We start from the raw sequence: 72,089 nt of genomic DNA, 5'->3' as shown, positions 1-72,089 counted from the left end.
TAAAATGCTAAAGATTAAAAACAAAGAGAGGATCTTAAAAGTAGCAAGAAAAAAGCAGTTCGTTACCTACAGGGGAGTTCCCATAAGACTTTCAGCTGATTTCTCCAAGGAAACTTTTCAAAGTAGATGGGATTGGCAAGAAATATTTGAAGTCGTGAAAAGTAGGGACCTACAGCCAAGATTGCTCTACCCAGCAAAGCTATTGTTTAGAATCGAAGGGCAGATAAAGAATTTCCCAGACAAGAAAAATATACTAAAGGAGCTCTCATCACCAAACTATTATTATAAGAAATGTTAAAGGGATTTATTTAATACAAAGAAGATCAAAACTATGAACAATAAAATGGCAACAAATACATACCTATTAACAATTGAATCTAAAAAACAAACTAAGCAAAGAACAGATAGAGGATCATGGATATGGAGAGCATTTTGATGATTGCCAGATGGGAGGGGGTATGTGGGAATGAATGAAGAGGTCAGGGGATTCAGAAGTACAAATAGGTAGTTACAGAATAGCCATGGGGATGTAAAGTATAGTATAGGAAAGGAAGTAGCCAAAGAACCTACATATCACCCTTGGACACAAGCAATGGTGTGGATATTGCCTAAGGGAGTAGCAGGTGTTGGGTGGAGGAAGGTAAAGAAGGAAAAATTGGGACAATTGTAATAGCATAATCAATAAAATATAATTAAAAATAGAGCTGATGCTCCTTATCACTGGACTGCCCACTCACTCATAAGGCCTTCACATTAGTTCACATGATTCCTAGCTGTAAACCCTCCAGAAAGGAACTGTCCTAAGCAAAACAGCACCTTGGGCTAAATTAAGTCAAGAATGTTGATGCCTTTCTAAATCCATTCACAGTCATGTTGGGCACTAGGTAGAAGGACCACCTTCTGGAATCCAGAGAGTTCTCACTATCAACAATCTGAGGCCTTGGAAGAAGTTGCCTCTTTCTGCCCAGTCCTTGACTGAGCTGCAAACCAGCCCAGCTCCAGGAAGACAGCAGCAGGGCATATTCATGGGTTGTAAAAGCCCCACCTGTGGGGAGGGTATTGAGAGAAGTCCACTATCACTCTACATGAGTGACTGGGGCCACATATGTTGAAAGCCTAGCAGGAATGATCAGTCCCACATGAGTGGTATGAAACTTCTAAAACAACATTGCCTCAGGGTCTGCCTTCTCCTACTTCATCATGTGTGCCCCACTCCAGTCTGCTTATTCTTCTTTCCATTCTGTTCCCTACCTAAGACATAGCTATGTGCACCTGCCTATGAACCCCACTCCTGTCCAGCCATGAGCCTCCGGCCATTTATGATTTCCCAATTCCAATACCTTTGATCATGCCCCATATCTAGCCCTGCTACCTCTACTCCTGTTCCTTTGGACAGAAAATATGCCATTTCATTGCCCCCTGTCTTAGTCCTTTCAGGCTGCTGCAACAAAAATACCACAGACTGCATGGCTTAAACAACAAATATTTATTTCTCACAGTTCTGGAGGCTGAAATGCCCAAGATCAAGATGCTGCAGATTCAGTGTTTGATGAAGGCCTGCTTCCTGGTTCATAGAGAGCCATCTTCTTGTGTCCTCACATGAATGAAAAAAAGTGAGAGCTTTCTGGGTCTCTTTAATAAGGGCACAAATCCCATTTGTGAGAGCTCTACTTTCATGACCTAGTCACCTCCCAAAGGCTCCATCTCCTGATACCATCACACTGGAGTTAGGATTTCAACATGTGATTTTGGAGGTGGTAGGAAAAACATTCAGTCGATAACATCCCCAAAGGATATATAGCTGTCAGACCCCAGTTTCTCCTGCGAATAAATCCTAAGGCTAAGCTTAGTGAGTCACACTTAGGCTGAACCTAATTCAAAAGGAACCCCACCCTCTGCAAAGCAACAGAAGACAGTAGCCAGGCTTTCCTATTTTTTCATAGTGTTAGTTAAAAGCAAAAGGGGATTGCAAAGTTGGATTAACACTCAAAAATCAGGCATTATAATACACCATATTAATGAAATGAATTATAAAAAAAAACACATGATCACCTCAATAGACAGAAAAAGCATTTGAAAAAAATCCAAGATCTTTTCATAATAAGATATCTCAAAATTTATTACAAAGTAATCAAGACAGTGTGGGACTAGCTTAAGGATAAGTATATAGATCAATGGAGTAGAACTAAGAGTCCAAAAATAAACTATATTTATGGTCAAATGATTTTAGACAAACATGCCAAGACAATGCAGTGAAGAAAGAAGAGTCTTCCAAGAAATAGTGCTAGAGAAACTGGATATCCAAGCTCTACTTCACACCATCCCTAAAAGTTACTTCAAAGTTTATCATAAACCTAAATGTATGATCTAAAATTGTAAACTTTCAGAATAGAATGCAGTGGTACATCTTCATGACCTTGGGTTATACAGTGGTTTCTTAGATATGACACCAAAAATAAAAGCAACAAAATAAAATACAGATAAATTGAACTTCATCAAAATTGAAAACTTTTGTGCATCAAATGACACTATCATGAAAGTGAAAAGACAACCTGGAGAATGGGAGAAAATATTTGCAAGTGACATATCTGACAACATATTTGTATTCAGACCCTTACAACTCACCAATAAATAGACAAATAACCCAATTTTTAAATAGGCAAAGAATTTGAATAAAAAGTTGTCCAAAGAAGACATATAAATAGCCAACAAGCACATAAAAAAATACTAAACATCATTGATCATTGCTGAAATGCAAATCAAAATCACAATGAGAAGCCACTTCCCATCCCTAGGATGACTATAATCAAAAACAGAGACAAGTATTTGGTAAGGATGTGAAAAAATTGGAACTCTCAGACACTATTGATGGTAGTGTAAAATGGTGCAAACATGTAAAGATTAAGTATAGAATTTTATATAACTGAGAATTATATTCCTAAACATACATATACCCAAGAGAAATAAAAACTTCTACACAAATGTTCATAGCAGCATTATTCATAATAATAAAAAAGTGGACTACTCAAATGTCCACTGAATGATAAATGGATAAACAAAAGGTGGTATACCCATACAACATAATACAATTTGACAACGAAAAAGAATAAAGTGCTGATACTTGCTATGACATGCAGGAAACTTGAAAACATTAAATTGAAAGAAAGAAGCCAGATGCAACAAAACCATGTAATGTGTGATATCATTTATATGCAATCAATATCCAAAATGAGCAAACCCATAGAAACAGAAAGTAGATTAGTGCCTGGGGATGTCAGCACAGTGGGAGGAGGGAGTGAGAATGAAGAATGACTATTATTGCATTTGGTGTTTCTTCTGGGAGTTGTTGAAAATGTTCTAAAATTAGAAAGAATGCAAAAGTAAGGATGGAAACCCAAGAAAAGTTGTTGGTGGTATGGTACTTTCCCTCCAGGTTGAAGGCTAGAAACCATGACAGCATGCACAAAACGAAGTCCACCATTTTACTTTGAAGCCCTGCATAATCTATATGGATCTACCCTGCACAGTCATGTTTTCTCAACTTGGCAGGAGAGCAAACAAACTTGAGTCCATAGTAGTCTGGTGGGCCATTTGTTCACATCAAACGTATGTATCATTTCCTCATTAATAACTCATTCCTGTCCTCTGGATCTGCACAAATGTCAAATAAGTTGATATGGGGAAAAAAGTGAAAACCATTCATGTGTCCTGAATACCCTAACACCTATCTGAATGTGCCCTAACACCTATCTGACTGGTGAAAGAGCCACCAGAGCGGCTTGCCCTGAGAGCGATGGTGCGCCGGAGCTGGCCCAGTCCACCTCTCCAGAGCCAATCATGCTCCTCTCTTCCCTGCCCTGTGTTCACATTGGTAGTCTGAGGTCAGCCGCACTAGAGGTTCTGGAATGACATCCCTTTTCTTAGCTTGACTTAGTCCAAGACGTCCCTTGACATGGGCCATTTCCTTTCAAAGACCTTACAGCTAGGAATCATGGGAACTAACGCGAGTGCTTTAGAAGTGAGTGAAGCAGCCCAGTGATTAAATGCACCCACTTTTAGGGGCTCTAGTCCCAGCTCTGCCATTTGATACTTCACCTCTTTTCAGGAGAGCTTGTTTACCAGCACAGCACTGGCAGCTTCTGGGAAAGCCTCTCAATTCTAATGGCATCAATGAAGATAGAACGGTGTCCTCCAGCAAACTGAGTCCCAGAGAAAAAGGGGCTATAGAGCAGGTGAAACCTGAAACAGTTACTTCATAAAGATCAATGAGCAACATGGAGCAAGAGTCCAGGACAGCACTGGGTTCCTTCACTGGTATGCAGCTAGCAGGAACTGGGAGGACTTGTAGAACGCTCTGCAGAATCAAGTGGACCCCACCCAAGCTACATTTGCATCCGCCCACATTCAGAATAAATGGAAATAAAATGAGATGGCCACTTGCAGACATTGGAATTGGTTTGCACAAACACATTACTTATTAGCATGAATAGCCTGCTGCAAGGGTCTGTTGCTTCATTCTTATTCTCTGGAACCCCTGCAGCCTCTCTTCCAAAGCCCAGGAGACCCTTAAACCCTTAGGTCAGATAACTGCTTCTTTTATTTTTTAACAACAGCTTTATTGAGACATAATTAACATACCATACAATTTGCCCTTTTAAAGTGTATAATTTAATGGGTTTTAGTGTATCTACAGAGTTATATAATCATCACCACTATTTAATTTTAGAACATCTTCATCACCCCCAAAAGAAACCCCATACACATTGGTAATCATTCCCCATTCCTAGGCACAGTGATAGGCACTGGAGACATCAAGAAATGAATCGGAAAAGATCCCTGGCCTTGAGGACTTCATATTCCAGATCTGGGAGCGGAAGGGGGAAGCAGGATTAAAGAGGGTAAATAGATGTGTTAGACAATAAAGAAGCAATGTAGTTACACAGAAATGGCCTATTTGTCCAGTCCTACAAGGTGATTCACCCAGCCTTTGCAGAACCTTTTTCTCATTCCAGATGAAGTTTTTGATAAAATATTTTTGGTCCAGGGTTTTCATAACTAAAATTTTGAGAACTCTTTTGTGTACATAGATCACTAAAAGAGGGTAAGCAAGCCCATGTGCCCCAAGCAGTGACTGCGGCTGCAGGGTGGGAAGCGCTCTCAGACCGCCCTGGACAGCCCATCTGCATGCTGTCAGGATTATCAAAATTGCCATGACAATGACCCAAGGGCTCTTCCTTGAATAAATCCTGTAAACACTCAGCTGATTTCAGCCAGATCCAACTGCATGCCCTTGAGCTTTGCATATTGTTAAAAAGAGAGAGGAAAAAAGAAAGAAAGAAAGAAAAAAGGTTGGGGGTGGGTAGGAAGGACAGAGAGCCTGAAGCAAAGCAGAAGAGGCCAGTGAGGCTGCTCGGCCCTGGAATAATGCTCAGGTGAAGTATGAAAATAGCTCACTTGACATTCTGACTTCATCTTCCTTTGAAAATGTACAGGTAGAGCTGCTCGCAGCTCCAGGTCAACGTGCAAGTATCTCAAGGTCTCAGAACTTTTCCTCACTACTGACCACAGAGGGTGGCCCTGTGAAGAGGGAGAGAATGTATAGAGTTCAATTCCCCAAGGGTTCTTATTTAGACCCTATATCTAGAGCTTAGCCTCTGCTAGGTTGTGATGTATCACCTTTAGACTTCAGAGTCCTGACTTCTACATTCTTAAACCTCCCACTCCCATCCGGGGCCCTGATTCGAATTAAAGATCAATTCCCCTCATCATACAGATGGGCATACGGAGGCCCAGAAAATTTATCAGTCAAGGATGTTGAAACACCTTTGTCAAAAGAAGCAAGGTAGTGGATTAGATGATCCCTAATTCTAACACAAAGGCTCTATAATTCAAAGACCTGTCCAAAGGAACCCAGCTATTTGGACCTTGGACCAGAACTCAGATCTGTCCACTGCCAGTCCAGAAGCCACTGGAAGATGAACCTTACTTCATCTTTGCTGAGAAGTCCACCATCAATTTGGATTTTTTCAGCTTATAACATAAACATCTGCTAAGTACTGCTTTCTTGGGTGGAGGGGTACAGAAGGAACAGAGCAAAGAAACATGCAAAACTCCCTTTATGCTGAAAAATACAGTCACATTTTGCAAAACAAATTCTACTTTTAAATGAAAGGCAATTTCCCTGTAAAAGGATTTTACTGTGAATGCTTATAAAGGGGGCCATCCATTTTGCAAAGTGAATGATCACTTCTTACTGTGTTAATGTAGGATATACAGATATTCGTATTTGGTTTTCATTAAAGCTTTATCTATAGTCTTATGGTCATTTTATAGACAGTAAAACCAAGCTCCAAAGGGGAGTTATGTGTCCTCTAAGAGCACCATTGGACAAACAGCCCTATCGTGACTCTCTAATCCCTTCCCTACCCACCCAACCTCACAGCCTGGGTCTCTCAGGAGCTTCATCTGATCTCTTCACCTTCCCTACATCGGAGCCCAAAGCTCCAAGGTGGCCATAATTTGACAATTTTTTAAGGGAGACTCTCAGACAACCTTGAGCTGGATACGGGCATGGAAGAAGAGGACCCTGTCTCCGACACACAAAGCCACTCTGAATTTCCATTATCCCCTGCCTGCCGGGCCCTATTGCTACAAGGATACAAAAGCTCCTCCGACACTGGCCTGGACGTGCTGTGTATTTGGGAAGTCAGAGAAAAAGGATAAGCAGAAAACATCTTCAAGCGCATTATCAGCCTACTTGATTTCTGCTGGCTGTTCCAGACAGCCTGACTCCCATCTTTGGAGGAGGGACCCTTGAGACCACAGGCTGGCAAAACATGAGCTCCCTGAGAAGAAGTGAGCTGCAGGAACAAACTGTTCCTTTTCTAAGAACAAGCAGCCCTGCAATCTTACCCTTACTGGGACAAAAGGTATTAAATTGTTTTTCTTCCTTCCATTTTCCTTTAGTGTTACAGTCATTGAACTCTTACCGCTTATTCAACCAGCCACTCATTTGTCAATTAAGCACAAGTATAGCCCTTAAACTGTTGTCAGATGCTGATGATTAGCCCTCATAAGGGTATTCGAGTCATTTCTCTCCAACTAGGCTGTATGCTCTTAGAAGGTGGAAGCAGAACCCCATGTTTTTGCTTCATCCTCAGTCTTGTTAATGTTTTGAACAGGACTGACACTCAATGCACTAATTAATCTATAGATGAGAATTCTTAAGGGCTTATAACCATTATGAATCTAAATCAACAAATTGAGACAGGCAAAAAAATTACTTCTTTATTTTCATTAAATCAAATTAATTTCCATTTTGAGTTCTCATCTTCCTGGACTTGTAAGAATTTCAATCTCAGGCCTTACTGAGATATCTTTCCTCCTCAGGGTGTCCCTAGAATTCAGGTGGCTTCCACTGCGCTCAGAAAACCAGAGTAAAGGCCTCTGTCCTCCTCCTGTCATGCCCACTGCTGACATCCTTATTGTCCCAAACAATGGTGAGCCCATAAGAAAAGGAGCTTCTGCTTTTGGGAGCAAAGAGGGGCCTAATGTCAGGGTCTCTTGGTTTATTTCTCACCCTTCCCTGAAATCTTGCCACCGCTTTGGGTAAGGGACTCTCACATTGCTGAGCCCAAGTCCTTGCCAGGCTTTCTCACTACCTCCTCCCCTGTCTTGCTAAGAGTTGGAGGGAAATCCCTCTCCTGCTCCTCTTGCTGCTCTCCATGGCATTCACCAGAGTCCTTTAAATGACACCACTGAGTCAGGGCAGGCTCTTACTCAGAACACAATCAGGAAGTCCATCTGCTTGCTAAAACAAGTAAGAAGCAGTCTATCAGCTTGTGATCAATAGAGCAAAAAGACCAGGAAAAAAAACACACATGAAAAGAAGAGAGACTTTGTATGTGACTGGGTTCTTTGGTTGTAAGCAATTGAAACTGACTCTAAAAAATATGGACAAAATAATAATAATTTATTACGATGACAGAACATTGAGTAATATTCTAGAACTGAAGGAAGATATGAACAAGCAGTCATCAAGAAGGACGGGGGGAAATAATCAATTCCAAGAATTTTGGTCAGAACTCACAGATGAAAGAAGGTTGTGTCAACTCTAGCCACCTCTGTCAACAAGTCATTTGGTAAAGTCTAAACTCCCAGGAGAGAGTCTCATGGGCCTAACCCATTAGGTCATGTGGTCTGCACCTCTGGGACAAGACAGTTGGAGACCAAGTAGTGCTTAGGTCAACAGGTTCACAAAACGCACTGAAGAGGGGGCAGAGAATTCCCCTAAAAGAAAAGCAGGGTGCTGCTGCCAAAGGAAGAGCCTGATGGGTAGGCAAATGATTAGTGCCCATCACACAGAAGAGAGCTTTTCCAGGTAACGAGTTGCCAGGGGCAGAGCACTATGTGTGGAGGAAAGCAAAACATCCTCATCAATATTAATGACACAAGTAACAATTCTTAAAATGAACTTGCAACACTTGCAGATGCAAACACCAAGAGCTGGCTGAAGAAAAATAATACAAGCCTTAATATATGAAAATGATCACCCCAGAGCAGACTGTGTGGGAATAGAAAAGAATAGGCCACCTGAAAACTAATAATAGACCCAAAGCAAGACTGTTTTCTTAGGGATAAAGATTTTATCAGTTTTCATGGAAGGAAACTTGAGATTTGTTCAAGAATCTCACTCCAAAAAACATACCTCATTGCTGTATAAAGGGATATCTAAGCTATGGGTTGGCCAAAAAGTCCGTATGGTTTTTTCCATAAAATAAAAGGCACATTTTTCATTTTCACCAATAATTTATTGATTTGGATATTTTGAGTATGTGGGCTATCTCCCACATGGTATAATGTTGTTCTCAATTAATGTCTCAATTTGATCACTATCAACTTCAACTGGTCTACCTGACTGGGAAGTGTCCATTGTCCAGTGAGAAATCTCCAGCATGAAACTTCACAAACCACTTTTGACATGTTCTATCAGTCACAGCACCTTCTCCATACACTGCACAAAACTTTTTTGCATTTCAGTTGAGTTTTTACCTTTCTTGAATAATAAAGCATAATATGCCAAAAATATTGCACATTTTCTTTCATCTTCAGTATTAAAATGGCTGCACAAAAACTCACCAATTTTGATAAGTATTTTTTAAATGCACGCTGATATGGCAGCTGTCATGATACAATCTAACAAAATTGTTTTGCATGAAGTTAAAGTTAAGTGCTACTAGAGCCATCTTATGGAAAAAAACAAACACTTTTTTGGCAACCCAATAGCTATACACTAATATACACATAATTCTCATAATTATATGTGAATTCAATTGCTGTCAACTAATTATTTTATATTTATCAAAAAGTCCCTATTTAAAGAATCCATCCCGTTTTTATTAAATATTGATACCTTCTGTGGACATCATTCTGGGGGAGAATCGCAGACCTGTGCAGAAGGCAGAGAAAGGTTTGGGGGAGAGAACTTCACGAACCACAGAGGCAACACTGCATGGTGCACCCCTCCTCCCGCCCAAAGAAACCTAAGTCAGTCCTCATTGCAGGCTGACCATTGCAAGCAGATTCACAGAGAGACTTTAATCGTGCCAACATTCCAATTGGAACATAGTTAGCATCAGAATTTAGTGAAAGTTAATACACAGAGATTGGGCTGCCAGATCTGCTCCCAACTCTGCCCACCCTCCACCAGCTAAATCGTGCCCCAAATCCTGACCCACAGAAACTGTGCAATATGTGTTATTATAGGCTGCCTACTTTGTGTCAATTTGTTACATAGCAATAAGTAATTAAAACAGGTAGCGATAAAAGTATGTTATTTAGAAATGAAGGGAATGCCATGGCTGTAGATGGGGCAGAAATATGAAAAGCCATGTTTTTCAATATTCAATATTTAAAACCATTTTTTTTATCATTTTAGCAGGAACATTATTTTGATGCAAAAAAATTTTAAGTAAAACCTTATACACTTTGTGTGATTCTTATGTTGGGTGTTACTATTGACACTGTCTAAAACCGGGAGAGTCCGTCACAGCAGAGTCTGAGGGGAAGGTGCAAGTCAGGACCGAGGAAGACCAGATGCGAATATAAAGCGCAGAGGGCCAGAAGCGGCATCCTAAGCTCGATAAAGGAGAGGGAAGAGTTGGAAAACAAACCATTGATGTAACTGGTGAGTACTGGGGTTACAATGTTCACATCTGAGAACCGTGTAACTGCTCAGAAAACCAACCGGCATCTGTGGCTTGCTTTATAAGTTACCAGGCACATGGTCTATGAGGAGTTCAGCTGACTTAGACGCGCCAGAATGGGGACAGAAAATAAATTTCGGTTTTCTTTTCCTCAAAGGAACATGTTTATATTATTGGACTTACGATGTAAATATTACTTTGTATTCTAACTTTTTATTTAACATATCCAACTTTTCTATGTCTTTTAATTAGTCCAGTTATTTTAAATTACTACAATACCTTATTGAGTCAGTTCCCTTAAATCACTGCAATACTGCTGAACATTCAGGTTATCTCGGCTTTGTCAGATAGACGCCACTGTCGTGAGATCTTCTTTCTCGTGCCCATGTGCCTAGATCTGGAGAGGCATTACCATACTGCTTCCCAAAAAGCTGAACTCATTTTAAATGCACAGATATATTTGTTTTACAATTATTTCTCTATCATTTGGTGTTTGCTTTAAGTAACTTTTCTTTTGGCTAATTTAGTAAAAGTACAGTTATACATCAGGTTTTCTTTAATTCTCATATCCCAATTTCAAGGGAGAATAAAGTTTTCCTTTGTGTTTGCCTAGCATTTGTCTTATTCCTTGGGTGAACAGCCTATTCCCCCAATTTCACCCCATTCCTGACTTCTCTGAGGGCTCCTCCCTCCCATTCCTCGTCCTCCCTAACACAGGTAAGCCCCCATGCCATCCTAGGCCCACTTCCCTTCAGACATTCTCTTTCTGGGTTCCATCCACCATTCCGGAACAGTGTTTCTCAGAGTGGACTGGGGTTCCTTTTCCTAAAAAAATCACCTGAGACACTTTTAAAATGCACATTCCCTGTCCTGAGCCAAATGTACAGAAGCAGAATCTCCCAAGGAGCCCCTTGAATCCACCTCTTAAGTAACTTCCCAAAAGTGATTCTAAGAGATGACAGCCATTAGGCTAGGATCCCCAGAATTGTCTTCCCCATTTCAGTGTTTCCCTTGCTCTGCGCCAGTGCAGTTCAGCTGCCTCCTGGGTCTCTCCAGCCAGCTGTCACTTCAAGCCACCTCTCCAAGTGCCTTTGGCACTGCTGCAAATCAGCTCCGGCTGCCTCCCCTCTGCCAAAAACAGGAGCACCATTCCCTCAGCCTGTCAGCCCTGTGCTGCACAATCCAGCACTGATGCCTATTTGCAAACTATTCTTTGAAGGAGATTCCCCTTTTGATAAACGCCTTGCAGGCCCTAGGGTAATGACTGGCCTTTCTGTTTGTCTACGTGTGACATGATGTCCAGAAAGCATAATTCAATGTGACAGGTGTTATCAGCACCATCAGACAGTGTGGCTTTCTGTGCATCTCTAATAGACAGGAGAGCAAGGGGGTCTATCAGTGGGACCCACACCTGACCGCAGGGACAGGATGAGAGCAGGAGGGTGAGAGAAGAGAGCCACCACCTCCCCACAAAGCAGCCGGGAGGAAAACAGAGGTTTTCTTCACTCTCCAGACCCCAATCTCTGTGTTCTGAATGCATTGGAGGGCAAGTCATATGGTTCGTTCCCGGCATAGTTCTGAGGGGAGGAAGCTTCCTGTGTACTCCTCCCTCCCCTCCATTGAGGCGCATCCACCTCCTGTACTATGTTCCCTGGGTCCCACACCACCCAGGGGCCCTTAAAATTATTCTTAAAATAAACAATTCAAATGACAATGTAATCAAATCAGTATGTCCCCACCCTGTGCTGTATTTTCATTTTGAAAAAGGAGACTGCAGAGGGCAATGCTACCCTGAAAGGAGATATTGACAACGCTGGGATCTCCAGACCCTGACTGCCCACGTCAAAGGCTACGGGGACAAGAACAGGGATCCAGGCAATCTTTCCCATCACCACCAAGTCCAATATTAGTAAGCTATCACCACGCCAAGGTCGGCTCTGGCTTTCAGTTTTGTGAAGGGATTCTTCACCACAAATTTCTGGTTTCTCAACCTGTATTCCCAAATCAGTATTCTCAAAGCATGTCCCAAAGAAACACCAGTCCCATGCATGTGCTATGGCCCTCTTAGAGATTCAGAATGCACATTAAAAGTTCTAAGAAATTGTCTTGTAAAGAACATTGTTTAACTTCAACCCAATTTTTCCCAAATCTCTTGAGTCTTCACACCATTTCCCTAAATACTGCCAATTAACATGGCAGACAACCAGTATCCTGTGGTGCACATTTTGGTTAGTTGTACACCAGTCTTTTTAAAATCAAATCCTCTTTCCTTTTTTATTTATTTTATCACGTCAGAAAGTCTCTCTTCCTGTGTAGGCTTTGGTTAATATTTTAGCTTGAAATTTAATTTCTAAACCAAGGTTGCAGTTAACTAGGAGTCCTTCCCTGAAGTAGAAAGCATGCTTGGTGAATTATTTAGCAAAATGCAGCTTCTCTAAAAAGAACGCTGTATTTCTACACCATTGCCTCTTTTTTCACTCATTCACATTCATTCATTTGTTCATTCATGCACCAGACCAGTTTACTCCCAGCAGCACAGTGATAAATGCTACCAATCAAAGGGGAACAGTGAGTCCTACGGCAGAGATAAGAATAGAAGAGTCCTACTTCTTTCCTAGCTGGGGAGGGAAGGGGGTAGTATGCAGGTCAAATAAAAGTCACAGCAAGGCTGATAGTAGAGATTAGGAAGTTTGGTTGCAAGTCAGAGAGACTCAACTCCAATTAGTTCAAGGATAAGAGAGGATAGATTGGCTCATTACTTGGGAAGTTCCAGGGAGGTGCTGGCCTCAGACTCTCCCCACATCTGTCTCTCACGTCTGTTTTTCTCCCTGCAGTTTTAATCACTGCCAGACCAGGTAGGCTTTTTTCACAAGACAAGGAAGACAGCAGTCCCCAACTCATTCATATCCTTCCAGCAATAGGACCTAAACGGCAAGCCCCTTCTCTAGCTCTCTCCAGCAATCTTGGAGGATTTTCATGCCCCAGACCATCCTTAAGCCTCCACTCACAGGTCCATCCCTAGTGCTCGGTGCCCATCAGCCTACTGCTCTAGTTAGTTCCTCCTAAAGATTACAGGAACCCCAGGGCAGAGCCGGAGATGGACAGAGCTGGTCACATCTCTGACTTCACATCATGTAGGTAGTGAAATGGGAGATGAAATTTCCAAGTACGTCACAGGGAGATTGCATGAAATTTCACAGTGTTAACTTTTAGAGGTCATCTTTTTTGTTTTCTTCGTTTTTGTTTGTTTATTTTTGTTCCAGGTGGCAAAGTAGGTAGCTCACAGGCCAACTGTACTTTTCTTCCCTTACACTTTCTTGTTCTTCTTCTGCCCTACTTTCCTTCTGAGGAAAAGGTAAACACACTGCTTTTAGGAAGGAAGAAATATCCAGTTATGGTACTAATAGGGTATATGTCAAAGAATCAGAAAATCTCAACCTAACCTACTTGAGGTTTTCTCATTACTTTGCTATCTTAATGTAACATGAAATGATATTGAGTTTTGATCTAGTGAGTCATAAAGAAAAATAGGATCTCTAATCTTGTGAAATTGCTCATTCCCCACCCCCCCAAAATTAAAATAAGTTAACTGAGTGCTCCTTAAAATTTTTTAAAAATCTACTCCAATCAATTGAGTGGTTTTATACACATACACACATATTATTTGTATGCACGTGCTAACACACACCGGAGTTCACTGTAAGGATTCGTGAGCTTTATCTTCTCAAGGAAAAATTAATTCTAGAATTTCCATTATAGTGTTTCACAAATTGTGCTCTGGGAAGCCCACGCATACATGTTGCTTGAGCACTTGTTAAAACACAGACTCCTGGGCCCCATCCAATATCAACTGAATTAGACTATTTTTGGAGAGGGGGTTTCCCAGGAATCTTTGTTTTTAAAGCTTCCCAAAGAACACTTTTGCACCTTAAAATATGAGAAGCCCTGCTCTAGAATTTTGAAAAGTTTTACTAGGATTTCTGAGTTGAATGTGAGATATTTTTATATCTCTAAGGTAGAATAAACTTCTTGTGAATTCCATGAACTTTAGTTTGTCAGCAAAATATAATTAGCAATCCTTATGGGTCACGCTTTTTTGAAGGTCTGTGACAAAAATAACTATAAGTATAGTTACATGACATAGAAGTTCTTCATATTTAAAAACACTCACTCTAAATAGGTTATATATTAATGAGTAGAATAGGTAAATTCCACTGTAACAAACTTTTGTGATTATAACAATCAATGCTGATTTTGTTATAATAGGTACATTGCAAGAACTGATGTGATAATTAAGATACAATTGAAATTAATCAGAGATGTAAAAATTTTATGAAAACTCATTACAGTTATAAGTTTTCTTTCAGATGAACAACTTTAACTTTTCATAAACTGGGTTTTATTTCCGATCCAACACAGTAAGAAGTTAATATACACAATCCAGCTCCTTCCACCAGTATCCAAAAAGGCCTTGCATTTTAGAGCTAGAAGAGCCTAAGGATTGAGAACTCCAACCCCTCTTCCTACAGATGAGGAAATCAGCAACCAAGTCACATGGTCAGTGACAGAACAGGAAAATCCAGGTGTCCTGACTGCCCTTTCCTTTTCTTACAGGCGTTTAAGGAGCCCCCAGGGATACACAAGCACAAAATCCAATGGTTCTTCAGGGGTGGGGGGAGCAACCGTTCTTTTTCTATTACAGATGGCCTTCGAGGTAAAAAGAAAAGGCCACATAAAACACAAGATTTGAAATAGGTGCCACTCAACCACCTTGAAGCATTCACTCCTTTTTTCCAGCAAGTTAGGATATATGGTGGAAATGTTTAAAAATCTCAGTGTTACCCTAACTTCCCTACCAAATTCTGACAAAGCTAAAACAGGGGAAATGTGACCCCAAAGTAGTCAGGGATAATTGCTTGATACCAATCCAGATAGATCCAGTGTGGATGGAAATAAATCAAGCAAGGTTGTTAATCTCTTCTCAGATGATTCATTGAGCACATGCTATAGGTCTATGCATGGGCTTTCATTTATGCATTCTTTTACTCAACAATATATGCTGAGCACCTACTAGGAGCTAGGGGCTATGACGTGCCCTAGCAATACTAAGATGAATGGACAGGAGGAGGCAAAATTAAAGCCGTAATTACAGTGTGTTATATCAGTGGCTATAGACTCAGGTGCTATGGCCATAACTACTCAACTAGGCTGAATCAGAGAAGGCTTTAGAGTGGAAATGATGTTGGGATGAGTCATGAAGGACAACTAGGAGTTTATGTAATGGAATACAGAAAAGGAGGGAAAAAATCATTCCAGGTCAGGGGAACAGCAAATGCAGGGGTGTGAAAGGGTGAAGAGTAGCCAGGTAAACAGTTGGAGACAGGGAGCCAGAAAATGAGGACAATCCTATAGCCATAAGCTTTGTTTTTCCTGTCATCTAGCACAATGCTGTCATCTAGCAAAGCCCAATGATTTTCTAAAATAACCTTTTAAAACTCTGCCTTCCTTGGGCAAAAGACTACAAGAGACTAGAGACTGGCCGCTGAGTCAGTCTGCCTGTGAGAGCCGGCTTCAACACAGAGGAAAGGAAACTGTTTTTACTAACTGTCTGTACAGTCTTAGACACCTTCCCAGCTCTCAAAATCCAGCTCTTCCAGAAAGACTTGCAGGATTTCCAGAGTCCAAATAGAGTCCTTGGAAGGAAGGCAGGAAAAGTATTTTAATGATGAAATTAAATAGGGAAAATTCTGCCTCCTTTCGAAGTCCTTGGTATGTAGATCATACAGTAATATTTTGCACTGGTGGGAGAAAACTGGTGATAGACATAAGTTCAAGCAGGCTTCTGCTACTTATGAGCTGTGTGATTCTGGGGAAGTCATGTCACCTCTTGGGACATCATTTTTCTGGCTTAACACCTGCTAGTTTGCTGTGAAGTTTAGCCTCCCATTAAAGTAACTGCTGTATATTACTAGAGCAGTTTCATTTATTCAACAAATATTTGCCATGTAAAGCCAGAGAAATACAAAAATTAATCTGAACTGCATTTTGCTTGCTAGTACCTCACCATCTACAGTGGAGAGTAGAACAGACTCAAATATCTATAAGGAAGAAAGCTGCTACTACCAGCAGAATATTGAGGAATATTCCCCAGAGGACTGGGGAAGCTGGGGGGACAGAGGTACTTGAGTGTGTAGGGAAACTGTGGGGAAGAAGGAGAAAGGAATTAGGGCTGAGATTGAAGGAGAGGAGCTTCGCAGCTGCACACTTTCGCCCTTCAGATGTGGGCAAGGCAGTATCCAAGTGTCTGAGTATCGGTCTGCCCCTCACAGATGAAATCAGAGAGGTTAAGGTGAGTGACACAACTCACTCAACTTCACACTCACAGTCACAGGGGAGCAAGGGCCAGAATTCAGAACTCCCCACCCCTCATCCAAAGCATGCACCATTACCACCTCTGCCTCCTACAGCTGGGGCTGTTTGCAGATGTGGCAGACAGGATAGTCCAGGGAAAGCTGCAGTGAGGAAGCGATGGGGTCACAGAACAGAAACTCAGCTGCAGGGAGCAGCATGGGGGAGAAGGGACGGGCAGGAGGGAGGAGGTGGGAGGACAGACCTAGGGGCGGGGAGATGGGCGCAGGCTGCACTCCAGGGCTGTCAAGGGCACCGGCCCAGCTGCAAGAGCCCATCCTCAGGCTCTTCCGCCATGGGGTGGCCGTTCCCAGCGCTTTGGCTGCTTCTGGCTCTGCTGTTGCTGCCGCTTCCTGCGCTGCCACAGGCGCTGAGCCGGGTGCACTGCCCCGCGCCCTGCAGCTGCCCGACAGACGGCGCGCTGCGCTGTCCTGGACCGCTGGCTGGCCTCACCCAACTGTGAGTATAAGCCACCGCCCTGGGACCCTCGCTGGCTCCTGGTCACCTTGCCTCCATGCTCTTTGGCCCCCTTTACCTGGAATCTTGAAGAAAGCCCATTCGTCCTATCAAACCCACCACCTTTTAGGGTGATGAGAAGCCAAAGCTTGGGGTCTGTCTTTACCGTCCTGTGCTGCACCTTGGACCTGGACCCCACCTGCTGGTGCAGCCTCCAGCCCCTGGCAGCCCCAGGTCCCCTCTTTCTCTGTGGTTGGGGCCGCCGCAGGGCGTGTGGAACTGCCCAGAAGCCACAGGGAACAGTGTGGCTGATGCTCCTCAGTCAACCGCTCTCTCTTCCAGGGGAATCTTGCATGGTCTTTGAGCCTTGGGCCTGCCAGGCTGGTGAAAGAAAGTTACTGTGACCCCTGTCATCCTGTGGTCCTCTAGGAATGAAGTGTTCAGGCCCTATGGCCAGGGGTGACCTGGTCACTCAACCCAGACTGCTGGGAAGCTGCCTCCCCCAACCAGGGCCCACCTACACTTTAGTGAGCTCCACCCCTGTCCCATGCTTACTTGTATTTCAGTCAAGGCCTAATCGACCAAAGCCCTCATGTCCCACCTGGGGCACACCGCCACCACCTCCACACTCACAGTGGCAGGCAGGTGGAGGAAGTCGTTTGCTGATGTGATAGGGTGAAGAGGAGAAGGGGGGCCTTTAGTACTAGTGTATCAGAGTGTTGCCCGGTCTCCTTTCTTCAATTTAGAAGAAGGTACCACACATAATGTGATTGTGTTTCTATGGAATGTCCAGACACACAGAAAGTAGACTGGTAGCTGCCAGATTGCAATACAGGCATGGTGACTGCTAATGGGTGCAGCTTTGGGGAGTGACGGAAATGATCTAAAATTAAATGGTGGTGATGGGAGCACAACTCCATGAATATACTAAAAACCACTGCATTGTACACTATAAATGGGTACATTTCATCATATATGAATTATATTTCAATACAGTTGTTAGAAGATAAAACAAAAGAATAGTAGTGCTCTCAAAGTATTCGAAAGGCACCAAGTTGGTAGAAGTCTAATTGTTATGTTCTAACAATTAGAGGTGGTACAATTCCATGCTGGGGGAGGAAAGAGACATTCGCTGCCCCTCGTAAATCCCTTGGGTCCCAGCAGTCTGTCAGAGGCCCACTTCACTGAGGGGAGTCCCCTCCCTCCTGAGAATCTGGACTTCTCCCCTGGAAGAGTTAGTGGCCTTCAGGGAATATTTGTGTTTGACAGATACAGTTTAAAGGTTGAAGGGTTTATATTAATTAGTTTCCATTAATTATCTTGTCAGCTCAATTCCCTGAAGGTGAAGACCATGATGATAAAATGTTTCAATCAATCAACAAATCCATGGACTCTGCCTTCAAAGTCCCAGCCCTTGTCCTTCTCTGACAAGTCTCTCATCTTGCTCTTATGAATGATTGTGCCACTAACAGCCTTTCTCACTTGCCTGGTACTCATCATACAAATTACAGCACACTGAGATCGGAAGAGATGCAATAACCTACCCAAGGTCCCACAGCTAATGAGTAGCATGAGTAGCAAAGACACTTCATCTATTAATGATCTTTCTGAGTTTGCTTTCTTAGTAAGAAAACTACCCTGTTATATATATAAATTTTTTCCCAGCTTCTCCAAAGTTGGCACTGAGTAGAGACCCCTGCAGTGGGAGGCAAGAATGAGTACACCAAGTCCCAGCTCCTTTCAGATTCAGCTTTTTCCTGAGATCACTCAACAATTCTTGCTGCCACAGCCATGGTGGCCTCAGGAGTGTATCCCATCCCTGGAGAAGACTGAAGTGAAAAGAACAAAACAAAACAAAAATCTTCTTGTTGCCCATGGTTTAAAGAAGCCAAGAGCCCCTCAAAAAATGTTAAGGGCTGATTACATTTGAGGGTGGAGTGTGAGACAAGGTAAGTACTGTCAGCATGCTGGAGCTGGTTAGTCTCACTCTCAAAAAGGAGCTATTTGTCCAGGCTCTGAAGCCGTTTGCCATCCCTGTGGGGTTCTGCAGAATCCTTAACTTCCTCCCTTCACATGCAGTATGTTGGCATCCACACCAGGAGCGTCTTCTCCTAGACATGTAGACCCCTTAGGTCAACAAGTGTGCTGCCCCTCACAAGGTCAGACTTCCTGAGAATCAGACAGTTGAGTGCTGACCTCATCCTTCAGGTGAGAACCCTATGGGGGTGGAGCCGGTAAAGGCCCAAACGGGATAACTTTTTTATCAGGATGTAGTGACCTCAACATCAATATGACAAAAGATATTCACAAGAATAGAAGGGTAGCCCTGGCTGGTGTGGCTCAGTGGATTCAGCGCCAGCCCACAAAGCAAAGGGTCATTGGTTGGATTCCCAGTCAGGGCACAAGCCTGAGTTGCAGGCCAAGTCCCCAGTAGGGGGCACACAAGAGGCAACCACACATTGATGTTTCTCTCCCTCTCTTTCTCCCTTCCTTTCCTTCTCTCTAAAATAAATAAAATAAAATCTTTTTAAAAAAAGAACAGAAGAGTAAATATTTCAAGGCAATGTAGCTCAAAGTGCGGTCCCAGACCAACAGCATGAGCATCACCTGGGAAATGTTAGAAATGCACACTCTTGAGCCCCAGCCCCATCCACTGAATCAGAAATCTGAGGGTATGGTCCCTCAGTCTGTTTCAGTAAACTCCTGAGGTGATTCTAATGCATGCCAAAGTGTGAGAACCAAGCTATTGCTCTCCACAGAGCATATAATCTTCAGAAAAGCAAGAAGTACGTTTTAAACTTCCTTGTGCCATACACTTCCTTTCTCCATCCCCACTGCCCCACCCCCCACACACGTCCACAATATCTATTTACTGTAAAGGCAGTTGTGATCAAATTAAAACCCCAAACTCCAAGACATGTGGAAAAAAAACAGGACTGAGAAAAAGGGTTTTTTTAATCTTTAAAGAAGAAGAGGGGAAGGAATCCATGGAGGATAGGCACTGACGATACAAGGGGTGGGGAGGAGTAATGCTCGATGGAGTGGTGTCTCAGTGTGGGTGGGAGGAGAGCATTAGTCTCAGATGATAGGGGAAGTGTTGATCTTGGAAAGAATAGGGAGACCTCTGAGTCCTGGGGCAAGAAAATGGTTGGGGAAAGGTATAATTCAACACTCAGGTGCCCTGGCTGGTGTGGCTCAGTAGACTAAGTGCCAGCCTGCGAGTCGCTGGTTCAATTCCCAGTCACGGCATGTGCCTGAGTTGTGGGCCAGGTCCCCAGTTGAGCATTGATGTTTCTCTCCCTCTCTTTCTCCCTCTCTTTCCAGCTCTAAAAATAAATAAATAAATACTTTAAAAAGTATTCTAAAAAACACTGAGGTAAAGGACAGGAAATGTGTACAGGTTCATGCTAAAGTCCTCATTTTCTTAATGATGAATGAACGAAATGGTAAATGGTAATTACAAGATAGACAAATGCTATGAATAACAAGTTATCAGGAGTTTGAAAAAGAAGAGAACTGGAATTATGAGATAAGACTCCCGGCAAAAGAGAGAGGTTGTCTTGCACTGAGTCATCCACAGGATTTACGCAGCAGAGAGGAGAGAAGAGGAGCATTGTCCATTCTGGGGGTCGGAGAAGGAGAGTGCCACAGAGCACCTCAGAATTCACCAGCAGTCCCTCAAAAGGTACTAGTGTATATTTTAATTATTGCAGGCCTTGTTAGTCCTCTCTTTTAAGACCTCCAACCAACCTTCACTACTTGGTTTAAAAGGTTGGAGGGGAACTGTGGATTTTAAATGCTTATCATTGACGAGCCCACTACTTGCAAATTTTGAAGACGGCATTGCTCAGTTCTTCATACCTCTCCATCCCTTCCATATTTTATTAAAACTTAGGTATTCAAAATCTAAACTGTGATGCAAAAAAGCCTCCCACTTTTCACTCATTTTAATTGGGGAATAAAAAATAGAAAAAAAGATTTAAATTTTTTTTCTTTCCTTTTCTTATTAGTTCCAGACAACTGGAAGGGAAAGAAAAAAATCTCACCTTGCCTATGGTTATATAAAGATCTTTGTCTCTATGACAACAGAAAGGTTGATCTGCTTGATATAGAAACAGCTTCTGAAAAATCTGTTAGTAAGAAAATGCTAATAATAATTATGGAAATTTATTTTTTGCATGTTGTTCCTACTGAACAGAGATTAAACTTTTAGACTTTATTATAAGACACGATCCAAAGACTTTGGAAAGATAAAATGCGCCATATCCATGAGTCCAGCTTCACAAGAGGATGTCAGTATCCTGACATCTTTCCTAAATGTCTTTCTCCTTCTTCCCCTTGCAGTGGAAATCAGGGTCCAGAATAGTGTTTAATGTTGTAGAGGTATGTTTAGGAGGAGGGTGTGGTCCCTGACCTTGAGGAGCCCACAATCTACCCGGAAAGATACCCAAGAGACTGATGTACACAGGGAAAGAGACAACAAGGCTCTAAGGCAATTTAAGAATAGACCAATCACTATGGACTGAAATCTCCAAAGGAAGGCTTCACAAGCCAGGGCACATGAGGCTGAACCTTGAAGGAGAAAAGGAAAGAAGAGTCCAGATAGAAGAACCACAGATTATAGTAGACTAGAGAAGCACAGAATAAGGTTGAATGGGTTTTTCCCTTATTATACTCTCAGGCTCTTTGGAGGAATTTTTTTAAGGGAAGATAATAACATCACCAAAAACAGTTGAGTAGATTAACAGATAGTTGTGCAAAAAGAAAAAATTCCAGTATGTAGTTCTTGACTAATAAACTTTCAAAATCATTCTTGGACAGTTAACTGCAAAGACATTAGGTAAAAATCATGATTTGGAGTCATTTCCCCATGAAGCTTCCCTCAGTGTACCCCCCCCACCCCTCCACCACCAACAACATACTTGCTTTGATTCCCTGGACTTATATACATTTTTGCACATATCCCACCACAACGTAACCACTTATTCAATGGGTGCCTCTTCTGCTAGAGCAGGGTTTCTCAACCTCAGCACAACTGGCATTTGGAGACAGACAAGCATTTGTTGGGGAGGGCTATTTTGCACACTGTGGGATGCTTAGCAGCATCCAGCACCGCTGGCCTTTACCTGCTAGATGCCGGCAGTGCTGCCCTCCCAAACTGTGGCAATCAAACATGTCTCTAGACGTTTGCCGAGTGGCCCCTGGGGGTAAAATTTGCCTCCCTTGGTTTTGAATCATTGTGTTAACGTAAGAACCAATTGAAGAGGTCTTTTCAACTCAAGATTCCCAGAATTTCTCAGGCAGTGTGGTTCAAGTGTTTACTGAGCTACACATAGGGAGCTCAGATGGAGGAGATAGCGAGATAATAACAATGAACCAATGCAAAAAGGAAACCCACGTGCTTTAGCATGCACCCTATCTGCATGCCATTTTAAAATTCCCCATCCTAGAGAACAGGGAAGCAAAGGGTGCTGTAGGCATGGGAAGGAGTTCACTGTGTTATGTCAACATCTAGGTCCCAGATTTTGCAGACCCCTGGTCTGTCCTTTGAAAGCTTCGGGGAAGTAAGACTGGAAGCTTACCTATATTAATATACTGCAGCCAGATTATTTTAATTTTTATTGTCTATTTAACTTACTAATTGGGAAAAAATCAGTCCCCAGACCAAAATTCATTAAAACAAAACAAAACCACCACCAAGGCAGCCTGAATTGAGACCAATGGATTTCTAGTCTAGACACCAGGTAGGAGCCCACACGACAGAGGAGAAGCCTACCAAATTTTTGCCAATAGGACAGTCTGTCCTATCCTCAGCTTCCCTAAACCTGACCAGACCAAAAAAATCTCAGAATTCAGAAGCTCACATCCCACTTCCCTACCCCACAAAAAAACAAAGGCCAGATAGTAGTTGATCTTGAACCTTAGTTCTGACTCAGCTCCCCCAGCTATAGCTTCAAGGCAATTCTTAAACATGACTGTGCCTATAAACAGGCTCCTTGGGGGAAGCTTTGCAAGAACCAGATTTTATTAGTTTAAAAATCATCCTTTTGGGGAAAGTGAATGATGGCCCCTAGAGAGACACTAAAAAGCAAGCAACGGAGTTCCCAAAGTCTCAGTGGAAGTGTAGAGCCAAACGGTTTGCATACAGACCCCTTTGGCATTGGACCCAGCTCCTGCCTTGGAGAGCAATAATTCCTTGACTTTTTTCCTGCCTTTTTAAAAAAAAATTTCAAAAGTAGTCTCAGATTAATTCAAGGCTCAAGTTCTGCTCCCTTACCCATCTCTATCTCCTTTCCAAGCCCCTCAGTTTGGTTTCTTTTCATGTCTTAAATTGAGGCCCAAAAGCTTTATTTCCAAAATATAATCTCCCAGAGTGGCTGCACCAGACAGTGTCTCAGCTGTGTGTAACTCTGATCTCACACAGGGACCCTTAAGGCCAGTTGAGCCACAGTGGTGGGGAGAGGCCCTGTCGCTCACTTCCAGAGCCCAGAGGGCTGGCTCCACGGGAGCATATGTGTTCTGTTCTGGTAGCTCCCCTTGGTGTGTGAAAAATCACATTTAATGCAGATTTTAGCAAGTCTCCCACCAACTATTTTTTAAGGAAGGGAATTAAAATAATCCCGCCCACCAAACAGGTGGGCTCTCTGACTTGGTGGGCAGCTTCTAGCAACTTCTCTGCATGGTCCTCATTTACTCCCAGCTTCTGCCTCACTGGGAGCTGAAACCCCCTCCTGGCCAGCAAACCCTTCACAGCTGCTCTGGGTGGCCCTGAATGAGTGGCTCTGCAATGCCACCTGAGCCAAATTCAGAATCATCCTTGACTCTGATGAAATGAGGTGACTCCTGGGTCCCTACTTCTATCTCATGAGCAAGAGCAGACAGCATTTCTGAGCCCACAAGGATGGGGCCGCTCTGGTATGACAGGGCAGGTTCCAACACAGCCCCCAGATTATCTGAATTGATCAAAGACCAGGACAAAGACCAGGCAGACCTGAGTTCTAGCACCAGGTCCTTCTCTCTAATTTACATTTTGGATTCAAGCTACTGAGAAAGCCTCAGTGCTGTCTGTAAAATGTATGTGATGATTACTGCCCAGTGGGTCTGACTGTGGTAAAGACAAACAAGACAGCAGAGCCAAAAGTGCCAGGAAATAAAGGCTTCACGTAGCTACAAAGTCTTATTATAACAATCTGATGATGCAGAGAACACTGCATTTACTGTTCGACCTCATAGCCCATATATGAGGTTAAACAGTCCATACCTATCATCCAGGGGCAAGCATGATGGGCTAGTCTAGTTCCTGGTAGATGTTAATTACAGAGAAGGGGAATCTTCTCAACCTCAAAGGGGAATAAGAATCCCAAAATAGCAGAGCTCATTATTGCCTAGAGTCTGATGTGCTGGTCTTTCCAGCCCAGACTGAGCTGCCTCTCAGACACACCAGCTAACACCTGATTATAAGCTATTTTCCATCATTCAATTGGTTCACTCCTATCTGCCGAGACAGAGCACCCAAACCCATTCTGCATGCTTTCTTTTCCCCATTCCCCATTCAGGTTGGAAACAAAAAACCTTCCGTTCAGATCTGTTGACCACTCAGGAACTAAATACTGAAAAGAACAGGTGAACATACAGGACCCAGTGACAGTCTTCAAACTAGGAGAGAGAGGACTACAGTTCTCAGATGGCTACAGGGAACAATAGAAAGTGATAAAAGCCAGATAAAGGTTATAAACAAAATCTGACAGGAGTTCAGAGGAGGGAGCCATCCTTTCTAGCCAGAGTAATAAAGAAACTTTGGTGGAGATATCTTTTGAGCTGTAGTATTTTAAGCATCACTCTCTATAGGGGCAGCTGTGTTAATGCAGTTATCCTGTAAGGTCAGTCCTGGCCTTTGACACCAACCTAGAAAAGCCACTGGAAAATCACTACTCTAGGTCTTCTGCTCTCACTGACCACAGCACATGCCCTGGCCGTGGGACAGTGGGCTACTTCCACTAGAAACCTTGGGTTGGGCTCTGGTGGAAGTTTCTCTCATTTGCAAGCACTGGAAATCAACTTTGAAGAATCATAACAGATAAATCTACTAGAGGAATAAGGAGGTAGAAGAATGCAGGCAAAATCCAGAGAGAATCTGGCATTTTAGCAGTAAAAGGTCAGGGAACTCCTTTCTAGATTCTACTTTTACAATGAATCAGCTCTGTAGACTCCTGTGTGTCCAGTACAGTTTTAAATTCCCAAGGACAGAATCTGATTGGCTCCCTGCTATCCCCCATCCCCAAGACAGAAGCATATGAGCACAGTCAGTGAGATAGATGCTTCTACCCTGATGCCATCAGCAATGAGATGCTTAGAAAGAAGGGGCATTTTTGAGCCAGGCAACCCCACAAATGTATCTACCAGAAAACACTCAAGCTGGTAATTTCAGGCACTTCAAGTGCATCCTCAGATTAATTAAAACATGTGGTATATCAGTTGCAACCACCTTTCACGGGCTTACTAAAAATTAAAATAAAATAAAGTAAAAGAGTTTTTAAGTTTCTGGAAACAGAATCTTATCATGAAAGAGCTTCCTGAAGCGTATCTGTGATGTCGCTGCCCTGACAGCATAATATTCTCTGCTTCTAAAAAGTATTTTTGAGAAATCATTACAGATGACACCAACATTCCCCCAGGAAGACTTCAACATGCAGTTTTATTTACCAGAATTACTCTTGTCATGTTATATTATTGCTAGAAGAATTCTAGTTTTGGGGATAAAGACTGGATCATTTTGCTTTGCGTTTTTAGGAAACTTTAAGTGGATTTTGAGTGAGCGCTTAGATGTTTTACCATTTTCCTTTGAGGCTTTATATTTTTAATTTAGTTGTAGCACAAGTGACTTGGAAAATCCATTATCCAGGAATCTTCTTGAACATCTTGCTTCACGTTATAATTCATAAATACCTAGCAGCATCTTGGGTGCTCTGGAATGGCTGTCTTAGAGGACAGTCACTCAAACTGTACTTCCCAAGGGGCGAGTTCCAACTGAGTAGTCTTTTTTAAATCAATGAGCAAATGTAAATTCTGAAGAGTGGCTCCCTAGGGTTGAAATATTTAATGGAAAGTTGTTTTTGGTCATTTCTTAAAAGCTATCTGTTAAGGCCTATAATAGATACCCGAACCCAAAAGAAAGGTGCCAACTTGGGACCGTTTACCCTTCCTCTCAGTTGTCTATGTATTATCAGAAGATAGTCAAATGTCAGGGACAAGTCACAGCTTTATAAGCTTAAGGATTTGTGACAAATTGAAGAGTACACTCCAAAGTATTGAAGCCACCCTAGCCCACCCCCGAGAAGGAAGTAGAGTTATCTATCATTAGGCACAAGTGGAGTAGCTTGAATTTTTCACAGCAAGCAGCTGTGAATTAGAAGTACTTATTGAGCTCTTATCTTGTGCTTGATGCTGTAGCAGTTTTATATAAACATTTTCTAATTTAATGTCAAAACTCTCTGAGTTAGCATCATCATCATTTCCAGATATGGAATGAGGCCTGGCTGCAGGGACTAGCTTCACTGCCCCACTATGCTGCTTCCAGAGAGCAAGCATGCAGCTGATGGTGAAGACACCTTCCTTAAAGAATGAAGCACCTGAGATAACCCTTTAACCACGTAGAATGTGACCAGCAGAGAAGTGCAGGTTTGCTAGGTGGTGGAGACAGAGTGACTGAAGGCAGGAAAGTGTGAGAAAAGTTCAGGAAGCACAGCGGTCTGGAATGTCTAGGAAGGCACTGTCCAGTAGAAATATAATGTGAGTCACATAGGTAATTTTTATTTTTTAATAACCACATTTAAAACACTTTGAAAAGGTGAAGTCAGTTTTAAGAAAATGTTTTGTTTAATCTGATATGTACAAACTGCTATTATTTCAACATGTAATCAATATAAAAATTATTGATGAGATACTTACCATTCTTTTTTGTGCCAGTCTTCAACATTTAGTGTGTATTTTGCACTCCCTGTGCATCTCAGTTTGGACTGGCCATATTTCAAGTGCTCAGCACAAGTTCAGCGTACCAGTTATATGAGGGGAATGGAGGGTGATAGGACTGACAAGTGAAGCTTGGGCCTTTACCTGGAGGCCCTGGAGTGCACGGCCGAGACATTTGCAGATATCTGAGTAGAAGAGGGACATGGTAGGAGGGGTCAGGAAGATTAATCTAGACTGAGCAGGGAAACCCAGGGCAGGGTGGGAGGAAACCAATTTGGGGAGCATAGAATAGTCAAGGTGGAGAGAAGAAAGGCCAAGAAGAGTGGCAATGGGAAAGGAATAAAGGGGCTAGAAGCAAGAGATGTCTGAGGCAGAATCTACCAGAGACTGGGTGCCTAATGGTAGAACAGAAGAAATCTTCATACAAGGCATCTGCTCAATTTCAGACAACAATGCATTAAAAACAATACCTGTGTAGCTATTAAGTGCTGAGGAGAACTGAGGAGAGAAAGAAAAACCATTCTGGTAGGCTTTGATGTTTCATGGAGGAAGAGGAATTTGAGCTGCATCTTTGATGTTGAAGATTGTGAGCACGTGCCATCGAGAAGGTGATGGCTCCGTCACAAGGCTAGGTTGTCACAGAAGAACCAGGGGATCATGTAGCAAGGTGCATGAACAAACCCCCAAAGGAAGAGTACTGACGTGATTTGATTAGTGAAGGACAGAGCACTGGACCAGGAATGAAGTAACCTGTGTTCTAATCTAGATCTGCCACTGAATGGCCACATGTTTTCAAGTCAAGAAGTCATTTCATTTTTCCTTACGTAAGGTTCTTCATCTGTAAAGTGAAGAGTGGCCCTTTCACTCTGGTTCCTTGAGCCTAATACAGTAAGTGCTTAAAGGTAGTCAAACAATAATCAAAACTACCTAGATGTATTTTTAAGGCATGTTCCAAGATTTTCTGATGTAAAACTTACCATATTGGATGTCCATCTATACTGACTTCATATTTCAGTTAACATTGAAGTCTCAGCTCCCTCAAGGTAAATGCTAAAGACAAGAGGTCAACCAATGAAGACATACCCAGTAATAAACTTACCAGATAGATCAATGCATTTGAAATCATGAAAATTTAAAAGTATTTGGAAAGAGGAAAGCAATTTTGTTTTATTCCAAGATGAAGACAAGTTTACTTAATAACTGAACAGTGCTGAAAAGAATACAAAAATTCTTAAGTCTCTGTTAAATGTATACAAAATACATGCTCCGTTTATAATAAATACACAAACATTAACATTCTTTTGATTTTAAATAAGGCAATGCTCCTCCCTCCCATTTCAATTAGTTCATTAGGCAAAAAACCTTTGACCATCTGATTTCTCTCCTTCCTCCCTCCCTTTGATTTTGTAGTGTTTTAAAATTCAGAATGTATAGCTCCAACAATAAACTAATCATCTGTAACAGATGAATGGATGTTTGTGTAGCTTTCCTAAATCAATAATATAGATGGCTTTTCTAAACAATTAGAGGGAAGTGAATAAAAATATTTCACTGCTGCCATGCTGGGCAGAAGTGAGGCAGGATAGAACAAAGCTGGGAAAACTCACTGGCAACTAGAATGGGGAACTTGAGACACACAGCTGATTCAGACTGGTCTCATCCAGCACTCTGACTCACCTGCCTCCTTCTCTCTTGCACAACCACTCCCTCCCTCAAGCATTAAGCCCTTAGAACAATTAGGTTCTGATCAGCATCAAATAATCTTAGCAACAAAGCCTCGGGTCTGTTGACCACAAAGAGAGAATTCTGGTCAAACCAGAGATAACATCCAGGCCTCAGTTTTATTTCAGCTCTAGGCCCAGAAAAGCAGCAAAACCAGACAAAGAGATGCCATGGCTGCCATCAGGACCAGATGCAGTGACCAGTCAGTGACCAATCAGTAGGGGCATGTCCCTAACCCTATAGGCTCATTTTGATGAATAAGGATATTAAAGGACACATCTGGAAAGCTGATAAATATTCTACAACATTGAGATCCTCCCCTGAAAACTCCCCTAAAATTCCCACCTTTAGGAAGCAGGTAAACACACTTAAGCCAAAGGACTCAGTGCACACACACTTTCTAGAGCACACCCATGCCTTCTTTCTTCAGTTATACATCTTTGTTTTCTCTGTCCTGAGCTCTATGTGTCCCCATGAGACCTGCAACCAGGGGAGCAGCAGGCAGCAATAGCTCACCCCAGACTAACCCCCTGAACCTGTCTCCTAGACCCCTCCTTTTGCCTCTGTAACTTGTTTCCTGAGTCCATGCAGCCCAGCTGGCTTACTTCTTCTACCTCTGTGACTTACTTTCTAAAAAGCCAAGGCAGCTCTCCGAGCAGCTGGCTCAATTCTTTTTTGAGTGTACTTTTGCTTTGCTTACTAATTAAACTTCTTGCGCTAGAGGCCTTGGCTCCGAATTCTTTCTTTGTTGAACTCAAGAACCAAGACCTAATGCCACTAGTAACAGAAGGAAAGGTGAGAGCTCCAGCAAAATGACCAAAGACCTTACCCAGGCTTTGAAGACTCCAGATTGGTGTTGCATTTCTTCCCCGGCTCTCATCTCCCTCTGACCCTGCTCAGCCTGTGGGCCTCAGAAGTGGTCCTGCCCTGGGAACCATCTGTGTATTCTAAGCTCTTAAAAGCCAAGGGGAAGTGGGGAACCTATATTTGTTATTGGTTTTATGTTCTGCCCATCTTTAAAAGGAGAGAGTGTACCCACTGAACCATATTTTCCATTTACCTAGAGAGTTTGCTATTTAAGGGAACTTTGCATGGAATCCTTTCATAGAAAAAAGAACCATTTGATAATGCAAATGTCTCCCAGTTGATAGGTTTTGTAAGCAAGGACTTCCAAATCTTGGGTTTCCTTGAAGGGGAACACAGAGCCCTCTGAACTCTGAAGCTCTCCAACTAACTTTGTTTTTAGGGTTAATAGTCCAGTAAACTGGGCAGATTAGCTCCTCTGAAGGCCATCTGTGTTATTAAACTCAGAAGAGAAAAAGAAGAGGGGCTCAAGGCCCACCCTTGAGTACTCAAGAGACATTAGGAACAATTAGGGAAGACCTGATAATGTGGAATCACCCTCTTCAAGGTGATGGGGTTTATCTGAAAGCTATTTTCTTCTCTGTAAGCAAAGCCTCTGGTGCTGGGTGCTTGGCAATTAGGGGTAGCTGGGAAGGGACCTGAGTTAGGCACCCAAGTGCAAAAGTTGATGGGAAGAAGCTCTGAAGGTAGGATAGCCCTTCTAAGTAGTCCGACCTTGAGACTGCATTGACAAGTCACTGGATGTGGTCTGCCCAGGAAAGAAGATGTGACCTTGTTTGAGGTGGTGTTTTGGTCTCTGGGTAATTCCAGGAAAGCAACTCAGCTGGAAGTTTTAGCTGTCCACTCTCCCATGTGCTGGGGTAATTTTGGCAGCTCACCACAGAATACACTACAGGAAACCCAGCTACACTGGGTACGCCCTACACAAGGTCCCCATCTGTGTTAGGGGGCCCAGTTTAAAAGTCAGAACCCAGCAGTGAAAGAAACTATGTTGATCCTAACCAAATAGCAACCAGGAACTGTTTGGGTCATCAGTCTGTCTTGGCTCCTCTAAGGGGCCAAGATACAGGAATACAGGGGTTTTGTTTTGTTTTGTTTTGTTTTGTTTTGTTTTGTTTTTGAGAAGAAGGCAGGGCAGGGGCTCCATTCCTAGATGGAGTCTGGGAAGACAAGACAAGCTACAGGTTAAGGAATCAAGGCAAAAACAAGCACCAACATGGTGTGGGGGGAAGCAGGTATAATCCAAGGCACTGCAGGCACATTCCTACACTCCAAATATTGTTGGGCTTAATGTAGACAATGCAGAGAGACACAGACCATCACCAGAGTCATAACCAATTACACGATCCCAAAAATAGAGTGAGTGCTTTATTCTAATCCTAAGGGATAGAGACTACTTCTACCTCAGCTTCATAACTGGAAGGGTTGAGGAACTTGCAGGCAGGATTCTTGAACAGATGGAGGTTCCAGAAATGATGAAACTAAGTCAACCTTTATCATCCGATCTAAGTATTTGTTTCAACATCTGCGCCAAAGGCACTTGGGCAAGACAGGATTTGGCCATAATCCAGGTGTCACCTGTGTTACATCATTCATTCATGTAGACATCAAAGTTTAAAACTGTACATAGGACTGTGAAAATGTAATAAATGTAAGCAGCTACATGGTTTCCCAGTCATATTCTTCCACAGCCATCTCACTGTTCAAGAAGCAGAGAGACCTCCCCACCCTGCAAGTTCAAACTCCCATCTGCCCGCTAAGCCTGGCTCTCTACCACCCATCTGAGATGATGCCCAGTTTGGGAGTGCCGCTCTCTTTGAGACAGAACAGGCTCTGTCTCTCTTTTATTTTTTTGTTTGCTTTATGCATAGTTTTCATGCCTTTTTTGACCCTGGACAGCAGAGTCACCGAACTATCCTTGCCTTGGCCCTTTTTCCCCAGTTCTCCTTGGCTTCTACTCTATACCTAATGATACCGACTAGACCTCTTCACAGAGTTCCTGAAGTTCACAAAATTTTTGGATACATGTAGGTCTACCTTCAAAAAAAAATTAAGGAAGGAAAAAAAGAAAGAAGGAAGGAGAGAGGAAAGTGAAGGAAGGACTCAATACATCAAAATAAAACATTTTTTCTTTTCCATTTGTCTCATAGGTACAGAGGGTTAAGTTGATCATATTTCTTTATTCAAGTGACATTATCATTGGTCCATTCAAAGTCTCTTTCTGTTTTTAGTAACTTATTTTATCCTCTTCCACTTCCTTCTCACTCACCTAGGGCACCCATCCTAATTTATGTTTATATGTTCTTTTTTAAAATGTCTATGTTTGATGGGCAAGTATTTTAGTTCTGCAAGTAGTATTTTATATATATATCATTAATTTCTTACTTTTTTCTCTCAGTACCATGATTCTAAGATCAATGCATGCTGCTCTGTGTGTCTTTAAACTCTCACTGCCAACTGCTGACCGATTAGTTAGGTGTCTACTGTCCACATTTTACCATTGTCTCCTTCAGCAGTGGACACCCAGTATGCCTCCAGCCCACCCAGTGCCACATGCTGTGAAGAAAATCCCTGTGCAGTTGCCCTTAAGTTTCAGTGTGAGAATTTCTCTGGGACATATGCAGAAGTAGAACAGCAGGGTAATTAGGACAATCACATTGCTAAAAGTTTCTGGCTTCATGGAAAGAATCACAGAAGCATCCATCAAAGAACAGAGTGCCTTAAAGGAAGTACATTCAAATGATTATGAACAAATCATGAGTCATGTGAACAAACAAGTTTAAATACAGGAAACAGGCACTTGAATGCTTAGGAACTGCTGCCAATTGAAGATGCATCAGAAATAAAGACATGACATCTCTAAAATAAAAACATAAGTCAGTGAAAAAAATGGTTTTGGATTCATAAAACCATATTTTCCACATGGCTTCAAGAGAATACATCTGTTGTGAAAAGCTCAGTGCTCCTGCCTCACCCAACCTCTCTCCCCATTCTCTGGCCCCCAGGCTTTTATCTTCCCCCATCCACATCCACATAGCTCCCTGCTGTCCGCTCAGTGACTCTTTTACAGTTGGAACTCAATCACTCTGCCTGCCTTTCCTGCTCTGCAGCATCAACATCAACTGCAAAATTTCATCTTGCACCAGGGCTGCTCCGTAGTCACTGGGGACAGCCAGTGCCTGATCTACTGCTTCTCTCACTTCTGTCTGACCTTTGCTCCTCATCCCTCATCCCTACATCAATCAAAAGCTCAAACAACTTCCCTGGTCAAATCTGAGCCAAACTGCTCTGCTGGGAGCCACGCTGTGCCCCCTATTGGAGGAGGAGACTGCCTGCGGAGAGGCTCCGGCTTCTGGGCTCCATTTGCATATAAATGGCTCTGAAGGGTTCAGTTGAAGCTTTTATGTAAACACTCTCCAAAATATGCTCTGCACTGCATTATCCCCAGCAATAAAGATTCTGGAATCAGAATTTGGCTGTCAGTTTTATTGATGTTGCATGGGGTACAGTAGAATACAGCTTTCTCTTCTGGAAATTTATTGACTTGGCAGTGCAGAGAGCAATAAAACTGTGTTTTTAATCAGTAAACCAAGCAGACATGATTCCAGAAGAAATATAGGAAACAAACATGCCATCGTAAGAATATTTCTCCCCCACTGTCCCTGTTCTTCTTGGATGCCCTGTTAAGTAAGTTTGGGTATTGAACAATGTGCTTGAGGGGGCTGTCTTCATAAATAGATTCAGAGGACCAAGTTTGGATTACTTCCTCAAGACTGTACCATCTCTAAGAGACTGTTGAGTGAATGAATTTTTCTGAAATAAAATTTCTTTGCATTAGCCCCAAGAGAGGAACTGTTGGTGAGGTGCTTTGCAGGAGGAATATCGAGACAGGCCTCCTCTCAAGATAAGCAAGGTTACAGACCTGCCCCTCCACCATGCTCACTGAAAGAAAGTGGGTTACCTGGGTATATATCCAAAGGAAATCAAATCACTATCTTTAGTGATATCTGCACTCTCACATTCACTGCAGCATTATTCATGATAGACAAGATAAGGAAACAATCTAAATGTCCTTTGTTAATATGACAAGAACAGTTTGCGTGACATCAATGTTACCTGGCAGCCAAGGAGAGTGGACTGGAATGCACATGTATGAACAATGACAACTTCACTGTACTAGTCAGTGAGGGCAGTAGACACCATTGAGTGAGCATGTGTGCTAAGTGGCCATCACATTCAAAATGACTGAGTAAGAACAGCAATCAGCGACTGACAGTGTGAGAACCAGAAGCTGATCTGGGGATTCCAAAAACTACTGGCTTTTCCAAAAACTAAAATCACCTTTGAAAGGGAAGAGACTTCAGAACGTTGATGAGATTCAGGAAAGTATGACAGGGCAGCTAATGGCAATTCCAAAAAAGGATTTTGCAGAGTGTTTTGAATAGTGGAAGAGACCTTGGGAGAACTGTGTGAGGTCCCAAGGTGCCTACTTTGAAGGGGACTAAGGCATCATTGTCCTATGTACAATGTTTCTTGTATCTTCAATAAATGTCTATTTTTCATATTACATGGCTGGATACCTTCTGGACAGACCCCATAGGTGTATATACACGCACAATGGAATGATTTTCAGCCATAAAAAGAAAAGAAGAAAAGTGGCATCTGTAACAACATGGAATGAACCTGAAGGACATTGTGCTTAGTGAAATGAGCCAAACAGAGTAAGACAAATACTGTACAATATCACTTTTATGTGCACTCTAAAAAATGTTTTTAAAGTGGATTTCATTGAAACAGAGAATAGAATGGTTGCCTGGGCCTGGGAGGGGAGAAAAATGGAGAGACCTAGGTCAAAGTTATATCAGTTATAAGAGTAAGTTCTCAGGATCCACTGCACAGCATGGTGACTATAGGTAACAACACAGTGTTGTACACTTTAAAGTTGCTGTGAGTTGATCTTAAGTGTTCCCACCATGTTACAGAACAAGACCAAGTGGGGGGACTCAATTATTGGCCCACCCAGGGACGCCAAAAACTGTTACAGAACAGGCCCACACACAGGTCCAAGGGGGGTACGGTATACTATTACTGAAAGGAACCCCCCCAGATTCATCACGTCTGCCACCTTAGGAAAGACGTCTCTCAATGCCAGAGATTTGTGAAAAGGAAAGGAAATGTTTATTTAAAGCTATACAGACTTAAAGTAGTGACCTAATGTCTTCATTAAAATATCAAAGTCCTTTAGGATACCCACAGGTGCCCACAGGGCTTCCTTCTCCCCCTGCCCTAATTTGGGGTACCATAACTCCAGAAAAGAAGCAAATGTCCCCGTTTCAGGCTGCTGGCACCACCAGCTGTGTCTCTGTCCAGGGAGGATCTCTAATTAATCCAAAGCCATGTGGCACCTTCTCTTGGCCTATTGGCAAGAATTCCTTCACCCTTCTTCCAGGCAAAGTCTCCCCTGCTTCCCGGGCCATGCAGCCTAAGGGAGCACCCCAAAGCCACGTGGTCCTCTTCTACCAAAGCTGCAGGGGTCCCCACTCTGGACAAAGCTGCATGGTTCTTCTCGGAAAAGCTGCAGGGACCCCCACTCTGGCAAAGCTGCATGGTCCTCTCTACCCAAGCTGTGGGGGTCCCCACTCTTGACAGAAGCACGTGGCTCTGTCCTACATGGCCATAGCCGCATGGTCCTCTCTCTAACGGCTGCCATGTCTGGGTTTAAATCCCCGAGCCAATCTTCCCCTGCAGCCCCATTTCCAACTCCTCCCACAATTAGCTGCATTTGCCAGTACTCTCATATCCTTCCAGCTTTACTGGGCTGCTATAGTGGGTCTGGGCAGATGCGGCCATGGCGTGGAGTCAATCATATCTAAGCTCTCATGCAGGCACTGTAACTAGGAGGAGTTGCCTCCCAGTTACATCTTGGGTAGAAGTCACTTCCATCCCCCTGGCTCAAAGCATGGCCACAGCTATTTAACCTATCCATGTAGCCAGTTAAAGGTTATAGATGTTTTTTATCTTCTTTTTTTTTAGATAATTCCCTTTAACATTTCATAAAATAAGGGCTTGGTGATGATGAACTCCTTTAACTTGACCTTATCTGAGAAGCACTTTATCTGCCCTTCCATTCTAAATGAAAGGTTTGCTGGATAGAGCAATCTGGGATGTAGGTCCTTGACTTTCATGACTTGGAATACTTCTTTCCATGTATAGTAAAATGACAGCAAACTCACAATTATTAACAACCACACCTAAAACAAAAACAAAAAGAAACTTAGCAAACAATAAAACAGGAACAGAATCACAGAAATGGAGATCACATGGAGGGTTAGCAACAGGGGAGTGGGAGGAGGAGAGAGGAGGAAAAGGTACGGAGAATAAGTAGCATAGATGGTAGGTAGAAAATAGATAGGGGGAGGGCAAGAATAGTATGGGAAATGTAGAAGCTAAAGAACTTATGACACATGGACATGAACTAAAGGGGGGGAATGTGGGTGGGAGAGGATGTGCAGGGTGGAGAGGAATGAAGGGGGGGTAATGGGACAACTGTAATAGCATAATCAATAAAATATATTTTTTAAAAGAAAAAAAAATGACACATGGACAAAACCAAGGGGGAGGGTGGAAGCAAGGGAGGGAGGTGGGTTTGGCTGGGGTAGGGGGGCAGGCAGAAAATGCAGACAACTGTAATTGAACAACAATAAAGTAATTTTAATAAATAAATAAATAAATAAAAGGTTATAGATGTGACCTTAAATGACCTTAAATGAACTTAAATGATCTTAAATAGCCATGCCATGGATTAGCTGCAAAGCTGTTGCTGTACAAAACAGCTCTACATGTTCCTGCTCCATGTGTCCCTTCCCCCAACTCACACCTGAGCAGGGAAGGGGGAGGACATCTTATATGTCTTTCTAATATTTCCTAGATATCTTGAGTTCTGGACCCCATTCCAAATCCCTATTTGGGGCCCCTCTCTGGGCTGCACCCTGTATCAGCCACACATACAAAAAAGAGTTAACTATGTGAGGTGAGGGAAATGTTAATTATTTTCATCTTGGTAATCACTGCACAATGAATGTGTATATCAAATCATCACATTGTACATCTTAAATATATACAATTATATTTGTCAATAATCCCTCAATAAAGTTGAGGGAAACAAAAAACAAAGAGAAAGTCGGTTAGAAATCACATGCTTTGGCCCAATATTGAACAGTGGAAAGGACACTTGGCTTCATTCTGCTTAGTCATGTTACCTTGTTCAAATGAGTTACTCTTTTTGTGATCCAGTTCCTTCTGCTATCAAAGGGGAATTTCCCACCTCACTCCATTGTTGAGTGTATATAACAAGGCTAGAGGTGGCTGTGCATCACTGCATAGCACCTTATACCAGCAGCAAGTCTCTTCTGGAGATATAAGGCATCTCACTGACTCAAATCTGCACATCATGGTGGTATTCTTTTCTAGCAGCCAAGGCAGTCTCTGCTGCACAGACACATGAAGATCAAGGCGGAACTCCCACCTCTGTTCTCATACTCATGATATTCATGTCCCACCTGAAATGTCTTGCTCCAGTCCCCTTTTCTCCCCCAGCCCTTGAGCTAAAACTGTGAACCATTGTAGATGCTTAATAAATGGTGGCTGAACATTCATTCCTGGCAGATGCTTTCTCCTGATTTATCTTAACCCCACATTGCTTTATCACTCGTACATCATCCTGTTCAGGTTCTTGCTGTTGCCAAGTAATCACTCTATTCTCAACTCTTACGTAATACATGATTTTTGTCTCAATTCAAAAACACTTAGATTGTTCCTTTGGATATAAGTAAGGGTCTGAAAGAAATGCTCTTTAGATGTTCCCCCAAAATGGCATGAGATGCCTATGTGATTTAACCATATTAGCAAGTGCTCTTGGGATAATATGGAAATAGGCCACCTGGAGGGGATAGACCATGTTCTCAAAGAATCTTCCCTTCTCCTGTCTGCCTGATTTTCAATTGTATTTTCACCATTCATTTCTCCACTCTACCCAAGAAAGCTTCTTTTCTATCCTCCCAGCCAAACCTATAGGGCTGCTACAGAACAACGTATTAACTATTTACTTAGTACCAAGCCCTGTTCTTTAAATGCATTACCTTGATTAATCGTCATAACAACCCTCTGAAATTGGAATTATTATTTCCATTTTGCAGATGAAGAAACTGAAAGAGAGTGCTTAAATAACATGCTCAGGGTCACATAGCCAGGTAGAGAGAGAGTGGGGATTTGAACCTGGGTGTGTCTGATCCCAAAGTTCAAGATATTAATCCAAAAATCACACACTGATAGAGAGCAAGAATAAGTCATAGCACATATTTTTATGGATGTAAGTTGGAATTCTCAAGCTAAATTCAGTTGTTGAGAACTCCGTAGTCTCACATGCACATACACACCCCACATTTTATTCATGAAAATAAAAGGCACCCAATCTTAAATCTTAAACTCTTGGCTTTTCTTCTTTCTTTTCTAGATCACTTGGCTATCTCCCTATCAACGTAATTCCACCTCAAGCTTTCAGAGGACTTAATGAGCTCATAAAAATGTAAGTAAGCTACTGCATATCAAAAGACATTCATAATTGGAATAATACATTTTTTCTAAGAGAAATCATATTTGAAAGGAGATAATTTTTCTAGGAGAGCAACTGTATTTGGGAAACCCTAATACTTTATCTTTTTTAATACAAATAATATCTAGGGCCCTTTAAAGAAAGGTATGGTTTTCAAGAGTCATTAAAATCTAGATAATTAACCTTGCTTCAATGAACTGAATGCATTTTGATTAAGTGATGATAAACTTCTCAAGTAGAAAAGATGAGAGATTCCACTCATAAAAATTCTCCTGCTAGTGCAGCTATTCCCTCGTGTCATATTTTTAGATAACACCCACATAGAAGAAAATGTGTCGGAAGTTTATTGTGCATGAGAAGATAATCTTTGTATCTAAAATATAATAAGTGTAAGACAAAAAATACAATATTTATAGCCTTACTGATAAAAGGCATTTATCAAAGTGTAGAGCAGCCTAATAAGGCAGTGTGATCTCACTTTCATGTCAGATGTAACTTCAATCCTTTGCCCTGGGGCTCAGGTTCTGTGACCCAAGACTCCATACACGGAGAGAGAACTCTCTCAGTACTCCAGGATTCCTGCATCCTCCTTAATGTCAGTCTGAGTCAAAGGAACGTAAGGGGCCTTTTAGTTTCCAAAGAACATCTCTGATCTTAACAATCCACTGGGCTTTCAAAGCAGTTGTAGCTCCTACAGGAACCTCTGACTGCTCTTCAGGATATTAGCAAGCAATGAGCATAGGAAAAAAATAATTCCCTAAGAATTAGTGTATATTATAAGAAATTCACTGCAGGTTACAGAAATATCAGTCTGCTTAAACCTAATTCTTACTCTTCTTTTCTCAAGTTTAAATGTTGAGTTTTGGGAATTTTAAGATCTCCTGGTGAGAAGCAGCCACAGTTAAATGAACAAACCATTAGTGGGAATAAGATGAATCAGCCCAGGAACCAATCCATTACTGTGTTGTCACAAAAGACATCAATTGCCTCAGGCTCGGCCTTTCTGTGAGCTAAAGCTCTCATCAAGTCTGAAGCCTTCCGTGAATGTTAACCTTAAAAATGTGCAAATGTACAATTGGTGAATTTGAGACTTTTTTCTCAGCTGGCAGTAAATGGTAGCTTATGTTAGGGGTTTAGAATAACACTGACATTACCTACATGCTTGGGGGTGGTATATGGCAAAACTGTTACCTTTACTTTGTGTCTTTTTTAAAAAATCAATTCATTCATTAGTCCATTCATTTGTTTATTCCCATTGTGCCAGGCATTATGATGCCACCAGGGTTCAGAAGTGAATGGGACATACTCCTTGTCCTCAGTTTGCTAAGAGAGTGGGAAAAAAAAAAAAAAAACAGTCAAAGAAATAGAATCCAAGGAGGACACTATGTGCAGGAGTTGACCACACAGCAATTGCCTCAGAACAGGATTTGGGGGAAGGGGATATTATGAAACAATGAATTCAACCCAAATTAAAACCTCCCTAGAATAATGGAGTTGGGAACCCAGATAGCCTGATCCTGGTCCCAAAACTGCCCTAAAAACACTAGATGCTAGAGGAGCAGCCACTATGGAAAACAGTAGGAGGGTTTTCAAAAAATTAAAAATGGAACTGCCTTATGACCCACCATTCCCATTTCTGGGTATACATCTGAATGCACCCCTATGTTACTGCAGCAATGCTAAGATATGGAAGCAACCCAAGTGCCTCTCAATAGACGAGTGGATTAAAAAGCTGTATAATGCATTTACTCAATAGAATACTACTTGGCCATAAAAAAGAAAGAAAACTTACCATTTGTGACAGTGTGGATGGACCTGGAGGGTATTACGCTGAGTGAAATAAATCAGCCAGAGAGAGAGAAATACCATATGATTTTACTTATACATGGAGTCTAAAGAACAAAATAAATGGACAAACAAAATTGAAACAGACTCATAGAGACAAAGAATGGACTGATAGTTGAAAGAGGACAGGAAGTTGGGGGACTGGGTGAAAAAAAGTGAAGTGATTAACAAATACAAATTGGTAGTTATAAAATAGTCATGGGATGTAAAGTACAGCATAAGAAATATAGTTGATAATATTCCAATAACAATGTATGGTGCTGGGTGGGGGCAAACACTTGTAAAGTATATGATTGTCTAACCACTGTGCTATACACCTGAAACTAACACAAAAAATATTGAACATAAACTGCATTGAAAAAATGTTAAAGGAAATGATATGGGTATAAATAAAATGTAGATGGAAGAGAAACACTAGGTGACTCTCTTCTTAGACATTCAAGTGTCAGAGCTGCAAAACAAGGGAATCTGAATACATTTTCTCAAAGGGACTGTCCACTTCTAATAATCTATGACGCTGTGTCATAATGAACAAGGGAGAAAAAAAACAGGGGTTACTGAAACTTGCATTTCAACAGCACCTGGGGTGTAGGTGCCCATCAGTGCTCCTAAAGGGAGATGGTAGCACTGTACGGCGTGAGGAGAGCTGAAGGCACCCGTGTTCTTTTTCTAAAGGAACACACTGGAGCGCCCAGTTGTTGGGCCACGTGCACAACTGCTTATGATGCAGACACAGTCATTTATTTCATGTTTCTTCTTTTTTTTCCCTCTCTCTCTGCCCTAGTGAAATTTCTCAGAGTGATTCCCTGGAAAAGATAGAAGCCAATGCCTTTGACAACCTCCTCAATTTGTCTGAAATGTAAGCATCAACTAACAGATCATTCACTGCTATACGCTATTACTCTCACTGGCTGAAGCCCACTCAGTTTTTGTATTCAAGCATCCAGTGCTAGGAATCCAAGAGGAAAAGACTACAGCAATTACCAGGTCTGGGCAGGCACTAATTTCTCTCACTGCAGTGGCCTTGAGGTTGCCATGGTGACAACTGCTTCTCCCTGAGAGTTGTATAAACTCTGAAACATCACAACACCAAGATGGAAATTAAAATTGACATTGTGGAGCCCTGCCAAGTAGCTCTTACCTTAAGGAAGGGAGGGTATGAAATACTTGGGCCAGTGGAAAAATTTGGAAAGGAGCTTAGAAATTATGAATTAGTTCATTGGGAACTGTTTGGACATATTCATTCATTCAGTAAATGGTTCTTGAACACCTATCACGTGAAAGCCCTGTATTGCACATGCATTTGTAGGGTTCGTTGTTGTTATTGTGATATTTTAAAATTGATTCTTAAAAAGTATCCTTTCCAAATCATCCTCTTCCTCCAATTTACAAAAAGGATGGGAGAAGACTGGCTTAATTCACTTTTTAGTTGACAAACTTGTATCCCAAAGAAGTTAGCTGACTTGCCTGATGTCACACAGTAAGCAAGCCAGCTGGGACTGTAAATCAGGTCATGTAACTCCTAAACTGGACCTCTTACTGCTGCCTGGTTGGGCCCAAACCTGAGCTCTTAAAACAAACTTCCCCTACATAGGAGTTTGGAAAGTTAAGGGAAGAGGAAAATATGTTACCAACAAATAGTTTTTAAGTGCTTGTGCTTGGTACTTATTTTCTCTAGAAGGCTCGGAGAGGTAACGTGACCAATGCAGCACCTTAGGCAACGGCCGGGCTGGGATGCAAGCCCAGCCTGTCTTTCTTCAATGCTTGTGCATTTTCCACTATACCAGAAGACCTCACTGTGAATGGTCTAATTAGCAATTATCTGAAGAGAATTAATTGATCAGTATGATGATAGTGTAGCCAGGGAAGTGAGAATAACTCACCAAACAATTATGGGAAATCCAAAATAATAGGTATTTAAGTACTAAAGGTATAGTCTAAACTTGTCTGTGAGGTAGAACTTCGTGAGGTCCACATTACAACTGTAGAAGACAGTCCTATCCCAGACCTAGAAATCTGCAATTTAAACACACTTCCCAAGTGATGCTGATTCAACACAGCTTACGTTGAGAACTACAAGAACAACTTGAGGTAAACAAAGCTTCTCATGAGGCAAAGCAACATTTATCAACAGGAAGAAAAATGAAGTGCTCTAAGGGAAACTGCATAGACTTTTCCCAAGGAAGGCCCTGAGATTAGGGTGTTAGCTCTACACAGGTCCTCTTCACTTTGCTCACAGCTGGGTCCCCAGCATCCAAACAGTGCTCGGCACATGCGGGAGCTCAATAAATGTTTGTTGAATGAATGTATGGTTAGATAAGTGGTTTAAGGTCAAACCCCAAAAGATCCTTAAAAGATAAAAGTCCCTTCTATCACACCCACATATGGCCCACAATTGCTGGATTCCATTGTAAAAATAAGTACAACAAAATATCACTCACCTTTAAACAATCAAAAGGACATACAAGATTAGGTACCAATGGTGGGTAAATATGGTAAAAAGGAATGCGCACTAGACCTGGACTCAGAAGAAAAGGGTTCGCCTCCAAATTCTGCTATTTCTCAGACAAATCATTCAATTTCCTGATTTCATTAACTATGATAATAATTGTGAACATTGGTTGAAGCTTTATAGTGAACCACACACATTGATTCCTTTAAAATTCAGGGGTGTCAAACTCATTTTCACCGGGGGCCACACCGGCCCTGCAGTTGCCTTCAAAGGGCCGAATGTAACTTTAGGACTGCATAAATGTAACTGCTCCTTAACAGTTAAGTGAGAGCTCAGAGCTACCACCAGGTAGAAACAAGGTGCCAGGCTGGATAAAACAAGGTGGAGGGCTGGATTCGGCCCTCGGGCCTTGTGTTTGCCACCTGTGCTTTAAATCATTGACCACCCTATGAGGAAACCATGATGTAAGTGATATATCCAAGGCCATACAATTAGTAAAACCAGGATGTGAAAGCAAATTAACTCCAGAAACTACCCACCTAACCATATTTCCTCTACATAAGAGTAATTATTGTTTCCTCAGGTGGTTGTTCAATGGCATTTACTAGCCTTTTACTGAATCCAGAGTAGACAGGACACAGCAACTGTGGCCTCCTCTCAAGGGTCAAAATCACTGGTGGAACTAGGGAGAAGGACAGTAACACCACTGTGATGTTATGGCTCTACTTTTACAGTTTGCAAAGCCCTGCCTTGTACATTATCTATACAAGTTATATAATTACCTATCAACCTGTGAAGTACGAAGAGTGTGCATTATTATTTCAATATTACAGAAGGGAACACTAGCTCAGAGAAGTTAGGAGACTGGGCCTCATCACACAACAAACTGTCTACAGAATGAACATATTCCCAAAATCCAAGCCCCTGGACTCTGCCCTGCTGTTCCACAGATTGGGTGACCATCTGGATAACTGGTCAGTGTGGCTGCCAGTCTAATAAGAAGAGACCCAGGGTTACCTGCAGGGGAGAGTAGCTAATTTGCTCATCTCTCCTAGGAGCAGAATCTCCCACCGCCCCAGTGTGCAGGCTCCACGGTGTGACAGGACCTACTTGGCCAGGAGCCCTGGATACTGATGCTGCCTGGGGGCAAAGAGGGGAGGAGGAGGTGGAACCGGGGTGAAGGGGAGTTGAACAGACTCCCAGCTATGATGCACCTGCCTTGGCAGAATACTGAGAGCAGAGCTTCCTGGAAATGGCCACTGGCTCACACCATGCTGTTTCCATCCTGGGGTCTCAGGAGCTCCTCTCAAGCACTTGATTTTATTGATGCTGTTTTCAGCCAGCAACCTCTGGTGACCATGCTGTCATGTGTGCCAAACAATACATATCTAGTAAACTGCTGCCCGTTTTCCCTTCTCTCTTTACAGACTGATCCAGAACACCAAAAACCTGGCATACATCGAGCCTGGAGCGTTTACGAATCTCCCCCGGTTAAAATACTTGTGAGGAATTTCCCTTTTTAAGCAATTGGGAAGGGGAAGGTGGGCATCTGATAGAAATCAGAACAATTCCAAGGTTGGAAAAAAAGTTTTTAACCATATACTTAGCATTATTTGCATTTCCATCTTCAGTTCTCCGAGTTAATTTAGCATTTCTTGTCAGCCACTGTGCTGACATACCTGTAAGTGGTTCTCAACACTGTCTGTGCCAAATCACTCTTTGCAGTGATTTTCAAATGGGCGGTGGGAAGGGGGCGGGGGGTCATGACACTTTAAAAGGGTGAATCAGAATCCCTAAGTCAAGGTGGTGATGTGGAAAGAGGCGAAAGTGGGAAAGACAGTCCTGATTTGACCCCCGACCTCTGACTGAGAATTACTGATCTCCTTTATCTCATTTCTTCATTCATTCATTAAGCGAAAACATTTTACGTATTGCTTTCAGGTAGGCACTGTGCCATATAAACTAAATCATTATTTTCTAATTCCCAGTAAGTCTGATGAAGTCCACTAGGTAGAATTGTCAGGTGAGCACCACTGTAGCCCTGCAGATTCACTGCTTTGCCAACAAAACCAAAATTCCTGAAATCTGATACAATCTATAAATGTATCACTCTGGGTCTTCTCACATATCAAGTACTCACACAGAAAAATTTAAATCCCTCTGACATAGATGTTCTCTGTCTCTTCTTCCTGATAAGTTAAATTTCATAAACTCTCCAGAGGACACAAAGTCTACAAAAAAGAAAAAGGAAAGAGAAAAGAAGGACATTTTCTCTGGTGTTCAATGCCACCTGTGCGGTCTGGCTCTGGGGCCCCTAGGGGAGCTGCTGCTGGCAGTAGGGTGGCTCCTTTGGCAGCTCCAGTGCTAGAGAACTCCTAACCCAGGTGTTTTGCTTTTCCAAATGTTCAAGAGGTCTATAGCACACATAAACACCTCAGCATTAACCACTTTGGAAAAATATAAGGAAATGCTGGAACAGAAATTACTGACTACAGCCCCTTGCTATCTAAGAATCAGTGTCTTTATTAAATAGCATTTTCACCTCCCCGTTAAAAAAGTGACATCTCCTCAACCCCAGTACACGCTGCAGTCTAAGCCCATGCTGCTACCACCAGCCACAGACAGGGCAAGGACTCAGTGTGATCTGGGGTAATGGGTCAGGAGGAGGACCAGAGAGAGCCGAATGAGAAGCTGAGGTGAGATGAGATGTGAGGTGAGGTGAATGAGATGATGAAGGTCTTCCCTTCATCGTCACCAAAATGCCAGGCAGTGCACATCAGTTGTCCAGAGTCCATGACTGGCGAATTTAAAACTCGGTTGGGGGGAATTCATGTGCCAAGACTCCCCTAAAGGAGTCCCATTCTTGTATGATAAAATACCCTCCAATTTGACCCACCACTGCAGCCTCTCTCTTCTTTGAAGTTTAAGTAAAAGGTGGAGGGAAAAGGAGACTTGAGTAGCTCAGATAATCAAAGAATGTTTAATGATTTCAGTGAGATACAAGGAAGAACTTCCTGATATAATGTGAAAGTGCAAGTGATATGATAGGTAAAAACAGGGTGGAAGTAAATATAAATGAAAAAGACCTGAAAGTTTGGTCCCAGCCCCTAGGCCTCTAAATAGGAATCATTAGTGCAACTTGTCCCACAGTGTCCTGGGCTTTTAAATTCTCACAGCCTTCCACAGCTAAAAGCATGACTGATGAAGCCAAACTCAATATTTTTAAATGTAATAGTATTTGCAAGATGCCTTTCTATGTTTTTATCTTTATGCCTTAATAACAATCGCTTGTACTCATTCTCTGCACACATCCCCACCTTGCCCCCAAATCACAGGAGCATCTGTAACACTGGCATTCAAAAGCTTCCAGATGTTACAAAGATCTTCTCTTCTGAATTTAATTTCATTCTGTAAGTACCAGGCTGATTGCTATACATAACAGTTTTCTATTTGCAGCTAAAATTTGGAAAGTAAATATTTCTCATTTCATTCCTCAAGGGAAATTTGTGATAATGTACACATAACCACCATACCAGGAAATGCTTTTCAAGGGATGACTAATGAGTCCACAACACTGTGAGTAAACTCCCAGATTCGTGTTCTGCCACAGAGCCCCCTGCTATTCTCATTTCTAGCAAAAGGCGATCTCTTTCTTGTCTTTTACCATGTCCCTCACTCTCAGGTGACATTCTTTTTGACCTCAAGTGCCAAAGGTGAGAGGAGTTGTGTGGGATCGAAGCTGGGTCATATGTTCACATGATAACCAAGCAACCCATTCCATTTCAAATTAATCAAATGGGCCCTGAGGATTTACAGAACCCGCATTTCCAATTGATGAAATTGTTCCATGCATCAGTGGAATGCTTTGAAGCAGCAAAGAGACAGCCTGAAGGGGAGTGCTTAAAAGAGAGCACAGAAATTTCAAGTTTCATCAGAGAAGAACTTGGAAAGATATTCTCCAAATAGGTAGAGTAGTTGATCAATGGACCCTGCTCTCTTTCTTCTCCCTCTCTCTCTGATTTTTCACTCCCTGGATGTCTTGGTGTGTGAAGCAACACCATCCATGCCCATTCCTTAAACCCCTTAATATTAAATTTGAAAAGAATATCTTCTTATTTGACCATCACTCATCAAGTTATTAGGCTCAAAGGCCCTGACCCTTTCATGCTCTTTCCTAAGGTCTTGCTATTCAGAGTGGTCCATGGACCAGCGTCATCAGTATCTTCTGAGGGCTGGTTAGAAATGGAAACTCTCAGGGCCATCCTGAACCTACTAACTCAGAATCTGCATTTTCCCAAGATCCCAAATGATTCATGTGCACATTAAAGTTTGAGTGGGCATTGTACTAAGGTAACACAAGTCATTCTCTTCACTGTACACCTGCCTGACTTCCTTCCCTCTGTGATCCTTGCCATCTTCACATGGGGTGCCTTCCTTTGACCCACCATTCAGAAGCAGCATCCTGGACACCACATCTCATTTATTTCCAATGCCCTGTGACCCATATTCAGCTCTGCTCCACACATCCATATCCCTCTCTCTCACTTTGTGGTCATAGCCCATGGCAGGACTGTAATGAGGCAATAAGTGAGCTTGCCCTTAGAGAGAGGGAGACGGACAGACAGAAAGAATGGATTGGATGACCCTGAAATAAAGTAGCTGTGAAGCGAGAGGACAGACAGTCTCAGAGGACTCTCTTTTATATCAGTGGATTCTAAAAATTGGTATCAATGGTACGCTGCAGTTGTATAGCAGTTTTACTTTGTGTAGGCATAATCCAACACATATAATTGTTATGCTACAAAGTTGTGGCCCCAGCTCAGTATTTCAATCAAAAGAATACAGAGCAGAAAACAAAAATTTCAAAGTAAGTAAAATTCTTTACTTATAGTTCCTAAACACCTTGAAGGCAACTGTAGATCCTGGAAAAACTTCTCCACAGTCTTTCTACTCCCTCACTTCCCTCACACACCACAGCTCTTCTAGCTGTTTACAGTGTCTCTGACTCACTGTTACACGTGGATCTGCAACTACTCGTCTCCATCATGCCTCCTGTCAGAAACGGGTATCACAGAGAAAACACTGAGTGGAGGAGTACTGCATGTGTTAGGATTGGGTGTCTTCCCAATGTCTTTATTGAGAACACAAAAGACATATAAGATCCTTATCCTCGAGTAGCTCATAATCTCAATGGGGGAAAAAAAACATGAAATAATAAAAGAAAAATATAAGCCAGTAGATATTCACTGTTACAGTATGTGGTACACAGAAATAAGAAATCTTGGAGAAGTCCTCTTTGGCTAGAGAAATCAGAGGAGACTGCAGAGTAGAGCTGAGACTTGACTCAGACCTCATAGACCCAGCAACCTTTGTTAGTATTTAGATAGCATTTATTAAGTGCCTGCACTGTTTTTAATTACTTAAAAAAACACATTTAAGTCTCACAGCAACCCTTTGAGGTAGGGACTATCACCCGCATTTTTAGATGCAGAAACCAAGGTACTGAGAGGTTAAATAATCCAAATGAGGGGACAGCATGAGCAAAAGCATGGCTGTGGGAGGAGGAAAACGGGATGAGGCATACTCACTGGGAGTAAACATCCTGCTTAAGGAATGGGAAATACATTTAGATAAATATCTATATATAAAAAGGAGTAGAAAGGAGGTGGATTACAGAGGGTCTTGAATGCTGGGATAAAGGGTTAAAGGCTTAGAAGCAACCGAATAAAAGTAGTAAGAACACCTGGCTGGTGTGGTTCAGTGGACTGGGCGCCAGCCTACAAAGCAAAGGATCACTGGTCCAATTCCCAGTCAGGGCACATGCCTGGGTTGTGGGCCAGGTCCCCAGTAGGGGGCGTGTAAGAGGCAACCATATGTTGATGTGTCCCTTCCTCCCTTCCCCTCTTTCTAAAAATAATAAATAAAGTCTTAAAAAAAAGTATTAAGAAGAAACCACCCAATAGAATAGCCTTTATTTGAAGATCACAAATAGCCATGACTTCCTTTGATTTTGACCTAAAAATAATCAGGAACTAATAGGTGAGGAGACATATGTATAATGATGGGAGTGGAGTGGAATAGGAATGAAAGGGCAGAAGACTTGGAGGAATATCCCCGTGGATTGTTATTTTCTTACTGACAAGCTCACAAGACTGGGCCACCCACCGAACTTCACAGAACAACCAAAGATTCCTTTTCACACATCACATTTCAGCATGTGTACACAACAGCTACATAGTAGTTTTATTTTGGGACTATTACTTTATGTTAGTAATGATTTTAAGATGAATAGTGCCTACCAGCAGGGTATAATTGCCCCACCTCTGAAGTTAATGAGGGTTGTGCATCCTTCTCCTCTAAAGAGCCTGTGGGGGCATTGAGCTACATCCCCTCCTCACTCTCAACCCTGCATCTGCGAGGAGAGAGGTCAGTCATTTGTTTGGCACTTGTTCTCAGCTGAATGGGCCCTTCTGTAAGCAAAGAATCATGTGGAGCACCCTGCTGAATAAGGTTATTACAGTTAAAGAGGAAAGCCTGATTTTCTCACCTAATGAAGTTCTACTCCCTAATTATAAAAAAAAAAAAAGGCAAGCCTTCTCTCTTCATGAGTAGTAGTTTTGAAGATTTTGGTTTTTGTGGAACCTTTCCTGCCCTCCCTGACCCAAATCTGTACCAGCTGTGAGCTTATTTAATGAAAACAAAACACTTCACTGGATGCCGGAGAAGCTGAGTGAGGCTAACGCTAAAACTACACATTACACTCTGATGTCCCTTTATAGCCGTTTGGCCTTTCACTGAATCTCCTCAAGAGGCCACTTTGAAATGCCCTCCTGGGTAAGCAGGATTTGTTTGGCTGCACAGCCTTTAAAATATTCTAGATCACTGGTCATACCAATCTCAAAAAGTTGATAACCCTGATTCACATCTAAACTCCACAAAGAGAAGGAAAGGTCAAAGCAAGTAATTCTCTAAAACCCTTTAGAGAAAAGATGACCGGTGAAGATGACAAGATTTCAGGTTGTGCCTGTGACAAGCCACAGTAGAGAAAATGCTTGGCATTGCAATAGAAAGCCTGGGTTATGGTCCCGGCTCTGTGCAGCCAGCCTTAGTCAAGTCATATCGCCTCATACCTCTGTCTCTGTCTGTCCAACGGGATTATTAATACCTTCTTGTGCAAATTTAATCACCATCTATGTCTACACTGCACCATCACAATTAAATGCCAACATTCAGCAAGCCGGGCTGTTTTAGACCATCATGAAAACACTGCGTCACATCATCTCATTCTAAATATTTTTATTTGAAATTTTAACTGATAATTGGAGTCGCTCTCCATGTCTTCCCACTGACAAATGGAAAGGACAGTACAATAAACTTCTCTATATACCTTACCTAGGTTCACCTACTATTAAGAGCTTGCCCCACCTACTCCATTTTTTTATGTGTCACTGCATACAACACATTTCCCTTTTGCCAAGCCATCCAAAGAAGTTTGTGGACATCATGATGCCACATACCTAAATACTTCAGCATGTATCTCCCCAAAACAGGGACATTCTACATAACTACAATGCCATTAAACTTAAGAAAATCAACATGAATTTAATGGTGTTATCCAACCCACAGTCCATATTCAAATGAAAATGTCTTTTATAGTTTGTTAAACTCAGAATCTAATCAAAGCTTATGCATTGCACTTTCACTGATATGTCCCTAGTCCTCCAAACCTCACCTCCCACCCTACCTCCAAGCTCTACACCCCTGCCTTCTTCTGTTCTGTATGACACTGAATCCTTTGAGGGGCCCAGGCCAATTGTCTGGCCTCATCTGACTGTATTGTCATGACTAGATTCAGGTCAACATTTCTGCAAGAACACAACAAAGATGTTATGTCTCTCCCACTGCATCAAACCAGGAGGCACATCATGTCCCCCTGTGCCACCTCTTGGCCATTTAGTTAAGGTAGTTAGTGACTGACAGTCCCACAATCATAAGGGTACATATTTCCCTTTGTCATTACTAAGTAAATTGTGGTGGGATCATTTTGAGTTTGTGTGACTATGCCATAGCCAAAAACCTTTCATGCAATGGTTTCAGCATCTATTGATTATTCAGCTATTAGATATGGAATGACAAAATGGTAATTTTAAAGTATACCATTCCTCCACATTTATTAGCCAGCACTCTTCTGTAAAAAAGAGTTTTCTTTTTCCTTCCTTTTATCTCTCACTCTCTTTTGCTTTCTCTTTTTAAATATGGAATGTGGACTTTTAAAAAAAATTTATTCAATACATTATAATCCATTGTTGTCAGCATTTCTTGAATATCTGTCATCTTTTTACTATTACATATGACAAAGTCATCTAAGTTGACAAGGACTTGACTGAGGCGGAAGGAAACACAAGAATTCAACTGCTGTTGAAAAGCAGGAGGCACCACCAAATCATAGAGAGAGATCTCCTGCCATAGAGGCTGCAAACCCCACAGAAATAGGGGAGTTCTGATGAACATTCAGACTAGTGTCCTGGCAGCAGATAGTAGTGACCAGTGACAATTATCCATAAAACCACTGCCAGGGCAGCCACTAGAGAAATGTTTTTATGCATGAGGAATTATTCAAATATAAAAGGACTTCAACCAAGTACCACATGAAGAAGACTGTGGGGAATTTAGGATCCCCCTTCTTTGAGATTGTGTTTGTATAGTTGTTTGATTAAAATTTGCTTATAGATATACCACCAGGAGGCATATATTCTAAAATAGTATGCTTTGCCCTTCAAAAATGGGGGCCACTTTTTGAGACCCTGAGAGGCTGTAAACATAAATTAAGCTTTCTTCTTTGAAATCACCCAAAACTAGGTGGCTACGTGATCCAAGAGAGAACTATGGCAGAACATTAATGTCACCCCAGAAATGCTTTCACAGCCCCATGAATATTTGGAGTTTTTTACAAGGCAGCGTTCAGAATGAAAGTGTCATCTGTGGTTAAGTTCTAAAGTCTGAATATTATTTTGAATAAAAAGGTGCCATTCTCTCTGTTTGAATCACAGTTACTGACATTTGAATAGAGAACCCAGACAATGCTTTAAAGTAAAGTGCAACTGTTATAATAGAGGAGAGGAGGGGGAAATTCATTTCTGTGCCTGTGACAGCATCCTCAAGGCAAAGGAGGCCCTTCCAACACCATGAGGTTTTGGGAAAAAGTTATCTGAAGTGACTCTCCAGATGTTTTAAAGGGCATAAAGCATTGTGCGGGCCTGACAACATGAGGTCTCCCATTTGCATTTGTAATTTCTCTGGACTAAGGAAGCCAGTCTTTTAATCAAAACAATGCAGTGCATTCTATTGTGAGTCTGGTAAGAACAGAGATGCAGAGCAGCTGCTGAAAAGGAAACAATGAGCCATATTCTTTGGAAAACTGGCACACGCAGGACTCAAGCTATTAAAAAAAAAAGACATGAACAATGTCCAAATGCACAAATGTCAATGATGCCAACCCAGACTGAAGGTGGCTGAGGGCTTTCAGAGAGTGAGTACATTTGGGGCAGCCCTGGCCACTGAACTGACCTGCTCCACCTGGGAACAGAACAACCCTACCCCTGTGGAGTTTGTTTAAACAGGTGGCTGCATTTCATGAAAATTCTGTCCAGAGCATAGAAAGGGAGACCATTTACCCCATTCTGGTCAGGAAGCTGGAGGCCACTGTCAAATATAAGAGTAATAGGAGCAACACATTACATATTTACTGTGTTCCAGAACCTGTTTCTAAGTCTTCAACATGTTTACTGTTTAATCCTCACAATAGCCTTGCGGTCAATACTATTATTATCACCCCTATTTTCAGATTAGGAAATTGAGACGCAGAGTGGTTAAGTAGCTTCTCCAAAGTAAATTCAGCTCATAATCTTGCAGACCTAACTTTGAGGTGGTATTAAGAACATTGTACAAAAAAAGTACAAAGTCCTAATATGTATCAAAACTAGGATCATCAGGGCAGCACCTAGCAGTGCTGGGAAATGGTGTCCAGACAACTGCTGTGCCAGAATCAAAGTAGGGGCTACTTTTCCTTGATCCACTACACATGCAGCTTTCTCACTTGCAAGGCAGAGAAAGCAATAAGAAGACTAGACTCAACTCAGTTCTGGCCAACAGATTACCCGGTGCGCACTGTGGAAATGATGAGAACTGCATCAGCCTATGACATACCCTAGGGCAAGGGGTCCCAAAGTGGCACACCCAAGGCTCACTGGGAAAGCTTGCTAAAAAGCACATGTTCCTGGATGCCACTACCAGAGTGTGATTCTGTAGGTCTGTAGGGCCCCTGGCCAGTAGGTCTGAGTCTGCATTTTTGGCAAGCATCCAGGTGACTCTGATTCAGTAGACAGAGGAGAATGCTTTGATGAAGCCTAGCCTAGACTCTAAGAAATCCAATCTCAAAGAGGTTCAGAGAAAAGACAGGTATGATTCTGTTATCGAATAGAGATTGCTCTAAATGACAAGATACTGACAAAGAATAATATTCTAAGTATAAAATGAAAAATACAATTCCCATGCAACTCAGTGCTAAGGAGGCCAGAAGGTTGTTTATAATTATATAAGACAACAAGTATAAACCAATTATGTATCCCCTCAGATGGTACAATACAAATGGAGAAGGAAAACTATTGAAAAAAATGGCATACAATAATCAACTACAGAATATAGTTAACAGCTGGCAAGTGAAGCTCAAATTCAGAAGACTCCCGGAACAAAGCACACGGGAATGGGGGGAGCCGGGGAAGGCTCTTCCTCCCATGGCCGGACTCGGCTCCTGCTCTACCCGGCCTGACGATGGAGCTCCTGCGAGGCAGCAGGCATTATGAGAGGCCTGAGGGTTTCATGGAATGAGTTAAATATGTTCCCCTGCCTTCTTTGAACTCAATCTAATAAGGAGATTTTACAAAGTATTTCATTACCTCTGTGCTTTCTGAGTTTCAGTGTTCAAATACCATGCTTCAACATGAGCCCCACTTCTATTTATTTACATGCTGGTTTGTCTCAGGTGTGCTGTGGGTTGATGGAAAGAAGCCACACACACAAAAAAGTACATATGTATTGCACACATGTACACTACACACATACACAAATTCTGAGATAAAATTCCACAGTTGTTTTATTAAACAAAGATTAGGAAAACCAGTCAGCTAACAGCCATATGGAGTGAGAGCAGGTGGAGAATGTGCCTAAACTGTTTCACAAGTCATGTTGCCCAAACCATTCCTGACATGGCCATGCAGCTGCCAGCAACCTCAGGAAGGGAAGCTAGGGTCCTGCCAGACACAGGAATTAAATTATTTTACCACAGCTCTTTCTCACTTGAGTCTTACATCCTTGTTCATGAAGAACTTATACAAATATTTCTATGTAAGACTGGCTCTCAAATGCATTTGACTATAATTTATAGTAAGAAATTCACCTTCCATAGACCCGCTTATTCATCCAATTCATTTAACATATACTGACGGTCATCATCTCAGATGCCAGTCACTGTTCCAGATGCAGAGGATTCTGCAACAAACAGAACAGTTTACGTTCTACTGGAAGAGGTAGACAATGAACAAGTATAATATAATCATGGGCCAAATGATGCTAAAGCAACAGAAGGAAAAATCAGAGAAGGGGGATAGGGAATGCTGAGATGCTGGGGGACAGGAGGCTGGTAGTTTAAACAGAGCAGCCAAGAAAGGTTACGCTGTGAATCAAACACAGCCCTGCAGGAAGAAGGAGAGGGAGTCATCTCAGGGAAGAAAAGTAAAAACCACCAGCAAAACTGATGAACAAGAAGTAGCTACAGACAAAGTGTGTTCTGGTCCCATTTTTGCCACCTGTTGGCTTTAGACAAGTCACTTTACTCTCTGATCCTATTTCCTTCTTTGCAAAATGAAGGGGTGCTGCTTGATTCTCTCCAAAGTCCTTTCTGGTTCCAGCATTTCAGCATCTGTGTTCTAAGAAGCCTCTGATGTCTTATTCTGGGTAGACATGTATGCATATGTATATGTGTATATATGTACATATGTATATATACTTATGTGTATATAACATGCAAAATTATGGAAAAATTCATAAACAGTAGTGTCCTAATTACATGCAAATATGCTAATATTTTCCATTCTGTTCTAATCACTTCTATTTTGTTTTTTTAAATGCTGACTGCACCCAACTAAATTGATTTCATTATCCACTAATGGGTCTTAAAGAACTGTTTGCAGATATTGAAATCTTCTTGGTTGTGAAGCCAGATATGACATCACCAAAGCCACACACTCATTCAAGAAAAAGGATAGGTAACTCCGCACGGGAGCCTTCCTTCCTCTGCCCTCAGCTTTCAGCATCCTAGAGCACTGCCCAAATGCCCACAGTCCTGCACAACCAGAGACGAGACTTGTTGGTTAGCTCTGTCTTCAAATCCCAGTTCTGCCCCTGCTTTCTTTGACCTTAAGCAAGCTACACAAGAACAGTGAGGCTTGGGTTACTTATCAGGATAATAAGGAAGTGATGATGAAGATTAAATCATAAAATATATGTAGAATGGCTGGTTAACTATCTGATACTTAACAAACACTTAAAATTGATGGTGGTTGGAGGTAATAATGGTGGAGGTGGAGGAAAACTGGAGCAAAAAGAATAGCTTTATTTTACCAGATTCTAACATTTAGAATCTAAATGTTAGCGAAACAAAGATAGACATTATGAATACCAGCAATTATCTTAGTAATAAATGTCACATGAGGAAGAATGTGTAATTCCAAACTGTTTCTTTCTATCCTAAACCCTCTCTCTTCCCTCTTCAGCAAACTATATGAAAACGGATTTGAAGAAATACAAAGTCATGCATTCAACGGGACAACGCTGATTGCCCTGTAAGTATGCTTATTTCCGAGCTCATGAATACAAATGAAATAATGCTCTGGCTACCAGATTACATTCAATTTTCAGCAACTAACTCAGGACAAAAATACACTTTCAAGTGGCTAGTCCTCCATGTTTCATGCATGTTACTAGGCAACTGGCCGGCTGGAGATACCAGAGCACCCAGATTTCAAAGATAGATGCAGCCTGCACACACTGAAGTTGACAGTTCACTGAAATATTTGACACCTTACTTTAGGCTCCGCCATCTCACAGTCTCCCTCTCTAGGCTCCTTGCACAGGTGGAGGGTGCATTAGAGGCAGCATGATTTTAGCAAAGGAAGTCTTCCCATTGGCCCCACTGCAGAGAAATTGGGTAACACCATTTAGCAGCTACTCGGCCACAACAGACCAACTCAGAGTTCCATCTCCCTGCTGCCTGAGTGGTGGGGGCGTGGGGGGGGGGGGGGGAGTGTGGACAGAAGGAGCAGGAAATAGGTTGCTTATTTTCCACGGGGTAAAGGAACCTTCAATTTTCACCACATCCTACTCGAGTCCCCAGTGTTAACAGCTTTTAAATCAAGAGGAGCATCCCAACCAACTGATTCCTTCATTACTCTCAACCTCTCTATTTGTATGGCTCCTTTTGTACAAGAGTGGTTCGTTCACAAGGCATGCAGGGTGAGGACTGTTTGAACCCTAACAGGTACAAGGTGAAGTGATGATCACACTACCACTTTCTATCATAAAAACTAAGAGCACATGAAAACCTCAACTAAAGTCAAAATTAAGGAAAATAAGTAAAAAGGCTTTTATGATAAATAGATCATACAAACTATGGTCTACACCAGTGTATCTCAAACTTTAACACACATAAGGATAACGTGAATTCCTAAAACACAGATTCCTCAGCCCTGCCCTCAGAGACTTTGATTCAATGGGCCAAAGATAGAGATTTTAACAAGCTCCCAGGAGATGCTGATGTTGCCAGTCTGAAGTTGAAGAGCATAAGTCTATCTAATATTCTCATACTATATACTTATTTTAACTATAGATATCAACCAAAGACCCTATTATATTGATACCATGCTATATAGTTTGGTAGCTAAGAGAACAGATCTCTAATCTCACTATTTATCAGCTATCTTGGAGAAGCTACATAACCTATCTAAGCCACAGTGTTCTCATTCATAAAATAGAGCCACTAATAGGCTTGTTTTGAGGATACCCCCCAAAAATGAAAAGGTCTATTTTTGCATCCTCTATACTTAATACAGTGCCTGGCACAGAGTAGGTGCTCATTTATTATTTAGTACATTACATAATTAATTAACTATGAATGAATAAATAATAATATAATAATATTATATTTTTATGCTTTTAGTATAGGTCTGGCACATTCTAAGCACTCTAGAAACAGTAGCTTTTTAAAAGTTGTCCTTCCTATTGTGGAGTAAATTTTCTGTCATTTTCTTGTTGACTTGAATTTAATGAAGGGTTCGCTCTAGCCAACTGAATCTGTTTTTGACAAATTTAAATCAGAGGCATATCCTCTCCTGGCACAGTCCTCTCAGATGCCTCATTCCATTATTCACTCAACAAGTGTCTGCCAAGCAACAGCTGTGTTTAAGGGACCATGCTGTATTTTGAGAGAAAATGAACATGAATAAGCCCTGGTGTTTGGCCCACAAGAGCTGACAGCCTAGGAAGAACCATCTCCAAATGGTATGTAAACTGTACACCAAGGAGTAACCAAAACAGAAGACAGGAAGAAGAAAATTGGAGAAAGCCTTGTGATAGAGGCAGGCCTTGAGCTGGGCCTGACTTAGCCATGCAAAAACAAGGAAAATGCACTCCAGGCAGAAGACAACAGAAAGAATGGCCCAGGGAGGAAGCATGAGATACATTCATAGACCAGCAAATAGTACCTTCTAGGAAGTTCTAGTTACAGGATAGGGACAAAGCAAGAAGTGTCTTAGGTGTCAGAATAAAGAATTAGGACTCTCTTCTGTAGAAAATGAGAAGTTCTGGGAAGGGTAGTGTGAGAGAGGTGCTTAGAAAAGAGTCGTCTTTCAGCAGGAAGGACAGAGGGTCAGAAAGGGACATTCAGAGCTAGAGACACAGACATCAGGATTATCTGAATAGAGGGGCAGCTGAAGTCCTCTGTGACTGAGGTCACCTGGACAAGGGGGAAAAATAAGAGGACTGAATATAAAATTGAGGGAAAACAAGACACGGGGAAGAGAAGCCAAGCAAAAGCAAACAGGTGGAAGGAAAAGCAGCGGAGGACATCCTCTGGGAGGTCAGGAAGACAGGACTGCAGGAGGAAGGGCCTGGGCCAGCAGTGTCTCAGCTGCTTCAGAGAAACCAAAATGTGTGTGGGCTTCAAAAAGTACAATTAGTCAAGATTCTGTGTCCTCCACCCTTTGTTGGGAGAAAGTGGAAACCAAGAACACAAACCAATTTTACTCATTTACTCAGTCAGTACATATTATATTAAGCATCACCAATTGATTAGGCACTATATTAAGTGCTGGGTCGCAATGGTAGAATACAAACAGTCCTTGCCCTCATGAAGTTTCTGTTCTAGCATAAAAGACAGACAAAAAGTAAATTCTTGCAGGTAGTGATATATGGGGTCCAGCACAAATAACACCCCTTTTTATGAGCTGGTAATCTATACCAAATCTTTTATCACAAAATCATAAGCATGTCATTCTGTAACATAACAATTCCACACTCAGGCACACCACATGGCATTTTAGGTGACATGTTCAAATTGCTGTCCATCTCATACAGTACCTTCATGTACCCCACCAACCACACTCAATGGCGTTACTTCAGCCAGACCCTGTATACTATGAAGAAAACTTATCACTGAGACCTGTGAGAATACAGAGGGACAACTGACTGTAGGACAGGTCATAGCCCCAACAAGAATATGACATTTAGGCTGAGCCTAAAAGATGACAAGGAGTCCACCATGGCAATAACGAAGAGAAGTGTGTTTCAGAAAGAAGCAACAGTGCGGGCAAAGGTCCTGAGTTGGGGTTGGAGGAAGAAGTTTATAAGCTCCAGGAATTATGAGGAGGCCAGTGCGCTGGAGGGCCATCAGCAAGGGGAAGACTGGTGTGAGACAGACCTGGGGATGGAGCAGGAGCACATCATGCAGAACAGAGAGGCCATGGAAAGGAGTCCAAGTTGTCTTCTAAGAACAAGAAGACCCATGGAAGGATGTAAGCACAGAAGGAGGAGGAGTTTTCAAGATTGTCAAGCAAAATTTTCAAAATCTACATTCAGCCCAGCACCTGACACCTTCCTCATAAATAAGCCTGTCCAAAGTTGTTCAGAACAATGGCACCAAAGCTCAGCCAAGTTCTCAAACACACTACTTACTAAGGCAGGACAGGGTGGCGAGGAGCAGCACTGGAAGTTGTCCTCAGACACCTCCAGGGGTCTGAGAGTCAATTCCCATCGTTCTCAGAGCACCCCAGTTGGAAAGCTTTGGGTGGCATTTGGTGGTTCTCCCATGGTGCTTCAAAAGGTCATCCTGCCTGTGCTTCTTACCCCCAGAGGATCATGTCACCTGGGAAAGTTCCCAAAAATGACACTCCCAAAAAATGTGGCAGACAAATTTGATTTATTTTTGACCAAGTTGCACAATGCAGAGTCATCAGTATACCGAAAGATCCAGGTTTTAATATAACATGCAAAATACTGTCATGAAATTTGAAAAATTAATTTGACCTGGCTGACATGAGGATTATCTGTTCACAGAGCCCAGTTTCAAAGATTTGTGACCATAACTGAACATAATTAAAACAAACCAAATCAGGAAGAAGAGCCATGGAAGCTCAGGAAGAAAAAATTCTTTTGATTTAGATTGTAAACAGCAATTGTCTCTGACAGCCTCATCCTTTTGAAAATGGAAATACACCCAGAGCATGAGACAATGTGAGACTGACAGGTGCATTTTGATTAAAGGGCTGAGGGATTCCAAGGAGAACGCTTAGTAGAAGCATGTGGAAAAGTTACTCAGAGAGGGAGATGCAGGGGCTTCTGCAGTTTTTAAATGGCAGGTGTGCTATGGAGACGTGCAGAAAGATGCTGGAGAAGATGTAATGCCACTAGGTGAGCCCAGTAATTACCTAGGCACCCTGCAGGGGAGGGGGCCTGGGTCTCGGTGCATCGGTTTGCCATGTAATGTTGTAACATGATGCAGAAGAATCATGTTGCCATGTGCAAAATCATACCAACAATGGATGTGTACTGTGCCCAGTGTCCAGAGTTTGTAGAATGATCTCTGAGTCACCACCCTTCTCTTGTAAAAAGAAAGTGCTGAAAAGAAGACTGGCAAGACTGCACCCAGGGACTCCTCTCCGGGCTCCCTTGTCCACCCAGAGAAGAACCTGTGTTTGGAGATGCCAGCATCCGGGCCCAGGCAGGAGGCAATTCTGCAGGGCCAGCCTGAGCTGTTCCTGAGCAGTTCACCCTGAGCTGCTTTGAGTCAAAGGGAACAGAAGCCCCCAGGTGGCCACTGCCTTAGCAGCTTTGGGCTCCTGCCACCGGCTTAATGGCCATGGCCCTAAACCCTTTTGTTTCCATAACATGCACACCTGGTGATCATCACACACACAGCCCAGAAGAGCAGGGCACTCAGGTTATGGGACAATTTTCTGTACAGCCTGTACTTCCCTTTCTCACCCACGTAGAAACGCATATTTGGAAAAAAAAAAAAAAAAGAGTGCAATTAGCATGACGAAAGGAGTAACTTTGAATGAACCCTACTTTCTTAAGTACAGTATTTGCAAACCTCAGTATATCACTAGTAAATTCTGAGACCTCCAAGGTCAGGACAGCTGAGAGCCTTGATACAGGGCAGGCTGCACATCTACCCTTCAGCCTTGAACACTGGAGCAGCATTTTCATCATCACCCAGCTGCCTGATAGTAATCATCCATAACTCCAGGACAGGGGGTGAGTACTTTTAGTTGTAGGACCAAAGGTTCTGTCGAGTAGGGGGTGTCACAGAGGAAATGTGGGGCCAAACACACACTCACCATTTCACAATTTCGCCAAACACTAGCATGTCTTTTTCCACTTTACCTACAGTCCCACCTCGTGCCCTCTCAGCCCGAGCACCACGCACAGGCTGGTCCGAACCTGAGTGCACACAGCTATGACTGGTTACACAGGAGGTGCAAACTCTACTAAGGACACTGTCCTTCCCCACAGGGACCTCAAGGGAAATGCCCGCCTGAAGAAGATACACAATGGAGCCTTCCAGGGGGCCACGGGGCCTGCCATCTTGTGAGTACAGTAGTGCTGCCTCCTCTCCCCGCACAGGGCACACTGCCCAGTGCACCCCAACAGGCCTGCTTAGGGGTGTCCAGCCACATCGCCCCCAGCCTGTGTTGTGGGGCATCAGCCTCTAGGGCTGCTGTAACCAAGTACCACACACTGGGTGTCTTAAACAACGAAAATGAATTGTCTCTCAGTTCTGGAGGCTGGAAGTCTGAAATCAAGGTGTCAGCAGGGTTGGTTCCTTCTGAGGGCCATGAGGGAAGTGTCTGTCCCTGGGCTCTCTTCTTACTGCTGGTAGTTCCTTCTGGTTGTGGCAGAATAATTCCAATCTCTACACAGCACTCTGTGTGTGTATGCGCATGTGTCTCCGATTTTCCCTCTTTTTAATAAGGATACCGGTCATACTGGATTAGGGCCCATCCTGATGAGCTCATTCTAACTTGATTACCTCTGTAAAGATCCTATTTCCAAATAATGTCACATTCTGAGGTCCTGGGAGTTGGGACTTCAACATATGGATCTGGGGAGACCCGATTCAACCTGTAACACTAACTGCGGAGGGCCGCCTCATGTGTAGAGGAGGCGGCCGCACTGCTTGGGAGAGCTTCATGGGGCAGCAGCAGCAGCCACTTAGAAGATGGGCAGGCTTTAAATTTCCACTGATGGCTCTTCCCCCACACAATTAACTTGTTTGGAGTTTTCTTGGACATGGCCTCAAGTCTAGAAAAACCAAGGCGTTCAGGACTTTGTTTACGAAACCTGAGCTTTCCACACAGGTCTGCCTGCATGTCCGAGTTCGCTCGCTTTGGATTGCTGAATCCAGTTTGCCTTTGCAGAACGTGCATTCTGCTTCCCAGGCAGATGATGACTAACATTGCACAGCAGCTCTTAATAACATAACCAGCCTGTGCTTCATGGAAGCCTACCCTGCAGGGCTTGATCAACCCAAGACAAGGCATCTGAAGCCCTGAGTATTCCCCCTGGGGTAGAGCACAAAAGCTGATGTCACTGCATGCACCTGCTGTCTCATAAAGCAGGTAGTTATTTTACTCCTGCTAAGTGGAGAGAGGGAAAGGGAGAGGGAGAGGGAGAAAGGAACCAGGAGAGGAGAGAGAAATGCTAATGAGTATATGGCAGGTACAAGGAATTATACTCAACCTTGAAAAGAATAGTGGGATGCATATAAGAAAAAAACACAGACTAGCTCTTTTGAATTTAAATCTTAATGAGAGTAGTAACTAAAATGCAAAATTAGGGGAAAGAAGATTGGGAAAAGATTCCTCAGAACCTAGAATGGTGCTATTGTTCAGAGGAGGTTTCATTCTATGAATCAAACAAATGTATGAAATAAATAAATAAAAAGCCTTTCTCCCTTTTATTTTTCAGAGATATTTCTTCCACCAAACTGCAGACCCTACCTAGCTATGGGCTGGAGTCCATTCAGAAGCTAATTGCCACATCATCCTATTATCTAAAAAAATTGCCACCAAGAGAAAAATTCACCAACCTCCAGGATGCCATATTGACTTACCCCAGCCACTGCTGTGCTTTTAGAAACTTGCCAGCAAAAGAGTAAGTAAAAAACAAATGGTAAAGCCTGCCGAGCTGTGCCAGAAATTCAGACATCAAAACAGTCAACTGGCCGACAGCTCCCCGCCTTTCCACTCTCTGCCTTCTAGACCCTTTTCAGATAGACAGGAAGCAAATGAACCATCCTGGTTCCTCCTGAAAATTATCTCAAATAGTCAACTTACCCTGCAGCTAGAAGACCTTTGCACCCTATCTTGAGCTAATTGAATTATAGCCTCAAATTATTAGGCTATGAATGAATACAAAACTGGCATCTCAAAGATCAATTAGCTCTAAATCCGTATCAGACAGCATAATTTCTAAAGAGGTGGGAAAGTGGCCTCAAGAGGGCAAATTTTACCTAATGTCTAAACCTTTAATTAAGAATAGACCAAAAAAACCTACAGAAGGATTTTTTTTTCTTTGTTTAAGCTATTTCTCTTGCAGCAGCAGACCATCTTCTGTTTCAGACAAAATCCTAGCTCCCTGAGGCTCGGCTTAGGAAACAAAAAGGGCACAAGCTCCTGGCTGGTTTGTGTCCAGTGAGGGGCATCTTACTGATTCGACAGATTCATTTCATTCCATAATGGAATGGCAGTGTATATAGCGTTTCTTTCTTTCCTTCAAGCATTATTTTTTATACTTTTTTTCCTGAGATGCATAGTAAAAAATACCTTTTTTACACTACAACCCAGTTCACATCACATATGTAACTGACATACAACAAAGCAATACTTAACTTTTTACGTGTAATATGTTCTGATATTATCTTGTCTATTTTAGTCTGTTTCATTTCACGGTTGGTTGGTTGGTTGTTTGGGAGTGCTCTGGGAGCACAGAGGAAGAGTTTCTAAATGGCAGCAGGGCTTATGCAAGGCTTCCTAAGAAAGTGACTTCTGCTGAGCCTTGAAGAACAGGTGGGCTAGACAGGTGTGGGGGAAAAGCATGCAAAAAAGGCAAAATAGTTCCTGTGAAGGCACAAAGGCAAGAGACAGTGCGATGAAAATGATCCAGAAAAACTGGAGCCAGAAGACTTCTGGGTACAGGGAAGAAGGTGAATGAGGAGAGGAAATTAGGGAGAGGTGGGCCATGATGAGCTCTGAGTGCCAGGCCAGTTGTTCAGAGCATGGGCCACCACTGAAGAATTCAAAGCAAAATTACTCAGATTTCCTTTTGTAAAATATCACTCTGGCAGCAGGATGTAGGTTGGGTTGGAAGTGAGCGAAGCTGGTGAGAGACCGACCAACCAGAAGAACAATACAGACACAGGTTCTGGACACCATTTTTGTAGCAAAGAGGTCACATCCCTTCTGAAATTATTGGCCTTCAAAAACTGTATTTCAGGGGCTTTTTATTCCAGCTGGTGAGAGAGACTGTCTCTGAGTATTAAAAAAAATAAATTATGCAATTGTGGGCCAGAATCAAAGTGTAATGGGAATGTCACACAGGGGTTGTCTCGATTGGGATTAACTGATTCCTTCCATACCCCTAAAGCTCGAGACCTTGGATGCTAGTGAGGATGCAGAGCCTGAAGCTGGGCCAGTGGGATGTTTGTGCAATCCCTGATCACCCCTCTGCCCTGCAGCTGCTAGGTCTGGATAATGCTCACAGCTGCCTGGGCACAGGGCCCCGAAGACCTCCTTGCAATCTCTGATTAAAATTTCAAAAAAGATAGAGTAGACGGAACCCAGTGCTATTATCTGAAGGACACAAACAACCACATTTCATGTTAACTGTAGATTGGTTCACAAAGAATCTCTCAGTGTCAGATTAGAGACAGCATCTCTCTTGCTTTCTCCCTCTCTCTCTCTCTCACACACAATTTGATCCAAATTTCAGGATGTGTAATCATCACCCCAAATAACAAGCTGATTAATTTTTTAAAGTGAGTCCAGTAGGTCGAATAGTTCTGATATATTCTCCACTTCCCTGCTTCTGTACAAAGTCATTCCTAAAAGGAATTGTCTTGTTAATACAGGGGAAGAAGAGGGTATAGAAATGTCTGGTTCAGATTGCCTCATTTCTTCTCTCCTCCCTAGGCAACGTTGAGGTTCTCACAGCCTGCTCCCCCTTCTATTTTTTCATCAGCTTTTTCTTTGTTCCTCCCCTTGGTTTTATTTTAGGAATACAAGTATAGACCTGCTTTTAATTCCTTGGCATGTTCCCCCTTTCTATTGGCTAAAGGCTTAAAGGGAAAGATGAAGGAAAAGGGAGCACCTACATATACTTCTGCACATAACTGAAAAAAAGACAGAAAATTCACATAATGATGTCAGGTCCAGTATCTTCAAATCCCTACAAAAGAGATTCCCAGTTACAATTCAAAGAGAGTGAGGAGAGTAGTGAGGAGCAAACCTTAATATACCATAAAGACGGCTTTTAATGAGCATTGAAAAACCTGTGATTCAATATGACAAATTTAAGGGTTTTTTCCTCGCTAGAGCCTGCACAAAACACTTAACATTCAGAAGCATTTTATCAAAGCTTGAAGCACTCTAATGACAATTCAGAAGCTTTACTCTCTCCCCAGGAAGCATTTCAGTTAGGACAATGGTACAGAACACAAAGTTGGTGTAATAGGTAAAGAATTTGGATGAACAAAGCATAAATAGACATGATCAAATTTAGTTTAAAGACCAAAAGCTCAACTGCTTTTTTTCTTCCCACCTCTTCTCTTTCAGGCAGAATTTTTTATTTTCCATTTTTGAAAACTTTCCCAAACAATGTGAAAGCACAGCACGGAAACCAGACAATAAAACGTTGTAAGTATTTGCATGCAAAGAAACCCAGGAAGCCACATCTCATTCTATGTGCCTCTTATTATTATCAGTGGCAACAATTTTCTTTTGATAAAAGTCTTGGTTGGGGGGAGAGTGTTTGCAAAGCATTTTTAATAGCTTTAAAGTCAGAACTTTTCTTTGCAAGTGGCATCCAGTTGATCAGATATCTCATTCAGCTTGTTGAAGGAAAAAAACCTTTCTAAGTAAGTACCTACATGTTCATTCTACAATTATACAGAATTCTCCTCAGAAATTCATGTTACACTCACAAGTATTTTAATGTCATTAAGGGCTTCTTTAAATGATAATTTCATTTGTAGGAATTTTCACTAGTCATATGGTCAACATCCCACGAAGATTAACTGATGGCAACACAGCTTCTAGAAGTAGTCACTTCCTTTAAAGAGACTTAGGCCACCTTGACTACTCTGTTCTGGAGCTTACAATTACTCAACCTTAATGCTATCACTAATATGCTCCATAGAATGGAGCTATGTTTCCATTCTACTGACTGATATTTTAACATTTTTCCTGGCTGCCTCGGCATCTCACATACCTCCGTTAAAAAAAAAAAAAAAAAAAAAAGTGTGCCTGGAACAATAACCCCGTGTCCCCATGTCACACTTACTGCAATTTAGAAATCTTACCATTTCCCCCATGTGTCCTTCAGGCTACAAAACCAGATGCCCTCCTAAGAAATCCTCCCAATCTCCATTCCCTCTTGTATATCTTTTTTCTTCTTTTCCCCCCTATCAATCCACAAGTCACATAAAGGCAGCAGGGAAGTATGATGGAAGGACCCTGGGCTTCCAGCCTCCTTAGACTTGGGTGTGAATCCTTGGCAGAAATGTTCCTATAATGCTGGGAATTCCTGGACAAGAATTACCTTTTTTGAGCCTTTTTTCCTCACCTCTAAGGGACAGCAGAAATATTATATGGCTTTCAGAACTATGAAAGTTGTTGCTAAAAAAAGAAAAACACTATATCCTGTATCCTTCTTTTCTTTTTCTTTTAATTAGGTCTGTCCCCATCCCCCCTCCAGTATTTCTTTTCCTCGCCCTTCCCACTCTTCCCTAATAGTCCTTCCACCCGTCTCCTTCCACATTACTCTTTTTGCAGCTGTATGGCTTTTCATCTCAACAGGAAGCCACTTCTGGGTACACTCAATGGTAGCACCAAGGGGTGGTTTGGGGAATGGGGAGACTTCAGCTCCCTCTCAATAATCCTCATTAGCCCCCACCACAAGCCTTCCCAAATGAGCATAAAATCTTAAAGTTTGCTAACACTGCTTTAAAACAAATCCCCTAATCTCCAGCATCTCCAAAACTACCTGAAATATATCATTTAACTTTAAAAAGTGTGCTTCCTGCAAAATCATTTTTATGATAAATCCCCTCCCACCCCCTTCCCACCAGATTGCTCTTCCTGAGTCTCTAGAATTTAAACATTTAGAGCCAGCCACTAAGCCTTACCTGCTCTCCCCAAGATACCATGTATTCTCACTGCTAAGGCTGGCCCCATTGTTTTCCTAAAATTCTGTCTAGTCTTTTCTCCTTTCTTTGTTCATAGTGACTGGAGCAGTGGTGCTATTGCTTCTCCTTCCCTTGACTCAATACTGTTAAGCCTCTGTGAGTCCATTCACATTCCCTGCATAAGGCTTCAGTACTAACCACAGCTCCGGGCTGGGTTTTGTCAGTAAGCATGCTGCTGCCCTCAGGAGCCATCCCAGGACACAAACGTTAAGTAGCAGCAGATGGGTATTTGGCCTGAAGACGAATCACCAAGGAGAAAATTGTTAGATATATACCCAATGACACGAAAAGTAAAAAGAAAGGGCAAAGGACCAGGGGAGTGGGAGAGAAAATATGCCTGACCTCTTACTGATATTAAATTTATTCAGAAATCCTGGCAGAAGCTTTAGAAATTTGAATTAGTGCTTCTAGAAGCTGAAGTGGTTTTGGAAAGGGGAAAGGACTAAGGAAAATTAAGGCAGCAGTAGTTGGAAAGTTTTCACTTGATTTAATAAAGGCTTTATTTTGTAGTAATCATCTAGGAGGCTTGCTTAAAATGCAGATGCCTGGGCTCTACCCCTAGAAAGTTTGTTTCAGGATTTGAAGTAAAGCCAGGAATCTGTATTTTACAAACCCCCTGGTGATTCTGATGGAAGTGGTTCAAGGACCACGCTTTGGTGAACGCTGACGAGGAGATGGTGAACAGAGGGAAGGCCCCTGGACCGTGGGTATGAAGACCTCCCAATGCCACTAGTGCCTAATCCTGAGGGACCTCAGGCAAGCCACTTGCCTGCTTTAATTTTGGTTTCCTTACCAATAAAATGAAGCATTCAATGAGATGTTCTTCAAGACCTTTCTAATGTGAAGAAATAACCTATTTTCTTTCATTGTTTATAACCACTCTATTGCTTTAAAGATTAAAAATAGCTCATTAGATTGATGTGCATGAAATGAGGACAAACAAACATGCTACTTAGTTTGGCAATCAAACAGGGGAGGTTCCGCTGCAGTCTTCTGTGCACAGCAGCTTCCCTCCCAGTTCCAAATCGGCTTCTACGACTCCCAGCACCTTTTTAAATCCTGGGTCATGGATTTATTTTCTTCTTTTTTTTTTAATCGGTATTCTTTCCCTTCAGTAACTGTACTGCTCAAATACATCATTCCATTAACTCACTGAATTAGGTACACACTTCCTTATGCAGAACATGAGAAGCTAAAGCTTTGAAAGGAGAGAAAAATACTCTTTTAATGTGGGAGGAACCATCAGGTGAAATACATAATTGTAATGGTCCTGACAAAAAAAATATGCTCAGTAATCTCTAGCACCCTAGATTATAGTAGCAGACTGTGGGCACAGAGAAAATGTGTTGAGCCTACATGCATCATACTGTATGCAGTGAGTGTCCTTGTGTCCTCTCCGTTCCTCTCAGAGCCAGGGTTACTCTGCTTTACTCACTCCACAAACATTCATTGAATGGATATTCTGAGCCAAAATTGTGTGAGGCACTGAGATTTCAGAAATAAATAAAATCTAGTCCCCTGCCTTCAAGGAGCTAATAAATATTAAAGAAGACAGATACGCATCATATGCAACATAATGACAATGCGGTTTAACAATTACAGTGATACCTAAGCACAACCATAGCAGAGAGAAGGGGTAATAAACTGCTCGAAGGTGTAAAATCAAGAAACAGAAGCTTCTCTTTAAGGATGACAAGGGATTCCTCAGAAAGATGAGAGGAAGGGAAGGAGAAACAGCACATAGGATGAAACAGTAGAACTTAACTCTGAGAGCCACTAGTTACTTTATGTGACCAAAAGGACAATGGCACAGGGTATTTACAAGATAATTATAAGACTCCCTAATGTTCACTGAGCACTTAATAAGTCAGGATTTATTCTAAACATTCTACATGTGTTAATGCATTTAATCCTTAGCATGACCCTAGCAAGGAAGATATGATTATTATCCTCACATGGCGAACAAAGAATGTGAGGCACAGAGATGTACTTAAGACAGGCCATTCCAGGAGGAATGTACAGATGGACTGGGATGGCAAATTGGAGGAAAGATGCCAGGAAGAAAACAGATGTGGCTGTCCCTTAAAAGATGAAAACCTGAACTCGAACAGTAGCAGGGGGTTGGGAGGAAGGGAGTGGCAGAGGTGGGACTGTCTCATTACTCAGGATAGAGTCCCTCTTCAATCCACTCTCTAAATCTCCTTTATACCCCCCTAAGGAGTATCTGTTTTCACAATTTCTTCCTACTGTCCATGACCATACTTTTCCTCTGCCTCTAGGGCTCTAGCAATCCATTCCTTGGTTCTGTTTCTCTCTGGGCTATTCAGTTAGCAGGGACTAAGGTGCAAGCGAGTGCACCACTAGCTGAATACATTCAAAAGTGTGAGCCTTCCAATCCCATTTGTGTTCTACCACAAACAGCTTCACAGCAGTTTGGGTGGCAACTGAATGGGATAAATAACTAAGAAAATGTCAAGAAAGGATTCTCTTTGATTTAGCAAGTATACTTTGTCATCTATAAATTTGTTTTCCAAAGAAAATCTGTTTCTGTAAGCAGATTCATTAAGTCTTTGCATCAATGTATACAATCTACATATAAAAAAGTCTAAATGGTTTTCTATTCCCTTCTTAAACTCCTGCATCAATTCAGAGTTCTCGGATAATTTAGCAAATAAATGTAAGACTGAGACTATTGTGGCTTTGTTTCCTTTTGTCTCTTAGGCTTCAAGAAAATACTAAGGATGACTGTTAAATTCTTTTTTAAAAATCGGAATCATAGAAAATCCCTTAAGTTTACATTGAGCCTAAATATTCTTCTTACAGTTATTCTGCCATCTTTGCTGAGAGTGAACTGAGAGGCTGGGATTATGACCATGATATCTGCTCACCCAAGACAGTCCGATGTACTCCTGAACCAGATGCTTTTAATCCCTGTGAAGATATTATGGGCTATGACTTCCTTAGGGTCTTGATTTGGCTGATTAATGTCCTAGCCATCATGGGAAACATGACTGTCCTCTTTGTTCTCCTGACCAGTCATTATAAACTGACAGTGCCCCGTTTTCTCATGTGCAATCTCTCCTTTGCAGACTTTTGCATGGGGATCTATCTGCTGCTCATTGCCTCTGTTGATTTCCAAACCAAAGGCCAGTATTATAACCACGCCATAGACTGGCAGACAGGAAGTGGGTGCAGCGCGGCTGGCTTCTTCACTGTATTTTCAAGTGAACTTTCTGTCTACACCCTCACGGTCATCACACTAGAAAGATGGCACACCATCACCTATGCTGTTCGGCTGGACCACAAGCTACAGTTAAGACATGCCATTCTGATTATGCTTGGAGGATGGCTCTTTGCTACTCTAATTGCCATGTTGCCCCTTGTGGGTGTGAGCAATTACATGAAGGTTAGCATTTGCCTCCCCATGGATGTGGAAACCACTCTCTCACAAGTCTACATATTAACCATTCTGATACTCAATGTGGTGGCCTTCATCATCATTTGTGCTTGCTATATTAAAATTTATTTTGCAGTTCAAAATCCAGAGCTGATGGCTGCCAACAAAGATACAAAGATTGCTAAGAAAATGGCAGTTCTCGTCTTCACTGATTTCACCTGCATGGCACCTATCTCTTTTTTTGCCATCTCAGCTGCCTTCAAAGTGCCCCTTATCACAGTAACCAACTCTAAAGTTTTACTGGTTCTTTTTTATCCTGTCAATTCTTGTGCCAACCCATTTCTGTACGCGATTTTCACAAAGGCATTCCGGAGGGATTTCTTTCTGTTGCTGAGCAAATTTGGCTGCTGTAGACATCGGGCTGAACTTCATAGAAAAAAGGATTTTTTAGCTTATACCTCCAACTGCAAGAATGGCTTCACTGAATCAAATAAGCCTTCCCAGTCCACCTTGAAGCTGACGACATTGCACTGTCAATACACAGTTGATGAAACTTGTTGTAAAGAGTGTTAACTCTTCCATCAGTAACCACATTATTGAACTATACCTAAATATGTAAAACATTATCTGTACCACTAATTTTAACAAAGAGGTGGCTTTAAGGAAGTTATTTATTCTTAGGCATGTTAGGCAAAGAAAGGCCTAGAACTCGTTCAAAGTATAGTCTGTGACAATTACCAGTCCAAAAACTACTTGTCATTGGTACATGATGATACATGATACAGAAGATGAGAGTGTTAGAAACTTTTATAGTAATTTTGACAGAGTAATTTTATGTCTGTTGACTCTAGTATAAAAAAATTAAGTGACATTTTACATATCTTTGATTTTTTCCTCATTTCAAAATCTTTGTAGCAAGTTTTTATTGCATTTTACAAAAATATTAAGCTGTAACAGATTTGAAATTTAAAATAACTCGTCCTTTTCTTCAGACAGTTTGAGAAACACACTCTAGAGATGCACTGTTCCATCTGGTAGCCACTAGCCACATGTAGCTAAATTTAAATTAAATTAAATTATAAATGTAGTTCCTCAGTTGCACTAGCCTCATTTCAAATGCTCAGTAGCTTCACATGCCCAGTGGTTACTGTATTGGACAAGACAGATACAGAACATTTTCAGCATCAGAGAAAGTTCTTTTGGATAGTGCTGTTAGAGAGACTTTCATTCATCCCCTGTCTAGGCTCTATTATTTAACATTTAATGTAAGTTAAGCATCTAAAGGCACTTTTCAGCCTATTTTCTTGATTCAGTGTTTAGCTTCTCAAGACCAATAAAATAGTCAATGAAATGGAGTCTCCTTATGGGTAGGAACTGATCTCAACTGTTGTTTTCCTGTCTCTTAAAGTTCAAGATCTTGGCACTGGTACGCAATAAATGTGCTGAGCCACACTGAAGTTACAAAATCTATAAGGAAAAAAATGGGTTTTTTTCCCTTTCAAGGGTCCCATCTTTTTATTTACCTAAGTAAAAGGAAATACTTAAATATTTAAAAATATTTAATTTTCACACTTTCTGTCCTTTGGAGGGTGGCAAAGAAATATACTTATATATCCAATATTTGCTAGAAAATACTTTAATCTATCAGAATTAATTCATATAGGATAAAGAAATTATGTTTTTAACTGCAATATTTTTTGTATGTCCCTCCAACTTTTAAAAATAAACTTTATGGAAAGTTTATTATATGCTATGCTAAACAGTAAGTATTTTATATATGTTAATTCATTTAATCTTCATAAAACTCTATGATGCAGATATTATTCACATTTTATAGTACAGAAAACCAATGACAATTTCCCCAAGTTCTCAAAACTAATAAAATATTCAACTAATAAAATTCAAACTCAAAGTTCTGATTCAGAACCCCAGCTTCCCTATCAGCAAATCACAGTCCTTTGAACATTTGTTTCATGGGTTCAAAGTTCCTTAAATTTCCCCCAAAATTTTATTGTGAATATTTTCAAACATACAGAAAAGTTGAAAGAATTATATAGTACACACCCATATATTAAAGTCAACATTTT

At 41.9% G+C, this 72,089-nt stretch overlaps 1 protein-coding gene across 1 annotated transcript; it reads left to right on the top strand.

Annotated features, from left to right (window-relative positions):
* Positions 1 to 16,849: 16,849 nt before the first annotated feature.
* Positions 16,850 to 71,690, top strand: LHCGR (luteinizing hormone/choriogonadotropin receptor). Its single transcript, XM_028517495.2, has 11 exons — positions 16,850 to 17,072; positions 38,137 to 38,208; positions 40,865 to 40,939; positions 43,960 to 44,034; positions 45,868 to 45,942; positions 46,031 to 46,108; positions 55,363 to 55,431; positions 60,656 to 60,730; positions 62,111 to 62,296; positions 64,975 to 65,055; positions 69,429 to 71,690. The coding sequence occupies exons 1-11, from the start codon at positions 16,909 to 16,911 to the stop codon at positions 70,573 to 70,575; spliced, it is 2,097 nt and encodes a 698-aa protein (XP_028373296.1). The 5' UTR covers positions 16,850 to 16,908; the 3' UTR covers positions 70,576 to 71,690.
* Positions 71,691 to 72,089: the final 399 nt, after the last annotated feature.

Source organism: Phyllostomus discolor, chromosome 6 (assembly GCF_004126475.2).
Source record: "Phyllostomus discolor isolate MPI-MPIP mPhyDis1 chromosome 6, mPhyDis1.pri.v3, whole genome shotgun sequence".
Lineage (NCBI taxonomy): Eukaryota > Metazoa > Chordata > Mammalia > Chiroptera > Phyllostomidae > Phyllostomus > Phyllostomus discolor.
The sequence above is the reverse complement of the archived record's forward strand: the minus strand, read 5'-3'. Positions and strand labels throughout refer to the sequence as shown.

Excerpts from the sequence above, each read along its gene's own strand:
- LHCGR (XM_028517495.2), top strand. The coding sequence starts at position 16,909 with ATGGGGTGGCCGTTCCCAGCGCTTTGGCTGCTTCTGGCTCTGCTGTTG. Across the intron at positions 38,209-40,864 it reads CTTAATGAGCTCATAAAAAT|TGAAATTTCTCAGAGTGATT; the intron begins GTAAGTAAGCTA and ends TCTCTGCCCTAG. Across the intron at positions 44,035-45,867 it reads CTCCCCCGGTTAAAATACTT|GAGCATCTGTAACACTGGCA; the intron begins GTGAGGAATTTC and ends CCCAAATCACAG.